Consider the following 72,089-nt stretch of genomic DNA (forward strand, 5'->3'; position numbering starts at 1 on the left):
AGCAAGATGATTGGAGTGCGCCCAAAGTGAACTTTTGCTGATTTTCAGTGTTTCTAGAAAAACTATGTACAAAAATCATCAAGAGAACTAAGATGTCTACACTTGATATTATCATCCATTCATTATCTGACAACCTCAGCTGCATACACACACAGGAAAGAATACATTATGAAAGCTATACAAATGGAGTTAGTGTCAGTACAGCTGGAGGAAATGAAACTTTTGTGACTTTTGTAATCAGCACTATTCCTGAAAGACTCTAAGAGCCCCAAATTTGTAGTCACTAGAATTCTATGTTCCAGTGTGAGCACAATGTAGCCATCCTTTTCTAAATATGCAAGACCATTGGTGAATGCCAAGCTTTCCTTAGTTTCTACAAAGTGCTGTTATCATCCAGTCACCAGATGCATTTTCATGCTCATCTTTATGAGCTATCCAGGCCTCTCAACTGCACCAGGGCTAAGGTAGAAGCAGCCATTATTATTCCTATCCCAGTCCCTCCTATTTATCTCTCTGCCACCCTCTCACAAATGTGTATCTGTAACCTAGGCCCTATATATAGTGTCTGAAGTACTAACATGATTGAAAATTTTTTTCCAGTAAGTTAATTTTTCCACTTCTTTTAGAAGTTGCCAATGAAAAGTCTTCCTCAACACTAAAGATCTAAAATTCTCCCAGGCATGGTGGTGCATGCCTGTAATCCCAGCAGCTGGTGAGGCTGAGGCAGGAGGATGGTAAGTTTAAAAGCAGCCTCAGCAAAGCAAGGCACAAAGCAACTCAGTGAAACCCTGTCTTTAAATAAAATAAAAGATTAAAAAGATAAAAAATGTAAGCAGCTTTATATTTACTAACCTAGTGAAAGTCTTTCTGTCTTAGTCTAATAGAAAATTGGTGAGTTCAATCGATTTTCTAGATCAGTGATGGAAACTTCTGACCGCAGCTAAGAATCATGAAAACTGAGGGAAACTCCCATTTAACTAAACCCAGAATCTAAACTTAATGTCCAAAAAGAAGTTCAGTTGTAAACTGAACAGAAAAAAGGGGGAAATATTGTAACGTTCCTTAAGTATAAAGTAATGCACTAAAAGCTTTGGAGACTTCAAGTTTGCTATATAAGTTTGCTATATATATTTGCTGATATACATTATGAAAAAACACATGTATGCACAGCTTTCTCAATAGCCCACTCATGAGCTTCTTTTGCATCTTGCCATTTTTATATGGATGCCCTTATTAATGAAAAATGTAATCAATTAAAAAATCTATGTTAGAAATTTAAAAAAACAGAACCAATGACAAATGATAAATGTTTTAAAACTAGACAAAATAAAAATGACTAAAAAATACACAAAATAGCAGAGAATCAAAGTGGTAAACTACAAAAAACCTAAGTGAAAAACAAGGAAATATCAGAGGACTCAAAGCACAAAAGCCATTTGAGACAAAGCAAATAGCTAACTGGCAGAACTAACTACTTTCTTATCAGTAACTATTTTAATTTTAAATGTTTATAAGTCTAAAGTTAAAATGCAAAGATTTGAAGGATGATTAAAAATGGTGCATCAATATACTATCCACAAGCAACTCAGTTTAGATACACACACACACACACACACACACACACACAAAGAGGCTGAGAGAAACAGAATAGAAAAACACATTCCAACCAAATATTAAACAAAAGTGGAACAGGGTGGTCTTACTTTTTTGAGGAAAAAATAGACTAAGAAAAATTACAGGAGATGAAGTACATTATATATAGATAAAAGTTCACTGTATTAAGAAGATAGAGAACCACTATGATCATATATGCACTGAATATAAGAAGCCCAAAATAAAGTAAACACTGACAGACTGGAGAGAGAAACATTTATGTAACATTTAGAGATTTCAATAGTCCACTTACAATAAAGGATAGGATAGCTTTGCAGAACATCAATAAATACTTAGATGAACTGAACACTATTAATCAGATACAAGAGACATGTATAAAACTCTACCCAACAACATTCTTCACAGAATGAGAAGTAAACACAAAATATTCTCAAGTACATGTAAAATATTCTCCAGAATATACTACATTGGGTCACAAAATGAATATCAATAATGTTTGAAAAACTGAAATCTTGCAAATGTCTTTCCTATAACAATGGAACATAACTGGAAATCAATAAAGGAGATAAAGGAAAACTCACAAATATACACAACTCAGTGGAACTTGAAAACTGATACACATCCCTAGTCCTAATTTGTATTTTACTTAGAGACAGGGTCTCACTGAGTTGCCTATGCCTTGTTTTTGATGAGACATGCACCACCTCGCCTAGCTACAACATGCTTTTAACCAAGAGTTACAGATAAATTCAGAGCAGGTGTTAGAAAATTCTTTGAGTCAAAAGAAAAAAAATTCAATATATTTACACTTATGGAACAGTCTGAAAACAGGGGTGGGAGAGAATTATAGCTTCAAATGATTACATTGAAAAAGAAAGATTTCAAATCAAATATGTAACTCTACATTTCAGGGAATAAATAAATAAATAAATAAACAAACCGAGGAGAAGGAAGAAAATAATAAACATTGCTGATAAAGAAGAGAGTCTCAAGAAAACCAAAAGGAGGTTCTATTGATTAGATTAATAACATTCTTCAGAGAATGAGAATTAAACACAAAATATTCTGAAGTACATGTGAAATATTCTCCAGAATATACTTTGTTGGATTGATGGGAAGCAGAGATTCAAATTACTAAATGAGAAATGAAGAGAAGCCTTACTACTGAATGTACAGAAACAAAAGAATTAGGGGAGAGTAGCATGAGCAACTGAATGCATACAAACTGCTTAACAATGACAAAATGGATAAATTCCTAGAAACACAGACTGCCAAAATTGAATCAGAAAGAAATAAAAATCTGAAAATAATGATTACAAGAAAAGGGATTATACCATTAACAGAATGCCCCAAAAAAGAAATGCCTAGGACCAGAACACTCCACTGGTATTCTAACAAACATTTACAGAAGAATGAACATCAACCCTCAAAATATTCCAAAAGAATTGGAGAAAATATTTTCTAATTCATTCTACAATGCCAGCAATGACATGATACCAAACCTAGACAGACTACAAGAAATTCACAGTTCATAACCCTTCTAAAGAAAGGCAAAAATCCTCAAAAAATTGTAGCAAGTTAAATTTATAAGTACGTCCATAGAAGTCAGGCACAATCACATTAAGTCCCCAGTCAAAAAATCTAAAATGATTTGAAATCTGAAAATTTTTGAGCAAATGATGCTACAAATATTTTGGATTTCAGAGCATTTCAGATATCATAATTTTGGAGTAGGGTTGGTCAACTAGTAAAGCATATACAAATATTGCAAAATTCAAACAGCACTGAAAGCTGGAAAACTTCCACTCTAAGAATTTTGATAAGGGATATTCAACCTGTATATATCACAACCACATAGAAGTATAGTTAGTGCGAAGGTCTTGTATAGGAATATAATTTGTAGTCAGTAAGGTATATATGGATGTCTACCTGAGGTTGTCTACACAAGTAGGTACTACTCTTGATATAAGGATGGTTTGCATTGATGTTTTTGGAGCATAATATGATGTGTGTAGAGAGAGGACTCTAAGATTGGTAGTTTGCAGCTGCTGAACTGTGTAAGGAGGTGTGTATGACTTGTGTAAGAAGGTTATATAATGCTTGTCCTAGGGCTTTTTTTGTGTATAAGAGGACCCCCTGAAGTGAGCTGAGATGGCTGAGGTGCACAGGGTATATGCACTGGAAATTGTAGAATTAACTCACTGAGTTGTGTTTGGAGGGCCATTTGAGATGAGTAGTAAGAGTTTGGTGAGATGAGCAGTGAGAATATACTGGTGTAGAAGGGAGAGCACTATGAGGTTAGGGTTAGTTCAGGCCTAGGGTTAGGGTTTAGTGTCAGGGTCAAGTCATGGTCAGTTTCAGGTTCAGGGAGGGCTCTGTGTTATGTAGGGAGGAGTTAGGTTTATGCTTAGTGTTAGGGTTAGGTTCAGAGTAAGAGTCAGTGCTTACAGTGTATAAATAAGGCATAGATGAGAGTAAAATGTATTCTCTGAAGTGTGCATATTGAGACCTCAGTGAGGTGAGTGTGTAGGCTCTGTGAGGTGTTTGTAGAGGGCTTGTGAAGAAACATTGTTTCTTCTTGTAAAGAAGTATGGTTTCAATCACTGAGTTATGTAGGGACCTCTCTGATGTATGTAGGAACTGCTCTAGATTTGAGTATGGAGGGTATGCTTTGTTGTGTCTGAAGGTTAAACTGAGGTGTGTAGAGAAGTCTCTGAAGTTGGTAGCATGTGGCCTCTGAGCTGTGTTTTGTGGAATTTATGAGGTGTGCAGGATGGGTCTAGGATGTGTGTTAGAGAGCTACAAGAAGTGTGTGTGTGTGGGTCCTTTCAGTTGAGTTGGAAGGACTCACTCAGGTTTATAGATAGGGTGAACTGAGATGAGTAGAATTGGCTCAGTTGTTTTTGTAGGGTTTTTTTATGTGAGTACTGAGAACTCTGTTGGATGAGTAAGGAGGACAAATTGATGTAGAAGGGAGGGCAAAATGAAGTGTGGAAAGGGGATCTATATGGTCTGAAGTTAGGAAACATGGGATTGAGTAGACTGGACTCAGATTTGCTATGTATGTTCACTGAGGTGTGTACTGAGGCCTAATTGAAATTCACAGGTATAGCATTCTGATGTGTTTGGAGGTTCTCAGAGGTGTGTAGGGAGGTCTACATTAGGTGGGCAGAGGAATCTATGAGGGGTGTAAGAGGCCTGTTTGACATAATAGAAATGCGATCTCAGGTATGTAGGGAGGGACTTCCACAGTGAATAGTGAGATCTCTGATATGAGTAGCAAGAATAAACTCAGATGTGGTGAGAGGAATATTTGAAGATAGAAGAGAGAATATCTGAGGTGTTTTGGTATTACACTCAGAAGAGTATCTTGGGGTTCATTTAAGTTTGTAGTTTTGGCCCTTGGAGATAAATATGGAAGGCTTTTTGGTTAGTTTTGAGGGCTACAAGGGATTTGTAGGTAGGTTTTAAAGATTTGTTGAAAGAACATTATGAGGTTTGTATAGGAACCTCTCTGAGATTCTTAGGGAGGATTGTTGAATGAGGAGTATAAGGTGGGTGCTCATTGGTAAAAATTAAGAGCTAACTGAGGTATTTGTGTAAATGGTGTGTTTGTGGACAGCTGTGGTGAGTAAGGAGAGATCTCTGAGATATATGAAGACATACTGAAGTTTGAAAGGAGGGCTCTATGAGGTGTGTGACAGGCCCCTCTGAATACTGAAATTATGTCATTCTGAGGTGTGTAGAGGCATGGTGTGTGGTGTGTACCAATGATTCTCTAGTTCCAACATTGATACAGTGATTGATAAATAATGTGAGTAGGAAATGTGTCTAAGGTGTGTACAGATGGTCCTCTGAATTCTGTAGAAAGGGCACTTGATATGAGAAGGTAGGGCTCTGAGCTGTGTGGAGAGGTGACTGCTATGTGTATAGGAAGTGTTCACTGAAGTGAGAAGAAAAGGTTCTCTGAGATTTTAGTGCAGATGATTAGAAGTGTGTACGGAGGCCTCTATTAAATGTGCAGGAGAATCTATGAGGGGTGTAGGAGGGTTTTTGTCTGCATAAGAGTGCTCTCTGTTATGTATTTACAGTCCTCAGAAATGAATAATAAAATCTATGAGCTATGACTAGGTAGAATACAATGAGATTTAATGGGAATATTTTTTGAATACAGTAGGGGGAATCCCTACATTGTTTAGGAAGGTAACTCAACAGTGTATCCAGAGTCTTCTCTGAGGTGTGTCAGGCCAAATCTCAGAGGTGAGTAGACAGGGCATTTTGGTAAGTAGTAAGTTGTATTTCAGTTGTGTAGCATGGTGTGTTGTTGTTTGTAGCATGGGAATTCTGAGGTTTGAATTAACATCTCACTGGAATCTATAGGAAGTACTCTGTGGGGTGTATAGGAAAGGTTTTCTGAGTTGTATAATTGTTGTTCAATAAAGTGAGGAGGCAATGTCCCTACAGAGTATATGAATAGAAATTTCAGGTGTGTAGAAAAAGCTCTTGGTATTAGTAGGGAGTCATAATTTAGGGAAGTGAGTTTGAGGTGTGAAGAAAAGATTCTCTGAAGTGTTAAGTGGGTTCTCATTTTTATGTAGGGTGGGCTCTCTGACATGTAGGGAGGTCCCTCTGAATAGTGTAGAAGGGCCTTATGTGTTTTTTAAGAAGGCTTATTGATGAGAGTGTAAGTGTTCACTTAAGTGAATAAAAGGGCTATTTGCAGTGTATAGGAAAGGTCCCTGTGGTGACTCAAATTTTTCTCTGAGGTGTGTATTGCAGGCTCTCTGAGGTAAGTGTATTGCACTTCTCTAAGGTGTTTAGAGAAGAATTGCTAAGAAATAGAGTTACTAGAGATTGTGAAGTACTAGTTTGTACTCACTCAAATATGTAGTTATGTCTTTCGGAGGTGTGGAGGGAATGATGTAAAGTGGCACTCTTTTAAAGGATAGTATCACAGCTTGATAAGCATCAAATTCAATGATTCACAAATATTAGACACATCTATAAACACACACAGACAAAAACTTCCGAGGGTCTGGTGCTATCTAAATGGGAATCTGAGTGGAAGGCTAGACTCTACTCACTTCCAATGGTCTGTCCTGTTTCACCTCTGGTCTTCTTGGGAAAAATCACCAGAGTTGTTGGTACCAACATTGATACAGTGTTTCCAATTTTAGGAAACTCCCCTACTAGGAACTTTCCTGAGAAATAAGCATCCATAGATGAGTAGACAACAGGAACTCATGGTTCTGGATTTGCTGTCTCAACACAAGTGAGCAGAATTTGAGTTCATCTGGAATGTGGGTGCCTAGCTACTAGGGTTCCAAGTTCTTTGTGTTCTACTGCCAAGGAAGTGAGGTCACTTCCTTGGGTACTCCATACCCATAGCCCTTTTTCACACAAGATGGTTGTAATGGCCCACTGAGATTCAGGTTCCTCCCACCTTCCCTTGACATATGCACAACTGGACATGGTTACACCAACACATCCTGAATCTGGTCCCCAAACTGTCCCAGGTGTAGCCAACTCACCTGGTTTGGAGAGGCAGTTTGAATCAGACCCATTTCCTCCTTCTGACTATGTGGTTGACCCTGAAGAAGTCATTATGCCTTACAAGTCCCAGATATTTTTGCCATTTATTCCCCTGGTATTATTTTACCTTATGCTTTTGAATTTGTCATCAGGTATATAAGGCCATTTATATCCATACTCCTTGGGAACCCTAATGTTTGAGTCATTTGTCTGTAATGCAGCAGAATACAGAAAACACAACACCGAAGGAGAAGGTCAAGGGATGACACAACTCTACCATGATGTGAGTCCAACAGTGAAAGAGGGGAAATCAACTTCTACCTTGTCCTTGCTTTCAGTCTGTCACACTGGAAGTTTGTAATGACTGACACTCAGAGATAGACTCCCTGAGCCATAGACTTTCCTAATGCTTCCTTTGAAATTTAGAATTGTTTCAATATTTTTTCTTATTGTATGATATGGGTACACTACAAGAGATCACTGGCACCAGAGAATTATTTTATCCCAAACCTGTAACTTCCCCATCAGAAGTCTCATTTCTTTGTCTCCATAGTCCCATAGCAGTGGCACTGTTGTATTTCCAGAGTTTTTTTTTGGAAAATTTTGTGTGGCAGCAGGCAAAGTTACTGGGACCCCATTAAATAGCAAGGAACTGGCATTTCTGTTTCCATTTCTAAATGCCTCACATATGTGAAAATAATTTGTTTATAAAATTCATAAATCAATTTTTATCAAGAAAAAATGATGGTGTGAAATTGCCAAAACTTTAATACGATTTTTTAATACTATGGTCATAACTATGGGAGTGGAATACTCTTTCTCTATTTTTTTATGGAATATCTGCACTGCTTCTTTCAAGGTCACAGCAGGCCACTCCTTTTTGTGTGTGTTGTTGAAGACAGTTTCTTTCTATTCTTCTAACTAAAATTCGGAATGAAGGCCCCAGTAGAAGAACAAAGACTCAACTCAGAAGTCAATATTTATTCAATAGCTAAGGTTACTGGAGCAGAAAGGACTGACAATTCAGTATTTGCTGGCTCTTTTCTATTGAAGAAAAGTCCTAGAAACAATTGATATTAGACATTTATAAGCATCAATAATTTATTAGTTTGACCACCTAGAGACTTGCAAGTTAATTTCAAAGATATTTTACTTTAATTGATTTTTCCAATTTGAATTGAACCTTTTAAAATCACATTAATTAAAAGTATTTGGATCCATTTTTTTTAGATTTTAATTTTATGACTGCTTATTATTCATGTTGATTTTTTCAGGTACATACATAGACAATATGAAATTAGACAATAACATATACACATAACACAAAAGCAAAGGCCTTGTAACATTTCTCTCCATTGCAATGTAACAGATGTTTAAAAATAACTTGAGTTGGATAAAAATTGAACTAATGAAAAATTCATTAACCTAGGTATGCAGGATCAAAATTGTGAGCTCCTCTTTTCAATGTTATTTCAGGCCTGAATTTTTCCTGCATAATATAGGTAATTTTCTGAGGAATGTGCCATAGCCCATCCATTTAGGCCAAGCTGGGATTCAGGTAAATTGCTTCTTGGAAAAGAAAGCATGTGGGGGTCAACACAGTGGGCCCACTTTATAAAATAATTCTCTGAATTAGACTGGGGTTCTCATACTCAAATCTGTCTGTCCCTTATTAATATGGGAAATCAGGATTGGGTCCCCAGATGTTGAAGATTGACACCTGAGTGAGTCAAGGCATGCATAGAAAACAAGTTTTAATTAAAAGAAATAACAGATAGTAGACTCCTCAAGAGAGGACCCAGAGCTAGTGCTCCTGGGTGTGGGAATATCTTGCTTTCTCATAGACCCTTACTTCCTTTATTTCTGTGGGTTACCAAAGGCAGGAAAGGGTAACATCAGGGGGTAATTACTTTTGTTGGGACTTGTGATCCTTCTAACCTGGAGGTATTAGTTATAAGTTGAGCTAGAGCTTGTAAGTGCTATCCTGAGGATAGCGTTAGCAACACTTTATCTTTGATAAATATTTAAAGATCTTTTGCTCCTGTCCTTTAGCAGCCCAGCCTAGTCACACTATGGTTCAGGATGTGTTCCCAATAGTGGGCCCCCAACCAGCATTTGTTTCACCAGAAAATTGATAGCAATGCAGATTCTCAGGCCACACCCCAGACCTGCAGTATCTAGCTCAGGGTGGTTCAGGAATCTTAATTTTTATAATCCCTCCAGGTGCACACTTGGGGCTAAATACCTATGCCTTGCTTTGGTCTTTCCTCCAAGAAAAGGATCTTTTTCACCCCTTTGCAAAAATGTTTTTTATGATAACCACACTCACCCCTGGCAGACAGGCATCCAGTATTAGCCAGTTACAACCAAGGTGTACAGACCCTGAGATACAAGGGGATAGGTTCATGGTTCCTTAGTGCTCAGGAGTACAGGGAATATTGTTCCAGTTTTCTCTTTAAGACCTTGAAACACAGGTAAGCCTAATAGTCATAACCCTGTAAACGTTTTGACTTTACTTCTCTGTAGGTGGAAGCAAAAACCAAATTGTGTTTTAGTAAGTTCTTGGAAACCACATCGCTGCTCTATGACCACTATTGAGAGGACTAGTTTGGGAGGACCACGTCTTTTTTATGTGGAAGATACTGGGTTGTGGTGCACATATCCCCACCATTGCCCCTCATGACCACTAGATGGCAGGAATGCACTCACCTGCCGGTAACTAGAGACACTCCGCAGCCAGTCTCCCTGCTTCTCTGGGATCCATCATAGTCCCTGAAAATCAGTGTGCTGAGGTCAATTGTAGTGTGGTGTTCAGGAAGTGATATGCATCCAGGGGCTTTGACTAAAGGGGGAAATGGCCATGATACTGTGGCAGAAAAGTCCTTTACAATTTTACAGTCTTTCTAACCATGCACAGTAAGCTGATTATTTTCTCACTTTCCTGAGTCCTGAGAGGTGGCAGAAGCTCTGGTCATAGGCCCTAATACCAATTGGGTGGAGGAGAGCTCATAAAGTGGTGACAGGCCATTTTATTCTCATAGGAAGTCTAATCTGTTTTTAAAGAGAAAAAAGACTTGTCTTTTTGGATGCTTCAAAGTGTCCACTGGGAAGGTAACTGAGGAAGTGGGAAGAAAACTAGCATTTGAATCTTGTGTTCAAGTCAGGCTCCACTCCTGACTACATGTAGGGGGGTTTTGACCTGCTCCGTTACTGACCTGGGCCAGTTCACCCCTCATTAGGCAAACTGATGGCCCCCTGTTCCCAGGAGGTCACCATATTGATGACAAACTTAGTATGGACATCCAATCAGCATATTGCACTACAGCCCAGAACTCCTGGACTCAAGCGATCCTCCCACCTAAGCCTCTGGAGTAGCTGAGATTACTTGGCACCCAAGTTCCTCATTACTCATGGCTCCTCGGGATTAGCGAGGCCCTCAGGATTCCTGATTCAATAAGAGTCCCTTCATGGTCTGTGTGCTGATGGTCCTGTGAGACTAAGCACAGGACCCCTCACTTACCCTTTCTTTCCTGTTCATCCTAATTGTCCTAATCCACAAGAAAAAGCACACACCACCACTGGCTCGAGTTACATGGCACACCCAACCTCAGACAGCGGCTCTACCTTCCCCTTTGGTTCTCCTCCTGGCAAATTAACATAAGGGATTGATTCTCCCAAATTCAGAACCAGGTCTGCCTCTGTGGAGATTTTCACCAGAGATACTGTGCGGGACACATGACTGTGATGTAATGATTCACAGAAGTTCCCCTGTGAAGCATCAAAATATATCAGATTCTAAATACCTCTTTGTTTGTTGGAAGATAGGCTTCCTTTGTCCTCCCACAAGTCCCCTATGTTAGGTTTAGGGATAATCATTGCAGGTTACTTTACAGTCTTTCTCCTTGTTCTTGAGAGATTTGTTTACTCCAATATACTCCATAGGCAGAGAGCTCTGCAGCTGGCAACTTTAAAGGCACTTCTCTCCCAGAGTGAACTTAAGGTGAAATGAAAAGACAAGAAAATGATGCCCCAGGCCTTCACTTCAACCATTTTAACTTGTGAGGATGAGGAGACACCAATAATAACGAAGGCCTCCCACTGTCTCCTCCTCCCCCTCTATACCCTTGGAGTGAATTGCCCTATCTCGCTCCCTCTGGAGTTCCACGGAGATTTAAAAGGGCCATTCTTTTCTCCTGAGGAACTATTTGCAGTGCACCCCATCAATTTGGGCATGGATGAGGGTGGAGGTCTTGAATCTCCACCCCACTCCCAGACCTGGCCTCCCTTAGGATGGTAGAATGGAGAGAAGTTTTAGTCCCACCAGCACCATTTATCCTATACTAACAGTGATGTATGCCTGTTGAAAGGAAATTCCAACAGAGAATGTAGATCCAAAAAGTTTACTCTCTCAGACTATAGAAGAAAGTGAAACAAACCCTGTAGTTTCCCCCACCCTGGGGAAAATGACAAAGAAAACATGGCACAGATAGCAAAAATTACCCCTCTCCAGTTACTCCTCCTTTTTTCTCCACAAGTAACTGAAGAACCGGACATTCCTCAGCAATAAATCTAGTTGGAGAAACCTGTCTAGCCACACTCATTATGGTCCCCTCCCCACTCTAAATAACTCTAAACAGCCCAACAGCCCATGGCATGTCACAGTAAGGGGTATAATATAGCAACCCCATTCCTCAAAAGTAGTGGGAAATAATGTTTCATGATTTTCTTCATCTAAACTTAAACTGATTTCTCAACCAGTAAAAAGGGTTAAAAGGTCCTAGGCAATTTCCCCTGCCTGGCTTTGCAGAAGCCTGCATTGGAATGTAAATGGCAGCAGTCTCCACAAGGGACCAACCTAAGACTGAAGGAAAAAATTGTCCTTTGTAAACTTTTTCTGGGTTGGAAAACACAACTAACTCACTTTCTCTCTCCCACTCCTTTTTTCTAACCCCTTCTCTCTGCCTTCCTCTTCCTCTCTCTTTTATGCTATAATTGATGGTCATTATTTTTTTCTAGGATTGTTGTTCTGTTTTTCTTAAATGCTATATTTTTTGAGCTCACAATTTTGATCCTACATACCTAGGTTAATGAATTTTTGATTAGTTCAATTTTTATCCAACTCAAGTTATTTTTAAACATCTGTTACATTGCAATGGAGAGAAATGTTACAAGGCCTTTGTTTTGGTGTTATGTGTATATGTTATTGTCTAATGTCATATTGTCTATGTATGTACCTGAAAAAATCAACATGAATAATAAGCAGTCATAAAATTAAAATCTAAAAAAAATAGATCCAAATACTTTTAATTAATGTGATTTTAAAAGGTTCAATTCAAATTGGGAAAACCAATTAAAGTAAAATATCTTTGAAATTAACTTGCAAGTCTCTAGGTGGTCAAACTAATAAATTATTGATGCTTATAAATGTCTAATATCAATTGTTTCTAGGACTTTTCTTCAATAGAAAAGAGCCAGCAAATACTGTTCAATACTCTTGTCTGATATCTTGGTTTTACAGCAAAATGAGTAAATTAGACTTAACATATATAAGATTACTCAAATGGGATTGGTGGAGACATCTGATTAATTTGCAAAGTTAAAATGCTACTTATTAAATAACATTGGGTATCTTAACTCCTTTAATTCCAGAGGGTAACATACTTCAACATTACTGGTGTTTTCAAATGTTGGTGAATAAAAAGGGTTTAAAATTGCTTTGTATTATCACTAAAACAATGTAACTGAGAGTAAAGTTCTAACAGGTAAAATTCTATATACAAAGGGCTCCAAAAGTTTCAACTGTGTTTCAATTAGAGCACTGTAAACAACAAAGTTTTTAATGCAGTTAAAATGGAGTAATTTAGCTAAATTCAGAAATTTGAGGATCACCTTTTTTGAAACATCAGGTTCCTGGCCCACACTCCCTTCCTGTTTCCTCTTACCATCACCGCAGAGCCAGCACTTGCTTTGAATTTGGGCTTGTTTTGAATCTTGGTCTAAAGTTGCCAAAAGCAGAAATATCTCTGGTTGCCATGGGAACTGTGATGCCACCATGCTGTCATGCCACCACTCTGTGACTTCAGGTGCTGTCTGAGATGCAGGCATGAGGTCAAAGAGCCACTCCTCAACATTCAGGTGGCCCAAGGCTTCGAAAAAGTCTCTGGGGAGAGAGAGAAAGTGCATCCTCCATCCAGAGACTGAACCTCCACGCTCTTTACACCCACCGTGCCAAAAGTCTACCCCTTCCACTTCGAATAGAGTCACTCTCTTATCTTTTGCTCTCATGGCACAGAAGCACTGGAAACCTACTGAGGTCATTTTCAGAGTGGAACAGATTGCAGTTGAAGGATTGAGACATCCCAAATATATCTTTCAGTCACTTATGTCACTCCATTGAATCTTTTCTTTTTTAAAATTTTTTTAGTTTATTTTTATTATAAACAAAGGGGATACTACTTGTTTCTCTGTTTGTACATGAAGTAGAGGCATACCATTTGTGTAATCATATATTTACCTAGGGTAATAGTTTTGATTCATTGTATTATTTTTTCCTTACCCTCCACTCCTCCCACTCCTCTTTTCCCACTATACAGTCCCTCCTTTCTCCATTCTTATCACCCTCCCATCCCCCATTATGTGTCATCATCCACTTATCAGCGAGGTCATTAATCCTTTGGTTTTCTTGAGATTAGCTTATCTCACTTAGCATGATATTCTCCAATTTCATCCATTTGCCTGCAAATGCCATAATTTTAATATTCTTTATGGAACTGTTACTATGTGTCATATGATCAAATATAAATGGGAACAAGGCCAAAAAACTCTAATTGAGATCCTTAGAAAAATTTAAGAACTTCTTTGTGCTCTTTTCAATTTATCACCATATTTTGAAAGTGTTAGTAGAAAGGAAGATAGAGTGCTCAAAGTATTACTGTATTTTATTACATCTTTTGGCAGAAATATACCTACATACTTTTGATTCAGATATACCTCATCACAATGTTACCTTTTCTTGGGTAAGTTACTGAGTTTTCATAGTTCTGAAATTAATTTAGTTGCAGCAACTATTCAATCAGTAAGATTTAGAAGGAGAAATCTCTGTTAATTAAAAGGGGGTAGCAAGTGAGCATGATGGCACATGCCTAGGTAGGTGAACTGCAAGTTTGAGGTCAGTCTAAGCATCTTAGTAATAACCTGCCTCAAAATGAAAATAAAAAGAGCTACATGTAGTTCAGCAGTGAGGTGACCCTGGGTTCCATCCCCAGTTAAAAAACAAACAAACAAACATGGGATAGTGACAACTGTTATGTTTTTAAATCTTAGTGGAAATTATACTAATGAGCTTACATGAAGAAAAGCCATAATTAATTCTCAAGTCTTCATTTGACAGATAAATACTCATTACATCTCATTGAACTCTCCCACATACCCAAGAGATATATTAAGAAATACAACAATCATTCTAACCAAGAATAATATGGGATCTGCTTCTGAATTACATTTACTGACTTACAGTAATTAACTGAAATATTTCTACTTTTCAAGATCAAAACCAAGGTCATCAAAATTCTGCAATTCATTTACACATTCTTGAAATGATAAACTCATAAAAATGGAAAAGAATTATTGATAGCCTGGAGTGGTGGAGAGGGCAGCAGGAGAACATGGGTGTGGTTTTCAGAGGTCAACATGAGGGGTCCTTTTGACAGAAATGGTCTATACCTGATCTATATCATCTTTAATGTCAAGATGTGGGCACCTCTACATAAAGTGGGCAGAAGATGTCTCTCTCTTTTAACACAACTACATATAAATCTATAGTTGTCTCAAATAAAATTACCTTAATCAAATAAATAAAATTGTAAATAGTTGAACCACACTGAGATGAGATCCAAGTTATAATCATCCTGAAACTATCCAAGTTTTCCTTCGAAGTGTGGTAAAGTAAGCATAAAAACTTTAAAAGGAAAGTCTAAAGAATAATCGTAAATGGTACCTTCTAGATGGTTTATTAAAATATCTTCCAGGAAGGAAACTGGTTGTACATCCATATAATTCTCAGTATTTTCTTCAATTATACATTTTAATACTACTTCAAAGACCACAATATTGACCTGCAGAATACATGCAAATTTATTTTCTATATGTTAATGAAGTTTAAACCCTGTCTTCCTTCAGAATTTCAGGAGAAAAAAAAATTAAACTTTAAAATATTTAAGGCTTAATATTTAAATGAAACTTGCAATAATATAGGAAAATATGAACAAAGAGTTCCCTCAGCTCTGGTGAATCCAGATGACTGAAATAGTCAATCCAAATATTCCATTTTACAAAATGACAATTTTTTGTCACAGACTAAATTGTTAATAAAAAGCACAGATAAGTGAAATAAACTTTTACAATTAATGGAAGAGTTAACCAGAAATAAAGAAAAAAAATTATGTAGTTAAATATGAAAGGAGGTGTTTGTGAAAGCCTGAGGGAGATGACTCAGAAAGCATTAGATAGGGCTGGGGAGATAGCTCAGTTAGTAGAGTGCTTGCCTTGCAAGAACAAGGCCCTGGGTTTGATCCCCAGAACCACACACACACACACACACACACAAAAAGAAAGCATTAGAAAAGCATTAATTTAAAAGTTATGTTTTTAAGCTAACTGACCATAATTGGAGTTCAATCCTTTAAAACGTTATCAAATTGAAATCACTGGCACACCTAAATAAACTTCACCAGACACAGGACACAGCCAGTGCTGGCAACTTCCTTCAAACCTAGAGTACACAGTTTCCTAGTGTTGGTAGTATTTCACGATAGAGGTAGTGAATAATACAGCTAATTTTTCTAAAGCAGCTAGCAGCAAAAATCTCGCTACTGTGTTTTAAAGAGCCCATCAAAGAGGGGTCTTTTGTGAAAGTACAACTACCAGGCTTGATAAAGATTTAGTTGGGAAATTCAGATTTAGATGGGAAAGCTCTTGCACAAGAAATTACACCTCTGTTTAAAAAAGGTCATTTGAAATCAGCATTCTCCTTCCCTATTTTGGAGATCAATACTGTACTCTAAATAGTCAACAGAAGGAGAAAGAGTGGAGTGGCAAAGCTGTGGATGCTGAAAGTTTTGCTTCAGGGATTGCACAACACCCACTTGGGGTGGGAACCAGGACTTGGGGGACATGGAGGACAGAGCCCAGGCCCAGGGCAGAGGACTGAAAGGGTGGGTTTGGTGACTGGCACTTGACATTTGAAGTCCACCATGAATGTCACTCAACCTTAGTTAACAAGACACTAATCAACCCACTGTTAATCAGATTATAGAAACTGGTCTCTGATGTTCTTTCAAGGAGTGGAGGGCGGGGTCACAGTATTAAAGGTTTCACATGGCTTTGATAAAGGAAGAAAGAGCAGCAGCATGGTGCACTCCAGCTAGCTCAGTTTCCCTCTCCTCAAATCTTTGCGGATTAAAGGCACACCACGTCAAGCACTCACAGCCTCCAGAACCAGCGACTTGCAGTCCTGACTGGGTGACTCCTAGAGAAAGGCTGGGACCCAGCTTCTCGTGCCCACCAATTTCTCAATGCTGTACCCCTGGGTCCAGGCCCACAAGTTGGAGCTCACCAAGCTTGCACCCACCCTAGGCCACTGAGGAGGTGCCACTGCTCCTGAGCCCAACAGCAGGCTAATCCAACCATCCCCCAGTGACCCCTACCTTGCTCAGTGCCCAGAGCTAATGCAGTTGGAGTCCTGCAGTGCCCACCATCCATGGTCATCTGGGCTGAACCTTGATGCTCACCACCATGTGCTGGTCCAAGGGTCTTCTGCACTGAACTGGGTCCCAGAGCATTGGCACCGGGGTCGCTCAGACCCACCAATTCAGGGGGCATCACTCCACAGCTGAACAGAGAGAGTCAAGCACTCCAAGCTCCCAAGTGGGTAGGCCACGTCAGCTGCCCCATGGTGTGAATGAGCTCCACAGGCGAGCAGCAGAACTGAAGAGAAGCGACTGGAGCCCTCATAGGCCTTGGGGAGACTGTTGGGGACAATTACTCTGCCCTGACCCCTGGCCGCTCTCACTGATAACAAAGAGCGTGTACCCATGCAGGCTTTTCAAGGAGTCACCACTGCCACCACAGTCCAAGCACAGACCCGCATCTGGGACCACTGCTGCACCCATCATCCACTGCAGATTGTTGGAGAGAGGCAGCTCCACCTCAGCCCGCCCCTGTTGCTGCCAGCAGCAACAATCCCATGGATATTTGTTACCGCCTGCAGCAACAATCTCATGGGTATTTATTGGAGGTGGACTGGAAATAAATTACTTCTATTCCTGAGTTGCTTCCTTGCTTGCTTGCTTATTCTCTAGTTTATTGAGGAAGAGAGACTTGCTTGATTTTAGAGGAAGAGAGGCTTTGAGAGGGAGTTTTAGAGAAAGAGAGGCTTGATATGCTTATCAGAGATCTATTTCTTCTTAGAATTTTGCTGCTTCTTCTTAGAGGTGCATCCTGCATCCTGCAAACTAAAGGTGCATGCTAAAGGCACTGTCTATCAGAGGTGCTTCTTAGTGTGCATCCCACATACTGCAATCTGTGATCTGTGACCTAAGGGTGTGTTCTTAGTCCTCCACTCTGCAATCTGTGATCTGCCTTCTGCCTACTGCCTGGTTATATTCCCTCCAGGAGGTGGAGGGAAGGGCCACACCAGTTCAAAATGAGCAGGCACGAGCAGGAGCACTCGGGAACACATGTGCACACGTTGTGTGCATGGACTTAATTAAATACAGCCAATGATAAATCACCTGAGTGTGTTTATGTTAACCAACTTCCTCACTACTGATGTAATCAAAACAACTTCTGTCTGGCTGTCAGGTGCCATCTTGGTGTAGCCTGCATGGCATAGGCCCAACATGCCCCCTCATGCTCTTCTATTTTCAAACTTGTCCCTCCCACTTGCCTGCAATTTCACCGGGGATCCAGTGCCAATTGTGCCCCCTAGGGACCTGAGGCAGAAACTTCAGTCAGTGCCTTCTGGGTCTGCTCTTGGAGAATAGAATATTGCAAAACCTAAATGTTTCCAGGTACTCTTTCTGATCCTCCCTTTCAGTGTCTTTTTTTCATGAGTATTTATGCAAGAAAAAGTCATTGCATTTTTTTTTTTTCATATTTCAAGCTTTGTTCTGAATTATCTCAATGGGCTAAAAACTTAAAGGATTATATTTTAACTGCCCATTAACTGTTTATTTGACTAAAATTTGACTTTGAGTAAATTTCAACTAAAATATTGCACATTGTTTTCAAAATGTTAAATGCCACACTGAGATCTTTAGGTTGAGTTATAAAATAGTTATTCAAAGGGCAGACATTTGTAAATGCTACTAATAATGGCTCCAAAGAGCAAAAGGACATAATATCATGCAGAAATTTTTGTTGTTTTTTGCCCAAGAGCAACAGAACTATAATTTTATAATTCTATTTCATTCAGTCTATGTTTGTTGTCTCTCTGTGTGGGTGCATCTGTGTGTGTGTAGACATTGAGAGTTACAGCTACTGTTTCAGTTGATAGAATATGATGAGTAATATTAACTTAGCATTCAGAGTGATGTCAGGTTAAATTTTGACTAAATAAAATTCTAGTGACTGTTTTGATTTCATAAATTAAATTAAATACAACCTTTTGCAGGAATTAATTGACTTTTTATTTGAAGTATGTGATGACACTGATATATACTAGAATTCTTTTATTATCTGTAGAGTTCTAATAAAACTAACCATATATTGCCTTTTCTTTCTTTTTTACTTGGAGAATAACAACCATACATAGTAATTTGGTTCATTTGGACAAAATCAAACAAGCATGGAATTTTATTTATTCCATTTTGGTATATAGTGACCTTCAGATTTCCCTCTCTCCTTCTCTATCTCTTCCTCTCCCTCTATTCTCTTCCCTCTACTCTATTGATCTTCCTTTCATTTACTTATTTATTTGACATATATCATTTTTTAGTTCACATTTGTTAGTGCATAAAAAACTTAAAGATAATAATGTTAGGTATAAAGCCACCTTTTTCCCTCCCAACCCACCTGTCAATCTGCCATTAAGCCCGCCTTTCCCGTTACAGGAATTTCCGGCTTACATCGCCGTAACCTTCCTGCCTCCCACATTACCGTTCCAATATGTCATTGGTCCATCAGTCAGTCTGTAATAATTCTCCTCCGTGACTGGTTCCTCCCAGCCCGTGAAATTTCAATACAAAGAACCGTGTGCCATCTTCTTTCTTTTTTTCCCTTTCCCCTTTCCCCTGAGCAGACACGTTTTGTCCGCTTGAATAAAAGTTCCTTGTGTGAGACCTGTATCTGCGGAGCGTCTTTTCTGTGAGTTATCGATGAACCAAAACTGCCCCCTTTACATCTAACTAACATCTGGTGCCGAAAGACCCGGGATGGGTGTTTTTTTTCTGCTGACTAAGCAAGCGGAACCCCACCTGATTTCTCCTGCACCCGCAGATTCAGGCTCACCTTCCATTTACCTGGATGCCCAGTTTTCTGCATACAACACCGGACTCCAAAATTGGTGAGTTCCCCTTAGGCAGGTCCCTGACCATTTAAACACATCTCGGCTACCCGCACCTCCACCTGCAGTCCGCTGCAGCCCCCCTCCTTATTATAAAGCAGCCAGTCCCCGGCTCCCTCCGCTGGCTTGCAGCCTTTTGCTGCCCACCCAGTGGCTTCATCTCTCGCCACCCTGTGGCTTCACCCCTCGTGGCTCCTGCCACTCAACTGCTGAGGTGTGGGGGTACCTCCTTGGTCCTCATAATTGGTCTTAGTTGTTGGGTGGATGTCTGAATTTTATGGTGCTGTGATTCTTTCTCAGGGTTTGAAGCCCACTCACTTCTGCCGCTGCTAGTCCCTCTCGCTGCCCTGTGGCTTTTCCTCCCCTCTCTCGTGGCTCTCTCTTGAAACCCTGGCCAGGTCTTCAAACTCTCTCTTGGCTTTTTGCCCAGTTAAACAGTGATTTCGGGTGACGACCTAATCAATGTTTTTAACCTCTCATTGCCTGGCACCGTGGATTCTGGGACACCAAATCCACTACCCAGGTGGGTCTCAGATTACCATGAAATTCAAAACATCCAGCCCAGCAAACTCGCCCCTGAGATGCTTATTAAATCATCCCAAACCCCTTCACCTATTCCCTGAATCAGAGCTAAATTGTCCTTTAGATAGTAAGTCAGAATGGTCTATTTATGACACCCTAAATTCTAGCTTTATACTAAGTAAAATTGTAGGTCTAATTATGCTAGTTATAATTAAGTACATATATGGGCAACCTGGTGAATGGAAAGAAACTTTTCCCCTTTTTGCTTTTTATTTCTTTCTTGCTAAACCTCTCTTGGCTTCTCCCCCACCTTTTAACCTTTCTTTCCCTTCCAAGTTCACCTCATTCTGTTTCTCCTTCAGCTTCTTCATTCAGCCCTCCAAGTTCCCCAACCATGCGGTCTCGTACACACATTCTAGCTCCTTTACTGGAGGTGGCTGACATGGAGGGAGTAAAACCTGAACACATTCTCTTGGCTAATTCCTTATTTTCAAATCTTTTCTTTCTTATCTTAGCTCTCCCTACAGACTCAAGAAATTAAAAGGTCCTAAGCATCAAGTCTCTGCTAGAACATATTAGCCCCTTTCAGAATCAGATCTCAGTCAAGGGTTACATTGAAATGTAAATGAAGAAAGGCTCAGTAGGAGACCAGTTTCAAACCCAAGGAAAAAAGTGTCCATTTTAAATTTCTCCTGGGCTACAACTCAGAATTCTTTTCTCCCTTTCGCCTTTACTTTCCTTCTCATTTTCTCATGCTTTAATTAATAACCATAATCATTTTTCTTCCAGGACTGTATTTTTCTTAAATGCTGTATTTTTGAGCTCACAATTTTGATCCTACAGACCTAGGTTAATGATTTTTGATCAGTTCTTTTTATCCAACTCGAGTTATTTTTGAACATCTGTTACATTGCAAAGGAGATAAATATTACAAGGCCTTTACTTTTGTGTTAAATATAAGCGTGCATAAAAATTAAATTTTTAAAAATGGATCCAAATATTTTTAATTCATGTGATTTAATGAGGTTCAATTTAAATTGGGTATACTAATAAAGTAAAATGTCCTTAAAATTAACTCACAAGTCTCTAAGTGGTCAAACTAATAAAATATTAATGTTTATAAAATGTCTAACATCAACTTTTCTAGGAATTTTCTTCAACAGAAAAGAGACAGCAAATACTATTGGTACACTTGTCTAATATCTTGGTTTTTCTACAATAAGATGAGTGAATTGGAGTCAACATGTATGGGATTACTCAAATGTGTTTGTTAGAGACATCTAATTAATTTATAAGGTTGTTCCATGGAGTAACATACTTAAAAACATTATTCTTTGTATATTAAATGTGTTCATATTTTCCAGGTATACAAGCCTTTAAAAACAGAAAGTTTATCAAGCTGCTGTTCTCCAAATTAAACTTGTCTGTAATGGTAACCCTATCATTTAATATTCTAAGACCTGTCATCAATAGGGTATATGTAAAATAACATTTAAGAAAGAGTGTAATATGCAGTAGCAAAAATGGAACTCAGCCAAAATTCAAGATAGCTATTGCACAAACTGAATGTTTTACTGTTGGTAATTCTATTTTGTATTTTCCTTGTAAACTCTTAATTGTTGCCTGATCAATGTTTTGCAGAAGTACTGCTTCAAGAGTGAACACCGTAAATTAACTTGGAATAGTAAGCCATCACCTATAGAAGAGATAATGTAAACCTCAATTAGATAAAAGGGGTAAATAACTGTAAAGTTATAGACATTAAAGCTGAAGCCCAGTACTCTTACTTTATGACTGGAGAAACTGACTTGCTTGATGGTTAAGATCAAACTTAAAGATAGAAATTAAGTACAGAGGCCAAGAAAAACTCCATATTTGGGTCTTGCCCTCAAAGTCAGCCTGAACCCAGGAAACAAGAGGACTTCTCCAAGGAGCTTTGCAACTCTGGGTCACACAACCTCCTGAGCAAGGAGATTGATGAGACTGCTAGAGAAAAAGTGACTCAGTGCATCTGCTGCAAAGGAGGGTCACAGAAAAAGGGAGACATCCCTGGCACTTTCAAGGAAAGTCACATCATTGAAAAGACCCTGCCTAACCAATTGCACTAATGGAGCTAAGAAACTGCTCTTAAGTTCTCTATGAGTTATCCCTGTGGAAACTTAGCTGACTCCTTAACAGAGAGGAACAGGTCACTTTGACCAGTTTGATCTTAAACACCTAGCAAATCAGTTAAAACCAAAGTATAGCCATTCTTGGGCATTTAAAAATAATAGTAACTATCAAGAGAAACTGCTAGAGTCAGAATTTCTGTTTTTAGTCAGTTTAAGGCCTATAGACACAAATAGGCTTAATCTATGTTTGCTAGTACTAAATGTTGTGTTCACATTCCTGATGACCTAGACAAAGTTGAAACTCCCAAATGAAGGCCTGTCCTCTCTAGCCTTTGCTAGACCTTGTTATGGGAACAAGTTCTCAGTTCTTCCACCCCCTGTCTTTACTTTCATGTCAATTAATCCACTTGTATTGCAGAAATATCAGGATCTCACAAAAATTGGAGCCTGGCTGCAGGTGTGCCTCCAGGATTGGAGCCTGACTGCAAATGTGCCTCCAGAGAAACTATCAAGTCTCCAGTTCTTTCTGTCACAATGATACCAGCTCTACGTCCACACCCCAGCAGGAAGTAATTACAGAAGACTGACCTTCATCCATGTACCCAAAAAATATTTTTTTATAAAAAAGGAAATGGGGGAATGTTAGGTATAAAGCCACCTTTTTCCCTCCCAACCCACCTGTCAATCTGCCATTAAGCCCGCCTTTCCCATTACAGGAATTTCCAGCTTACATCGCCATAACCTTCCTGCCTTCCACATTACCGTTCCAATATGTCATTGGTCCATCAGTCAGTCTGTAATAATTCTCTTCCGTGATTGGTTCCTCCCAGCCCACAAAATTCCAATACAAAGAACCATGCACCATCTTCTTTCTTTTTTTCCTTTCCCCTTTCCCCCAAGCGGACATGTTTTGTCCCCTTGAATAAAAGTTCCTCGTGTGAGACCTGTATCTGCGGAGCGTCTTTTCTGGGAGTTGTCGACGAACCAAAACTGCCCCCTTTACATCTAACTAACAAATAATAGAGCAAAATACATCTTGAAAAGTTATCTTGGGTTGAGTTCAAACATCTTTAATCATATTACTACAGTTATACTTGCTAAACCAGGTATTTGCACATGTCTCATATTTTACACCAATCCTTCTCAGATTTGAATGCATAGTTTTCTTGTGTTCAGTTGTTTCACCAATTAGGATGGCAAAAGTTCATCAACATTTTGTGGGATTATATTTTCAATATAAATTTCATAAACAATAGAATCTCAGAACTCATTTTTTAATAAGAATGTACTTTTTCTGAGTTTATCACTGTTGATTTTTAAAAATTGTATCCAAACCACAAAGACAAAAGAATGACCATCTAGTAAATACAGAAACATAGTTTTGAACAACTGACACAAGCAATGGCCATAAGTATCCATACCAATTTGTTCTACTGCAGGACTGCTAAGTCTCTACATAATACAGGTGTTTCAAATATAGTCAATACAAGTTGTCAGCATTCCCCATTAACTGTCATGGTTTTCCTTATCTTCTAAGCTTCAGTACCAATGATGGTCACTAGCTTTAGTTGAAGTGGTTAGCCAGGTAGAAAAGCATACTTAATTTTACTAGAATGCTTGAAATAATAAATAAACCCAAAACAATAAAAAAAAAATTGGACTGGCAGTCACAACTGCCCTCCACCACACTCCCACAACACACCCCACTCCCCAGTATATGTAAATGCTTTACAAATGAGTTCTAATAAAACCTCAGAAATCAGAGTACATCCTGTCAAGTCTTTCTCCTATGCTAGCAAAGACATAATGGTATGAAAACTTTATGAATTTAGTGTAAATGAAATGCCCCAGTAAGAGAATGTCAAAGTACCTATGTGCTATCATTATCACCCAACTACCCTGGAAATGAAGGGTGTTCATTGCCTTAAATGAGGGAAGGGACAGGAAGAACAGGTGGGTCATATTGGTTGTCTTTCACAGTAAACCATGAGTTAGAGTGAGGATCTGATACATTTACATTTAATTTTTTATCTCAGTGTAAAAAGTAACAAATTTTACTTGCACCCTATTGATGACAGGTCCTATAATAGAAAATTATATCTGGAAAATAATTCACTAATCTTATTGTAAAAAAAAAAAACCAAGATATCAGACAAGTGTAAAAAAAAAAAAAAAAAGAAAACCAAGATGTCAGATAAGTGTACCAACAGTATTTGGTGTCTCTTTCCTCTTGAAGAAATGCCCTAGAAAAATTAATTTTAGACATTTTATAAATATCAAAATTTTAGTAGTTTGACCACCTAGAGACTTGTGAGTTAATTTTAAAGACAAAAATTGTGAATTCAAAATTATAGCACTTAAGAAAAACAAGAGTAATGGACATTAATTAAATCATGAGAGAGTGAGAAGGAGAAGGGCAGAGAGAAGAGGTAAAAGGAATAGATAAAGTGTTCTGTGTTGCAGCCCAGGAGAAATTTAAAATGAACACTTTTTTTCCTTGAGTTTGAGACTGGTCTCCCACTGAGCATTCTGGCTTCCTCCATTTACATTTCAATATAAGCCTTGACTGAAATCTGACAGGGGATAACAGGTTTTAGCAGAAACTTGATGCCTAGGGCATTGTAACACTTTTTCCTGGTTCAATTCAGGATACAGAAAATTGTGAAACATTATTGCCCACTACTTCTGAGGAATGGGGGTGCTATTTATTACTTCTTACTTGGACATGCCACTGACTGTTGGGCTGGTTAATCCCTCCACAGCAGTGTATGTGGGACCTCCTGGCAGGAAGACTAGGTGGGTTAGGCAGGGAAATGGAAGCAGAAACAGAGCTGAGTCAAAGTTAGAGGAGGAGGAGAGATTAAGAGGGGGAGAAGAAGCCAAAAGGAAGTGTTCAAGTTTGCAGGAAGAGCCAAGAAGCAAGAAAGAAGAGACTTGAAGGTAAGGAATTACTTTCCATCTGCCTGTTCACTCACAGAAGTTGTGTGCCATTACATGACCATTTTGCATTGATTATCTAAAGGGTACTGTGGCCAAATATCATTAAGTTTTGATGGCTTTAAACTGTCAGATGAAGGATTCTAAAGTTGTCTAATAGACATCCCAGGGGTGAATCTGTCAGAATGAAGGACCCAGATCCCATGGTGGAGACTAATACAGCTGAGTCTGTGCCCCAGCATCTTGAGGTCACAGAGTAGTCAACCAGAGATGAGGAGGTAGCACAGTGATGGTGTCATCACACAAGCATCAGTCTGTGTGCTGGGCAAAAGTTGAGGAGGTTTGAAAACCTGATGTCAGGGTTTTTGAGGTTGAGTGCGAATGCGAGCATGAAGATGAGCCTCAACCCTGAGAGAGAATCTCCATCATAAAATCAGAAACCCACCGGGCAGATGAGACCAACTAAAGGGACCAGTTGTAATTATAAAAGTTGTGGCTGGGGGTGCCCCTATCCATCAGCTGTCTCAAGGGTCCTGGATACTCAATGGTCACTTCTCAAGTCAGCATAGGAGTGTTTAAATTGGCCTAAGGGAAACCACCTAAGGGACTCACCAACCTGAAGTCCGGTGATAGATGCAGAGCAGAGCAGAGCGTCCAGGTCGAATGGAAGATGAGACTGGATCTGGGGGGCACTGGGGTGTCAGATGGGGTTCCACTTGCTTAAAAGACAGTGGAAGAGCCATTATGAGTCACAGCACCAATGTAAGAAACCCACAAAAACCACACCAAACATGGGAATCGGCATAAGAGGCTTTATTAAGCAAACAGAGTGTCTCCCTGCAGGGTAACAGAAAAAACGAGAGGAAAAGAGAAAGGGTGCATGCAAGAGAGAGTGTGAAAAGCAAGGAGGAGAGAGAAAGAAAGTGAGTAGGACAGAGAAAGCATGAGAAAAGATGGCAGGGAAGTTATCCTTAAGCAGTTGAATTCTGCCAGATTAACAGGGGACCAAAAATGGAGAAGGATACTTGCAAGCTGACTGATAAACCAATAACTAGCTAGAAAGTTCACAGACTGAAAATTATTTTGGAGGTTGGGAAATGGCTACAGCAGAAAGGGTGGGGGATCAGCTTTATATTATATTACACTGAGAATCTGCAATGATGCTTAAGGCAATGGAAAACATACAAAGAGCTAAAGTAATTGCAGTTAATTTGGCCCCCTGAGGAGAAGCTTGAGGTCATGAGTAACAATCTGTCCGTTTTTTATCAATGAATATAAATATTACACTCCATTTTTTTCCTCTATCTGTAAGAATAGAAATTCCATTGGAAATCAGAATAGACAAGATTATAGAAGGAATATGAGAGACTTGACACATTAAGGAAAGGTGTTCATCTAGAAGTGCATGGAAAGTAATAGGAGCTAAAATGTTTGTTAAGATAGCTTGATAAAGAAAATTGTAAATATTGTAAATGTAAAATCTTTCCATAAGATAAAGTACATGAACATCTGTTCCTTTAAGATCAAATGTAAAAGATAGATGTAAGTGATAAAATGCAATTGTGACACTCTGAGATCAATTGAGCATACATATCAGCATAAAGGAGAACATTTCTTTCTGAAAATTGAGGAGAGTGTAAACATTCTATTATACTTAAGCCTTGATTATAAATGGCAACAACTGCAGTGAAGACATAAGACTTTTAAGTAAAGATTATTAGAGATAAAGGAACATTGAGTGTTGGGAGTCTATCTATAAAACTATAATTTCTCATTAACACAGCAAAGAGCTGTAGGCAGTGCAGGAGTTAACTGGAAAGAAACTTTTGGGATTATGTTGCTTTTTTAACACCTGAAAAAGGGATGAAAACATATCAGTAGTTAAAAAAATATACAGTTGGGCCCAATTTAAATGTCCTAAAAATTGATGCAAATGAACTAAGGAAAATGTGGAAGAAAAAGTCAATTTTGGAATATGAGTAACATTGGAGTATTTTGTGTCCTAAATAGTTAATAGGGAGTTGTCATTGGATTTTTTTTCTGTGGCCACAAGGAGGCCAGATTGTAATACAAAGTGTTGCAATTTAGTTAAAGAATCTTCTGTTAAGTATTGGCCCAGCAATGAAAATATCATCCATATCATGATAAATAAGAATATGTGGGATTAATTTCAGAAAGGCTGAAGAGCCTTATTCACAAAATGTTGATGTAATGTTGGGCTATTTAACATACCTTGAGGAAGAAATGTCCATTGATATCTATCAACAGACTTATGATAATTGAATACAGGAACTGTGAAAGCAAATTTACCTCAATCATCAGGAAAGACAGGAGTAGTAAAAAAGTCTTTTATGTCTATTACATGTAAGGAAAAATCCTGAGGGATTAGATAGGGTTAGGCAATCCACATTGAAGTGGACACATAGATTATATACATTTATTAATTTCTCATAAATTTTGTAATAATCTCCATTTCCCTGATTTCTTCTTTATGATAAAAAGAGGTATATTCCGTGGAATGGTAGAGGGTTCAATATGTCCCAGTTATAACTGTTCTTGAATGAGGGCCTCCAGGATTTCCTTAGACAATGGTCATTTTTCTATCAAGACAGGAGTGGTAAACTTCCATTTTAATGTCAAAACAATCAGAACCACAGAGGTCCCTACAGAAAAGGCAATTTGACAGACATTTGTAATTGTATATGTAGGTTGAATATGAGTAATAACTTGCTGAGGGTTGGAAGGGACAGAGCATTGTAACCACAGAGAACATGTAGACACCTGTTCATTATTGCCTCCAATGCCCCAGGGTGACCCTTTGTAAGGGCCATACATGAGGCCATATTGAGAGGGGTAAATTTGCAACATTAGCCTTGGTTTCCAATAACCCTGTGATTGGCTGCTCATTTAAAAAAAGGGTTAACTTTGGTCTAGTTTCAGTAATAGGTAAACATGCTGTGATGATAGTGGACATGAATCCTGCATTTCCTCTTTTATTTTATACTTCCCCAGGGAGACTTACTTGAGCATCCTTAGTAGTAACCATAACTATCCATGCATTCCCTCTAGTGGCATGAAAGGATTTGTGTACAGAACTTCTGTTTGAATATGAAACATTTCTGAAGTAGACATATGCATCTTCAGGTGAAAAGGGTTCCCCCCCTTTTGCCCTGGGCCAGGGGATGACCCATAATTGAGTTTTTTGACTTGTCAGCTTCTGTGGCATGAGAAGATTTTGTGAATATGTTGCTTCTTGGTATTGAGTAGTATCTATTACTGGTATAACATGTGTAATATGCATAGCCTTTGTGACCTGTATAGACTCTGTAATCTATTTAACTTCTTTGACCTAAGTAGCCTAGATGACCTGTGCAGTAGTTATGGCCTGAGTAGCCTTGATGACTTCAAAGGCCACACTATGAGCTGAGAAGTTTCTTCACCTGAGAAACTTAAACAACCTTAGTAGCACCTATGAGTTATATAACTTCCTGACCAACAAAACCTCTATTCCATTCATAGCTTCTATGACTTGCATATCCTCTTTTGTCTGAATGATATCTTTTACCTGCACACCCTGTTAAACTGAGGATCTTCTGTTCTATGAAGATTTTATGTCCTGAGTGTGCTCTATTATCAATACATTTTATATCTGCATATATTTTATAATCTCAGGAGCTTATAAGACTAGAGTATCATCTGTGACCTTAATGGCCTACATGAACTTAGTAGCTCCTATGTAGCTTGTATGGTCCTATTTACCTCTATTACCTAAGAGACATCTAGGTATATCCTAGACATCAACCTGTATATCCTCTACATCTTGAATAGCCCCCATGACCTGAGTAGCCTCTATTGCCTGCATACTATCTATAACCTAAGGGATCTCTATGAACTGAGTAACTTCTTTGAAAATCTCAATCTGTATGACCCACATAGCCTCTAGACCTTGAAATGCTTAAATTTTCTGAATAGTCTCTTTGACCTGTAGAATCTTGAAAATTCTTTGATAAACTCAGTTGACTCTAGGAACTGTGTAAACAGGATAAACTGTGTAACCCTTATGTCCTGAACAGCCTAAAGGACCTGACCTGTGTAAACTCCATGGCATCAGTAGCCTCTATGAAGAGCATATTGTATGTATATGAAGGCACATACAATCCCTGTGCCTCTGTCATCTTGTAACCTCTATTATCTCTGTAACATCTATTAAGTTTGTATTCTTTATGGTCTTTCAAGTTTCTATGGCCCCAATATTTTCTATGACTTGTACAACTCTATGAATTGTACAGACATTGTGGCCCAAATTATTTCTAAATTATGGCATGGATATTGCTGGTATTTTTTAGCTAAGTTTATTGTGATATTCAGGAGCAGAAAGAAGAGCAGAAATATTTAAAAAATTGGGACTTGAAAGGCTGGAGTAAAACTAGGGCTAAGGAATTTGCAGTTGGTAAAGACATTACTTCCCCTAAAGAAATGCTAAAGACTTGCCTAGAGAAAATAGCAAAGATGGTTTGAGGGCATCTCAGGAGTTGGCAAGACCACATCCATATCAGTCTCAAGGGATTAAATTTGAAAATTCTCTTAAGAGACCAGTGGGACACCCTACATGCACAAGGGGGGCTAGAAAGTTTTTTCAATGTGCTCAGCCACCCAGAGACTCAGAGGCTGCTTCAGTAAGAATCCCCAGAGACTTGGCTATTGCTCAAGATGGTGGCAGACATTGGTATCAACTATGAGGTGCTGGTTCTGCATGAATGCACAATGCTGAAATTAGGGATTCATGGAGGCTTCCACCAAGGCCTGGGAGACCTTCAAAGTATAGCAGCATCAGAGTCCCTGAATGCACTCCCTGAGAAATCAAAGTGTACAGATGTAAAGAGGAATCCAAAGCCACAGTGGAGACCCCTGAAATTAAGAAATGCCAGTAACATGGGACATCATCCTAGGAAATCTGCAGGAATCCAGCAGACTCAAGGCACAAGACTACATGGTCTGTACCTAAATGGACATGGGAGGGGGGAACTATACAAGCCCTCAGAGAATCATAATGCCTTGTGCCCTATATGACAGATGTGGAGTTTCAGGACTTGTTTGCCCAGCTGAATTTCAGTCTTGTTTTGGTCCTGTTCCTTATATGCCCCTAATTTTGTAAATGGAAATATTTACTCTGTACCATTATATGTTGGATACTTGTATATTGCTTTCAATTTTGCAGGAGCTCAAAATGCAAGATAGCCTTGAGTCTCAGGGAAGAATTTGGAGTTAAACTTTTAGCAATCTCAGAACTGTTAATAATATGTAGACTCTAGGAATGGACAAAATGTATTTTGCATTGTGAAGTTTTGGGGGGCAGGGATGGAAATTTATGGTTTGGATGTGAGGTATCCCTGAAAAGCGCACATGTGAGAAAATACAAGAATGTTCTGGGGAGAAATGATTGGGTTGTTAGAGTGTAAAACCAATTAGTGATTTAATTCCCTGATAGGTATTAACTGAGAGAAAACCAGAGTGGGAAGGTGTGACTGGAGGAGGTGAAAATTGGGGCTTGGCTTTGGGGTATGTATTTGTATCTGGCAAGTGGAGAGACCTCTCTGTGCTGTTCATAATGTGAGCTGCTTCACTGTGCCATACTCTCCTGCCATGGTGTTCTGCCTCCCCTTGAGCCCTGAGGAATGGAGCTGACCTTCTATGGGCACAGACCTCTGAAACTGTGAGCCCCCAAAATAAGCCTTTTCTCCTCTACACTTGTACTGGTTAGATCCTTTTAGTCACAGCACCAAAGTAACTGAGTAGAACAGTGAGGATATTATGAATTTCCATGGTCACATTCAGTATATTTTGTCAGTGTTAGAGTCCACAGTGAGGATACTATATGAGTTTATGAGGTCACACTGAGAATACTAATTTCAGAGACCAAGTTAAAATATCATGTGTTAAGGCTCACAGTGTGGGTATTATATATTTGTCAGGGTACACAGTGAGGGTATTATATCAGTGTCAGGGGCCATGGAAGGGTACTGTGTGAGTATCAGAGGACCTAGGTGGATATTATATCAGTGTCAAAGCCTATGTGAGGATATTAAATGATGCTCACAAGGTGCAGTGAAGTCATTATGTGAGTTTCAGAGGACATAGTGAATAATTAAAATGAGCATCAGAGGCCATATTGATGGCATGTGAATGGGAGAGGTCACAATGAGGAGGTAATAAATTCAGGATATTTTATAAGTGTCAGAGGCTGCAGTGAGTATAGTTTGTGAATATTAGAAGCAACAATATTGGTATCATATGAGTATTAGAAGCACCATTGAAGATATTATGTAAGTGTCTTAGATCACAGAGAGGTTGTATTTGAGTGTAAGATGCCAAATGAGAATATTATATTCAGGTCAGGGGTAGCAATGAGGTTATTATTGTGAGAGTCAGTGGCCTCAGAAGAGTATTATGTGAGTGCCTGTGATCAAACCAAGGTTATTACATGAATGTCACAAGTCACATTGAGTGTATTTTGTGAGATTCTGAGGCAACAGTGTGGGAATTATGAGTGTGAGAGACCACAATGAAGGTAATATATAGTGTCAGAGGCTACACTGAAGGAATTATGTGATTGTCACAGCCCAGAATTTGGATATTTTGTGAAGGTCAAAGGCCAGAAGTAAGATATTCTGTGAAGGACAGAGACAAGAGTGAGAAAATTATGAATGTCAGAAGTCACACTGAGGACATTATGAGTGTTAGAGGTCACAGTGGGTTACTAAGTGTCAGAGGTCATATTGAGGATATTATATCATGACCAGAGGCCAATTTAGGATACTATGTGAGTGTCAGTGACCACAAGAGGGTATTATGTGAATGCCTATTATCAAAATGAGGATATTATATGAGTGGAAGATGTCACAGTAAGAGTGTTTTGTGAGATTCAGAGGCAAAAGTAGACATTTAATGAGCATAAGAGTAAATAATGAAGGTATTATGTCAGTGTCATAGGCAAAGTGAGGATAAAATGTGAGAACCAGAGACCATAGGAATATATTTTGATCAATGAAAAACCCCAAGTGAGGATAGTATGTAATTATCAAAGGACATAGTGAAGGTGTTCTGTGAGTGTCAAAGGCCACAGTGAGTGATTTGGGTGAGTATAGGTCACAATGAGTGTATTATTAGAGTATCAGAGTCCCCATTAATGATACTATGTGAGTTTGAAAAGTCACACTGAAAATATTGTGATTGTGGCAGAAGTCATAGTGATAGTGTTATGTGAGTGTCAGTGGTCACAGGAGTGTATATTATGAGAATCAGAGACAAAGTGAAGATATTATGTGAGTGTAAGAGGTTACAGGAGGATATTATGTGTGTCAGAGGTGAGGATATGATGACAGACTTCAGTTCATGGTTATCTGGATCCAGTGCTTCCAGACCTGTGGGAAGAGAGGAAGGAAGAGTATGGGAGAGCAGAGCAAAGCTGCTCAACTCACAGCAGCTGGGAAACAAAAAAGTCAGGGGCAAGATATATTCCCCAGGGGCACACCCACAAAACATACTCCCTTCAACAGTCCCCTCTCCTCGAGTTCTTTTCTTTTCTTTTTCTGTATTTAGTTCTAGGATTGAATTCAGAGGTATTTTACCACTGACTTATACCCCCAGATTATTAATTAATTACTTAATTAATAGAGACAGGGTCTAAGGTGCTGTGGCTGAAGGTGCTGTGATAGTTCTGCTTTAGCTTGTGATATCACTGGGATCACAGGTGTGTGCCACTGTACGCAGCTCAACCCCTATGCTCCCCTCCACTTCCCTGTAGTTCATTCAGCTATGACCTCCTCAATGGATTAATCTGATAAAATCAGCCCCCAAAAGTCTACTTCTGAACATCATTGCAGTGGGAGTCAGTGAACATCATTGCAGTGGGAGTCAGACTATCAACACTGGAGCATATGGGCGATATTCCAGATCCAAACCACAACAAGAAGTTACTGGAATTGTGTCCCAGGACCACACTTGGAAAATGGCAACCTCAATTGAAGAAGTTGGGGAGGTCTTATGAAGAGGTGATATTCAGCAGCATGAAATATGCAGTGTGCAGGAGGAAGTGATTTTCTCTGGGGGATCCCCAGGGTGCCCTGAAAGATAAACTGGCCTTTGTGCCAGGAGTACAGGGCAGTAGGCAAGTTAGCAAAGGGACCCAAACATAGAAAGAACTGGACTGATTCAGGAAGAGTGGTTTATGACTGAAATCCCAGCTACTCAGGAGGCTAGGGAAGAAGGATCATGAGTTTCAGTCCAGTTTGGGCAATTTAAATAAATTAATTAATTAATAATAAAAAGAAAAAATCTTGAGAAGTAGCTCAGTGGTACAGTACTCCTGGATTCAATATCCAGTTCCACAGAAAAAAAGAAAGAAAAGGAAAGGAGAGAAAAGCAAAAAGCAAAAAATCCAATTTTAGTGGTGCATACCTATAATCCCAGTGACTCAGGGACCTGAGGCAGGATGATCACAAGTTCAAGGCCAGTCTTAGGATTTTATTGAGGCCCTAAGAAACTTAGTGAAACCCTGTCTCAAAATAAAATATAAAATATAAAAATTAAAATAAAATATAAAATTAAAATAAAATATAAATTTAAATTGTAAAAAGTAAAGTGAAAATCATCCCTGGTGTAATGCCCAGTACTGAAAAAGAAAATATCTATATTATGTATAATTATAATACACTAATAAAATATATGGGGAAAAAGGAAAGGTAATAAATGAGCAACTAAGATGGATTTTCAAAGGCAATAAAACTTTTTTCCCCTAACTCTCTGGTCATGTTAGGTTCTGCAGTTGGTTGGGGACCCTTCCATACCTAAGGGAGGAAGATGGTGCTACAGAGAAGAACAAGTGTCTGGAGGTCATCAACACTAGGCTACAGCCTGTAATGCAAACTAAAAAGGATGTGCTGTGTACAATCAGACTCTGAAGATGGCCAGACTGGGAAAAGTAAAATAAACTGATCACCTCACCAACCACTGTCCACTTCTGAGAAAACCTAAAATATGCCATGTTGACCAGAATTGTGGTCCTCAACACAGTGACAATAACAGAATTGGGCACAGAATTGGAAACACTACAGAGCATGCATGCTGACTGTCATTGTTCCAGATAATTCTGATATGATTAGAAGCAAGCCTCAGCTCTAAGGGATTCTTCAGATTCGGGGGAAAGGCCAGCTATAGAACAACTTAGAGACATGTAAGATGTGGAGAGCCAGCTTTTAATTCCTTGTTTTTATGGCACTGGGGATTGCACTTCATTGCTAGCAGGCAAGCACTCTGCCACTGAACTTCCTCCCCAGCACTCTATACCTTCTTTTTCACATACACACAAATAAGAAGAAAACAGAAAAAACTTGAGACAAGGCCTTGCTAAATTGTCCAGGAGGGTCTCAAACTTGCAATCTCCATGCCTCAGCAACCTGAGTAGCTGGAATTATAGGCATGAGCCACTATGCTCTGTGGCTGAGAGGTTTAAATAAGGAATGTGGGGAAAATCTGGAAATATTTGGAGCATTTTAGTCAAATACAGAAAGAATTGAGAAGAATTGAAATTTTGATAAGAACTCATAAAATGAGAGAAAGAACAGGATCCAGTCCAATTTTCAGGTAGGCAGCAGAAACAAGGCATGTTACAGTGTTGAAAAATAGCTCAGAGACAACAAGTCAAAGAAGAATCTCCAAGCCTGCAAGTGTTAGTTTCATACTGAAATATGATCTTTCTCTCAACAGTCATGAGAATTAATTTTCACAATATGCCAATAGTCCATTAATGTGCATGTATGAAATGCTCTGACTCTTAATTCCTAATTAGTATTTAAGATATACAGCTGTGAGATAAACTTGCAATTTTCCTCTTGGTACTGGGGATGGAACTCAGGGGCACTTTATCACTGAACTCCATTTCTCATCCCCCACATGCCTTTTTTTGAAAAATTTGAGAAAGTGTCTTACTAAGTTGCTTAAGGTCAAACTAAACTGCTGAGGCTGGCCTCAAACTTCCATTCCTCAGCCTTAACCTCCCAAGTCTCTGGGATTGCAAGTGAGTGCCCCTGTCCCCAGTTAGACATATGTCTATTTATATTTATAAACAATGCATTGATGATTTTTAATTTTTTACTGTTAATGTTATTAGACTGAAAGGATCTTGAATTATATTTAAAATTTTTTTCTTGTATTTTGATTCACTTTAGTGACTAAACTTAAGACTCCTGACCCTTAGCACAGTTTTATGCTGGTGTCCTCATGCAGTTTTTACCAAGATTGTGATTAAAAATGAAGGTAGTGAGAGTCAAGGAACATTCCTGTACATCTGTGTTTCAGTTTTATGATCCTCAAAATAAATAACCTCCTTGGTATTTGGCTTCTTGTTTGAATATCCACCAGAGATTTCATGCTTTTATTCTTGGAAAATAAACAATTACCTGTCCCCTTGCATATAGACTGAGCCACTGGAAAAGTTCTGGGTCATGAGTTATGGGCAGAAGCATGCATGCCTTGTCTAGGCAAGTTCACTTATGTGGTGGCATAAGAAAATGCAAGAGAACAGGAATGGGGACACATGTCTGTAATCTCAGTTATATGGGAGACTGAGGCAGGAGGATCACAAGTTTGAGGACAGTCTCAGCAACTCAGCAAGAATTCATCACAAAATAAAATAAAAAAAGGAACTAATTCAATGTCACAGAGCTTGACTGGCAAGTGTGAGGCCCTGGGTTCAACAGCTAGGATTGGGATGAGGGTGATTTGGGCTCTCGCATATGATCAAATCATGGAAGAGGCTCTGTTGGTCAGGAGTCAGATGTTGTGAAATGCCCACCATCTTTGGTGATGAGAATTCTTCACTTCTGGAGATTCTGTGGATTCCATTTTATGTTAGGGTATGAAGAAATGTGGTAAAAGCTAGAAACTCAAGATCTGAAGGTCCTGCCTCCCTAGGTTAACTGATCATCTCTCTCCCCTGAGGTCTTTTCACATGCTTAGAGTCAGCACATCTTCCTGAGTTCTTCTCACATACTTGGAGACACAGGGCACATCTTCCAGCCCTTTGTCAGAAAGAGGTTTTGGTACTCAATGCATCCATAATCTTCTCTTACATTTCTAACTGAGGAGGGAATAGGGGGCCATTACCATAAAAGGTTTGCTTTCTTCCATGTCAGAAACTTGGAATCTGCTCCCAGGTGATAAATCACACAAATTGGATACCTGTTAATGTGGTTGGATCTGGATTGTCCCTAAAGCTTTTGTTTTGAAGACTTGGTCTTCAATGCAGCAGGATACAGAGCTGGGATATTCAGGAGGTGACTGAACCACTAGGGGTCTGATCTCATAATGAATTAATCCCCTGGTGAATTTACAACTTCATGGACTATTGGAGGGAGTGGAATCTTTAGAAGCAGCACCAACCTGGAGGTAATAGGACTTTTAGGGTATACTCTTTAAAGCTATATTGGGCACCTGGCCTCTGCTTTTTGGTCACCTTGAACTGATCAGTTTTTCTCTGCTCTGTGCTCACTGCCATGTTCTGCCTTGCCATGGGTCCAGTGAAATGGGACCAAGTATGATGATCTTTCTGAAACCAGAAGTAAAAATTAATTTTGTCTCTTTAATTGGACTTACTTCAATTATTTTGTCACAGCAGTGAAAAGCTAACATTCCTGCTAAAATGGATTAAGGAAAAGGTAAAAGGTATGAAATAGAAACATAAATTAAAATTTCAGAGATATACCTCACCTGTCAGTCTTTTAATTAGTAATGGAGGAAGGTGAGGAAATGAAACCCCTGCCTTTATTTTTTTATTTATTTTTTTTATTGTATACAAATGGGATACATGTTGTTTCTCTATTTGTACATAGAGTCAAGGCATACCATTTGTGTAATCATACGTTTACATAGGGCAATGATGTTTATTTTTTTTTCCTTCCCCCCCACCCCTCCGACCCCTCTTTTCCCTCTATACAGTCCTTCTTTCCTTCATTCTTACCACTTTCCTTATCCCTAACCCTAAACCTAACCCTAAACCTAATGATAACCCCTCCCACCCCCATTATATGTCCTCATCCGCTTATCAGAGAGATCATTCATCCTTTAGTTTTTTGAGATTGGCTTATCTCACTTAGCATGATATTCTCCAATTTTATCCATTTGCCTACAAATGCCATAATTTTATCATTCTTCATTGTGGAGTAATATTCCATTGTATATATATGCCACAGTTTCTTTATCCATTCATCAACTGAAGGGCATCTAGGTTGGTTCCACAATCTGGCTATGGTGAATTGAGCAGCAATGAACATTGATGTGGCTGTATCTCTGTAGTATGCTGATTTTAAGTCCTTTGGGTATAGGCCAAGGAGTGGGATAGCTGGGTCAAATGGTGTTTCCATTCCAAGCTTTCTGAGGAATCTCCACACTGCTTTCCAGAGTGGCTGCACTAATTTGCAACCCCACCAGCAATGTATGAATGTTCCTTTTTCACCACATCCTCGCCAACACTTATTGTTGCTTGTATTCTTGATAATCGCCATTCTAATTGGGGTGAGATGAAATCTTAGGGTAGTTTTGATTTGCATTTCCCTTATTACTAGGAATGTTGAACATTTTTTTATATATCTGTTGATTACTTGTATATCTTCTTCTGTGAAGTGTCTGTTCATTTCCTTAGCCCATTTGTTGATTGGATTATTTGTATTCTTCGTGTAGGGTTTTTTGAGTTCTTTATAGATTCTGGAAATTAGCGCTCTATCTGAGGTATGGTTGGCAAAGATATTCTCCCACTCTGTAGGCTCTCTCTTCACATTTCTGATAGTTTTCTTTGCTGAGAGAAAGCTTTTTAGTTTGAATCTATCCCAGTTGTTGATTCTTGCTTTTATTTCTTGTGCTATGGGAGTCCTGTTCAGGAAGTCTGATCCTAAGCCAAAAAGTTGAAGATTTGGACCTTCTTTTTCTTCTATAAGATGCAGGGTCTCTGCTCTGATTCCAAGGTCCTTGATCCATTTTGAGTTGAGTTTTGTGTAGGGTGAGAGATAGGGGAAACCCCTGCCTTTAAATTTAGCTATACCTTACCATGGAGGTCCAACTTGCCTATAAGTAATAATCATTTTTAATTTCATTGAAAGAATTTGAGCTTGAGTTTTTTTGTGCAGTCTAAATACAAATATTCCTGGAGGGAAATATAACTGAGTTTACATGAGAAATTTTTTTATGTATTCCTTTATTATCTGGTCTTTTTAGCATAGTCCTCAGCAAGTTCTGGGTCTAGTGAACACATGACAGTACAAGGAAAGGAAAGGGTAGGTCACAGGACAATTCAGACAGAGAAGACATGTGTGACACTACAGGAGTGTGGACTCTACATGGGATTTACTGGGGTGACTGAAAGAACAGAGGGTGACCATCACACCTGCAGCTCATTATGCATGGACTTGTGCATAGTTCTGGCAGCAGAGGTAGTGGGAGCCCTGGGGTCCAGTCATTTGTGCTTCCTGGTACGCATTTGTCATTGAACCAAGAACTTCAACGTGAATAATACTGCCTATGTGTCCAGAAAGTTTGGTGTTGGACAACCTCTGTAAATATCTGCTTGAAAGGATACAGAATTTAAAATACACTGATTTATCCACTATTTTTTGATAAGAGGAATGGCGTTATGTAGCCTAAGGTTTTGCTTTAGAATTTTTCATTTAAAAATCTCTGTCCTAGATTAATAATAAATTTGTTGTCATAACTCCTATTTTTAGTATTATTTTAGCAGACTATTTGATTTACCAAAATTAATGAAAACCACATTATTTGAAGATTAGTTGATCCCAGTCAATTCTTCATGATCATTGTTCTTATCAACCCCTTCAGAACAGAAGGATTATATACTGAGACTTTTTGCTTCAGTGCCTGGCCTTAATACTGTGGATCAAAACCTGACCAGAAAAGATGAGTTTGTTGACCAAGAAATTCATTACCTTTAATTCAGAATTCAAATGTGAGTTTAAAAAATGAACACAGAGTTCTGTCTCCTTGTTGCCTACTGCATTCACTCTAATCACCACCTCAGACTTACCAGTCTACTTTTCTAGGCTTTGTTTCTATTATCCTCTTTATATTATAACTTTTGGCTAAGTAAGATTAAATTCTGTTCTTTGAAAACACACTATGAATTGTCTGTCAGCATTACTCTTTGCTATTTGTGTCTCTAAAATGACTATTCTTATCATGTCTGAAATTCAAATGTTCTATCAAAATGTCCAATCTTGGTTTAGAGTTGAATTTTGACATGAAGCACTTCTGTGAAGCAACAACAAATTATCTGTATCCTTAATATTATATCATGAGTGACTTGCTTCCATGCATTTCTTGAATACTAATTTATGAAGACAGGAATTATCTCAGAGATTAATGTACAACACTTAGTGTTATCTAGTGTCAGGAGATATTTATTGAAATTGACTTCTTTTAAAATATTAATTTAGGATGGGTATGATGCTGTGTGCCTGTAATCCTAGCAAATAGAAAAAATGAGGCATTAGGATTACAAATTCAAGGTCAGTGGAGGCAATTGGTAAGACCCTGACTCAATAAATACAAATAGGACTTGTGATATAGCTTGATGGTAAAGTGCCTTGTGTTCATACCCTAGTAATGCAGAAAACAAAAATTAAAATTTATATAATAAAAAGCATTTATATGTGTATATTTGGTGGTGTTAGAAATTGAAACCAGGGCCTGCACATGCTAGGTAAGCACTCTAACACTGAGCTACATCCCAACCTACTTACTATGATTTTGATAAATTTAGTTTATAATAAAGAATATCTTTATTGGTTTAAAACCATAGAAGAGTAATCATAATTTTAGTGAGAGAAATAAATTTCTTTATTCTAGGAATTAAATTAGAAATGGTTATTGGTCTATAAAAATCTTAATTTGTTAATACTTTTGTTATTTAAGACTTAGTCTATCAATATTCAATATTGTATAATTTCCAAGTAACAATTAATAACCTCTCTGTAAAACATAAGGGACTGACCAAATTAATTCAAAGTTTCTACTAGTATTTCTTAATTGCATCTTGCATTTTGAATATAGCTTATTAAAACATGGCTTCCAAGACATGGGTCATTTAAGACCCAATGCCTGCTAATTCTCCTCATGCCCAGTACATCCTACAATGTAATACACAATTGTTTAATGACTCAATCAACTATATTTTTTCTTCTTTCCCTGAATGCATATTGTGGAAATTCCACTCACTACTTTTCAACTGAGTGGCCACCACTAGCAGGTGACTGTGCTAGGTTTTGTGCTACTGATAACCTTCTCACAATGTTTTTGGACAGAAATGTCAACACAAATTAAATGAGAACACAGTTGTCAGAGTGGCAATAATGAGATAGTACAGGCAGGTGATAAAGAGCACTGCTTATTTAGTCTTCTCAGTAATATCCACAAACACACAAGGTACCTGTCACCAGGAACCATGTGCAGCAATGTAACAACAGCATTCTGTGGCAGAGAGGGTTAAGAAAGTTTCACAGAGCAGTATGTCTCTGAACAATAAGCACAATTTCCTCAACAATTAGAGACATTGGCAATATTTTAAATGGAGTATTTTTGCAAAAGCAAGTCTATTTTCTACTCAGTCTCTTATCTGTAAATCACATATATTATATAAAAATAAAACCCTTAAAAGTTTGTGGTTTGAACTAATGGATCTCAGTCTTTAGCATGTTATGAGAATCATGCAGATGGTTTGCTAGGTTGGTCCTGAGAATTTGTACTAGTTAGTTCCTTTGAAATTTGATGTCACTGGTCCCAGATCACATTTCTTAGAACTGTGGTTTGAAGCATTATCTATCTTTTTCACTTTTCTCTAGAGGATAAGTTACTCTTATTCTATTAACCCCTGATACGGAGTTTTGACTGCAGGGTTTCTCAATATGTAATCACTCAAATGAAAACAGTGAAACAGCACCAAAAAGACATTTATAATTTAAAATTGAATTTCAATAGACACAGGATTCAGCAAACTAGAGGATTCTCTGTTGCCTTTGTCAACTCCAAGATTTTTTTTTTGTTTGCATGTGGCAATGGGGAGTGAACCCAAGGACAGTCTACCTCTGAGCTATATGTTCAGTTTTTCTTTTTTTTTCTTTTGAGATAGGGTCTCACTATAATTTTCCAGAATGGCCTTGAACTTGTGATCCTTCTGTCTCTCTCTCAAGTAACAGGAATTATAGGCATGTACTACTGTACCTGGCCCAATATCACTTTTAATTTCCCCAATTTATAAATTATACAGACATATGGCTATTGCTTATTTTGGTAATAGGAATAAAACCCAAGGGCACTTTATTACTGAGCTATATTACCAGTCATATTTTATGTTTTAGATAAGTTATTGAGGCTGGTTTCAAGATTGTAATCCTCCTGCCTCAGTCTCCTGATTCACTGGGCTTAAAGGCAGATGATGCCTGGTGGATTGTCATTTTTTGGAATCTGGGGTCTTATATTTAGTCCTTCATTTTCAAACTCATTGTATTGTATAAAGCATTACTGCTGTGGTCTGCAATTGTGTGTTTCTCCTAAAACACACATGTTGAAACCTAATCACCACTGTGATGGTATAAATTATGTTCACTGGGTGGTCATTAAGGGAGAACTATCTTGCCCCTTTCCACCATGTGAGGACAGTAAGAAATTGCTGTATGTGAACCAGAGAAAGCTCTATCAGATACTGAATCCCTTGATCTTGGGCTTCCTAGTTTGCATAGTCATGAGAAAAAAATTTATTTATAAGATCCCCAGTTTTTGGTATCTTCTTGTAGCAGCCTTCACAGCTTAATACAATTATCATCTTCTCAAAAAACTAAATTTGTTTTTAAATTAATAAGGAAATGCTGATGTTCTGTTTCTGTTTTCAAATAGAGGAATTAACTACATTGAAGATTATTCTTTAAGCAGTAGTATTTGTTTTACTGTTTTGTTATTGTTTTTGTTTTTTGGGCTGGAGAGTGGGTAGAGGTGATGTACCCAGCAAAAACAGTACAAATAAATGAAACTGCAGAATAAAACAGTTCCACATTTAGTAGGATATTAACTTTGGGTTTTTACCAGACACTGTGGAAAAAATGAGAGACAAGAAACAAACTCCACTTAGCTCTACAAACCAGGATCAGAACCTATTACATAGAACAGGTGGTAGAAAATTACTAAATATTTTTAAAAATTAAATAACAAGCTGGTGATATAGCTCAGTTGATAGCATGATTGTCTGGCAAGCACAAGGATCTGGGTTCAATCCTCAGCACTGCAAAAAAAAAAAAAAAAAAAAAAAAACAAACCAAAGAGGTGTCAGGAAAGTACTCGGTGTTTTATGGCAATACTGGCAACACATGGAGACCTCTCATCTTTGAGGCTGAATAAAATATGTTGGTGCTAATATCATGCCTTCAGGAGGCATGAACCCAAAGGATGATGAAAGCAGTTTATATATTGAACATGGTAAGTTCATTGAATATTGGCTGAATGCCTTATGTATTTAATAAAGTATTTCTGATATAACAAGGCTTCTGCTTACATAGTACTTTCAACAGAGTGAAAAACAAGTTTTCCACACTTGGAGTATTTTTTGCTTAGGAATAAAACTGAACTCACCCAGTATGAAGAATTAGAGCAAGGGTTTCCTCTATGGCTAAGACCACAGTTGCTTTAACAATGGATGAAGAACTCTAAGAATACATTATCCATGGGCCACCTACATTAAAGTCTAACTAGATCTCTAATTCTAGAAGATTAAATAATTTAAATTACCATTCAACAATGGGTATTAATGTAGCAAACAATTGGGCATAAAATATTAATATTGTAGCAAACCCTGTAACAGGCTGTAGGGAGAAAGAGTGGACACATTAGTAATGTACCCACTCTTTATGGGTTACAAACAGTAGCAATACACTTGCACAAGGATTTAATTATATGCTAAAAGTGTTAAATGGAGACACAATCAGAAATGGTCTGAGAGTAAAAGTGGGTGGCCCCCTGAGATATGTGTACCCCAGAAAGATAAAGACCTGCTATCTTGATTATTTGCAGTCCAACTATTCTCATAACACTGGTACTTTTTATTAACAAAGTATATACTACTAGCCTTATTAAAAATAAAGTAGTGACTGGAGATATAACTTGGTTTGTAGAGTGCATACCTCCCATATAAAAGACACTGGATTCAATCCCAAGCACAACAAAAAGAAATAAGAGAAAAAAACTGTTTTTAATGGTAATTAAGTAGGAATCTAGTTGTGAAAAAGTGCTATAGCACAAGGAAAAAAGAAAGTATATGAAGAAAGGAAGGCTAGTCAAAACAGATGTTCAATGACTTTAGCCCTCTTCCTAACTTAAATTAATTAGTATTTGTACTTAGTTTGCTTATGGTATGATATTTTCATGTGCTAAAATTTCTGCTTGGAATAGCAGAAAACAAATTCTGTAAAACTGTTCTGCAAGTCCATCACTTAGGAGTGCTCTAGGCAAAGGCAAGAGAGCCAAAGATGGGACTACATGAATCTGTGGCCCATAATTACACTTACAGAAGGTCAATGAATAGAGATTTGCATAGTTCAGAGCCCTGGGTATGCACTCATACCTTAGACTCAAAATGATGTTGAGATGAATGGTTGGATGCCTAAGCAACAATTTTGTTCTTAAGTTATTTTATGATTTGAAGCTTTGACCTTGCTAGTGTGTCTTTTATAAACACTGTGTACATGATCATTTTCCATGGAAACCAGTAACCTGGGGATTGAGGATGTTCTAATTCTAATGTACCTGAGGAAACCTGTAAAGGTAGTCTTCAATCAGGATCACTAGTGGCAGGGCTTTCCTAGCTGCCTGATCAACATACCATTCTTTCTCTCCTCCTCAGTAGTCTTTCCTTCAGGTAATGTGTTGCAGGATGCTTGAGCACACTAAGAGTACACAGCATATTCTGTTTGCTGAGTGTGATGTTCAAAGATCCATCCCACAGTCAGACCAAGGTCTCAGTGAGCTGAAGGTCCAAAATCAGGAACCCAAGGTGAAAGGCTCAGACTCTGAAACCACTTACAATCATCATGGGGGGCAGGATTTCAGGAAGGTATGTGGACACTTTTTTTAAAGTGTTTAATTCAAGCCTATAATTTGTAGATCCTGAAATTTTGATCCACAGCCCACTGTTCTCACACTTGACCAGTGAAAACAAAATGCTGAAAGAATCACTGCCCTCCAAAAGAAGGTAACTGCACCTTTTCCTGAAAATATACATTTGACAATTCACACTCCACAACATAGGCGACAATGCAATACAGATATTGACTGATTCTGCTGATTCTGTTCTACTAGAGAATGTCCACAAAGTACCTCTTAAAGGCTTTCTCTTTTTTTTTTTTTTTTTGGACTTCTGCAATGCTTTGCCCATTATTTTCTCATTTCCGCCCTGACACTTGGTACAATACCATTTGTCCTTTTGCTTGTAACTGAGTCCTAAGTAGGAGAAGTAGAACCACCTGGTGAAGGCACTTGCTATTTCCACAAGGTATCATTTCTCCATAGGCCACCTGATTGCAGAGACAGTATGTTGGCTCATTTGCATTGCTGGGAAAGTTTGCAGGGTTTGCTTCCTTCTGCGCTTTGGCCCTGAAGCCTGTTCTTTGAGGTCTTTGCGTTGTTTCCCTTCAGTGCTCCTGAGGTGATGTCATCAAGGTCATGATTGTTATTAGATATATTCATCACTTGATTCACATTGTTGAGTGGCCACAGGGTATGCTTGTAATTCAGTTTTTCTGCCTGTGCAACTGTCTTGTTCTTTGTCTTCTCTTGGCCAGCTTTGAAGCTGTTGCCGGTGGTGTCCTTGATCTCTTGAGGTGACTCAAAGTGTTCCACATGACTGTTCACTTGTCTGGTCTGTCTCTCTGCCAGCTCCACCATCTGACTCAGGATCTGAATCTTCTCATTGCCCAGCTCCTGGCAGCAAATAAGGACTCTCTGGATGCAACACAGCACTCTGCATTTTTGGACACCATCTGTCTCTTTTTTCAACTTCTCACAATGTTCATCCAGTTCTTTCAGGATTTCTTGGCATTTTGCTTCAATTTCCTGCATCACTGAGACTTTTCTCTTCAGCTGTAAAGCAGAGAGTCGATAGAGGCCAGGTAATCCTCCACATAGTTCACCAGGTGAATCTGCTTTCTGTTGGCAGAACTCAGCGTGGTTCGGACTGAATCCCCCTCCACTCTGCATGACTTTCTGCTTCCTGTACCCCTCCCCCTAAAAACAGATCTGCAAAATGCAGAGCTCTTGTTCTCCCATGACCCCTGGCTCTCCCAGGAATCCTACCCATCTGGCCATAAGTTGTACCTGCCCAGGCCATAGTACCCAGCATGTACTAGCAGACCATGGAAAAGGGGGCTCCCAGATGAACCCTCACTCGTCTGGTACAGTGTGGGGGTGGGCAGGCAGCTCCTAGTAGCACACACCCTGTAGAGGGTCAAGGGTCAAGAGTCAAGGGGCATTCACTGCCATGCTAGGTAGGTGGGCCCAGCCTGGAGGGCAGAGCCACACTTGTCCCCTTTAAAGTGGACACTTTAAAGTGACCCCATCATGTGAAAGCCCTAAGCACATCAGACCCTTTAGTGAACACCCTCCAAAAAGGCCTCCTGAAACTCATCCTGCAAGGCATCATCCCTGACCTAGGAAAGCAAATCAAATACACCTGACACCAGGAGGCCCTGTCCCTGGGGCACAGTGGGGATATGGAGGAGTCTGAATCCCCAGGACCTCTGCAGCAACTGTCACCAGACAGCATCAACTCTCCTGCTCACCAGTGCCCAAACACAAGGACACGAGGGCCAGAAGCAGTGCTTTGTTCTCCCAGGATCTACTCCCCACAGGTGTCTCTGGCCCCTAAAGCAGATCTCACATGGTTTGGAACTCAGACAAGGGGAGTCCACACTGGGCAGATTGGTGCTGGAAATGCCTAGGCCACTGGTGTTTTTTGCACGTGCCCAACTCTCAGGTGGTGCTGGGGTTGGACAGATGGATGTACAGTGAAGGTTTGGACCTGCCCACTCCACATGTGCCAGCATTCTGGAGGCCTCAGCATAGTGTCCAGTATTGGTGTCTGGCTGCTTCAGAGCTGGTGGAGACACATTCAAACTTAGAAAGTATATCTATTTGTCTTCCTAAAGTTGTATATTCATCAGAAAGTTTTTCTCTTATTCCTTGCCATAAAGGGGATGGGTCTATTGTCACAGAAAGTGCCATGACTGGGTTTTGTCATAACACCAGTGCCCTTATGGCTTTCTGATCAAAGTCATGTGTAACTCTCATATTTGTTGAATTTATTAACAAAGTACATACAATTTTTATTATATTTAAAAGGTTATCAAATTTGAATGAGTAGAAGCAGGGGTTTGACATGTTATATTATGAGCTGAACATAGCATAAATTTGTTTGATCATTTTGGGAGGTTGGCATAATGACTTCTGCCCTGTTCTATGATTGAATGTCTGACCTGCACCATTTTTTGGCAGTGAGAATTGAACCAAGTGACCATAGTAGCATGTCCTAGGCAAGCACTGATCTATGTACATTCCCAGCCATTTGAATGTTTTATTTTGAGACAAAGTCTTGTCTAATTGCCCAGGTGGGTCCCAAATATGTCATCCCCCTTCCTTAGCCTGCCAAGTGCTGCAGTAATAGCACTTGTTGTCAACTTGCCTGGCTTGTCCTGGAGAATTTGATGTATTATATTCTTCTAATGTGTCCTTTCCTAAGCTAGACCATATTCATTTTTTCTTGTCAACAGTCAGTAAAGGCTTTTTTGTTTTCATGAATTCTTAATATGAACATGCTTTATGATGAGGCACTACTGTTTATGATAGTCTAGCTGTGTGATCCACTCTGAGAATATTTTTATTTTGAGAGTGTCCACTCTTTCAGGTCCAAAATGTTTTGGTAAAAGAAGTGATTATTCGTTTTGTACATGATTATGTAAATAAGACAAAGATTTTTTTCTTTTGTGGTTCTGGAGGGTGAACTCAGGGCCTCCTCCATGCTAGACAATTGCTCTTCTGTTGAACTACATCCCCAGCACCTGGATCTTTTAGTTATCATAAATTTTATGACCAGATAGTGATAATAAAATCACTTAGAAGTTCAACTCAATTTGGAACCATTCAAGATTTTGGGCCTCCAATAATGGTTTGTGATTCCTAAAAGGAAAAGTAATTTTCCAAAACAGCAACATCTAATATTATCCATGTGCAATGTTTCCCCAGTTTCTCCACTTCCTGCAGAGCATTGTGGAGGTGATGGGCTCTGGTGTTCTTCTAACCTGTTCTGCTTACTAGGCATCATCGAATGTGCTTGCCACTCCTGTTTATCTTTTTCTTGTCTTTGACTATTTGTCAAATGACAATTTGAATTTATTACTGCTAAAGAGTATGAATAGAAATAAAAAATGGATAATGATTCTTTGGAATAAGTGACCCATTCACAGTGAAAATCCCTCTTTTGACAAAGTTCAGTCATTAGTTGAAATAGTCTCTAAAATATTATTTTTTCCTCTAGTGCAAGTGGTCAAATTTTTAGAAGCCACACCTAGTACCTATTGACTGCATAAAAATATAAGTTGACCTATGTGTGTTTTTATTTCAACATAAAACCTATAAAAGTGGTGCTATCTTGAATTATATATTAGATGAAATGGTTTAATTTTCTGTTAAAATAATTTTTGGGTTAATGGTAAAATACACAACTAGTTAGAATGTCACTTATCAGCAATTATAATTGTATAAACAACCAAGTGTTTGAAAACATAACTATGTCTTAAGGATTTATTTTTGAGTAGTTTTTATCTTTATAAAGAAATTGCAAAGAAAGTGCAGAGATTTCCCAGGTAGCCTCATCCTCATTTTTCTATTTATATGATTTATGTGCACTGTCTCAGATGGTTTAGCATCCTAGAAAAGTTGTCATGAAGAACAAACACTAGTGTGCTATCACTAAGTGCAGTTGCATTTCCTTTGGATTCTCAGTTCTGCCTCTTTCTGTTCCAGGACCCCATCCATAATCTCAAATGACATTCAATTCCTATCCCTATAGACTTCTCTTTGGGTGTGAAAAGTTTCTCAGACCTTCCTTGTTGAGGAGGGCCTTTCAGTACTTTTTACATCGTTCTCTATTTGGGTTTACTTTTTATATTCATATTTATCCTGGGCTGTGGGTCTTGGGAAGCAGGTCATAGATGTAGACAGCATGTCTGTCATCTAAGGTCCAAAAGGGGAATGTAATGTTAATACTGACTGTGCTCAACTGGCTGAGGCAGAGCCTTTCAGGTATCTCATTGGGAGTTTCGAATTCTGTGTGTTCACTTTGTGATCTTCTGGAGAAAGTCACCCTGCATGAAGCTATAGTAATAGCTGTGTTGTGGCCTTTTAATACTACACAATATTCATATAGTAGCATCTAAAACTCATAAATTAGCTGTCCTATGGCCTTTATGACTAATGCAATATCCATAAGACACCCTAAAATATAACAGATATTCTGTAGCATTTAACACATGACTAATGTCTCTGCTTTTTTATTTCAGTGTGACTTCTTTCAAATAATGCTTCTTATTTGCAGGGTCAATCCTGACCCTGCAAAGCACAGTCCACTCATTCCCAGAACCATGGTGCATATGAGAACATCATATCCTTCACCAATTCTACACTGCATCTCTTCAGAACCTCCATCAAAATTAACAACATTCTATAAAAGGGCTTTACAACACTTGACACTAGACTTCCAATGATACTGGAAGACTAGGTTGCAAATTCCCCCTGTTCCATGGACAATGTTTCCTCAGTTTCTCCACTGGATAATATTAGATGCTGCTATGTTTTCAATGCTGTCAGCAGGAGCTAACATGTATTCATCCCCAAAGCATACAATTTGACTTCAAGTCACTTACAATCTGATGCAAAGAAAAACTGATTGAGAGAAGTCAGGGCCAATAGTGGCTATCTTTGGTTTTCACCTCTTGCTTTTCCAGAAGTCATTGAGGTTCACATGGAAAGTGATGATGTGTGAAAGTCCACTTCACTTGCATGGAGTCTGGAATGTTCCCAAGAAGTCTGATAATTGCCAAAGACTAGTGTAGTTGTCATTTTGAAGTTACTGCCATTGCAACCTGGTGAGCATTGTCTTCTTCAAGAACTTGTTGATGATATACACCGATGAACCTACTCATGAGAATGATCTAACCTATGAGTTCCTGAGAGTTGACTCATGTCAAGGAACATGCTCTCTTTAGAAATGCAGGTTACTTGGGAAGCACTGCTAACTTTCACTGAAGCTTCATGCTGAAATTCTGATTGGAAAAGGCTTGCATGTCCAACTGGTACTCATTCAATTGTGGAAATTCAGTGGATAAAATGAGGAGAAAATGTTGAAAGGAGGGAGGGTTGGAATATAAAACAGAGGTTTTCTTTTTTTCCCCATTCAAGGGGCCAGAGATTTGAACTCTGACCTCTGTGCCTGCTAGGTGAGTGCTCTCCAAAACAAGCTATTTCTTCAACTCCAGAGGAGACCTTTTAGGTACCCTTTAGATCCTCTACTACACTGACTCTGTGAAATTCTCTGCAGAAAACCCAGTCCCAGACAAAGTCAATGAATTTTGAAGGAATTCTTCATCTTTCTATTCACAGCAATCCTGCAAGGAACATTTAGTGCACATCAAGACCCACAATCTAGGGACGCGTCATGAGAGGAAATGTTTATCACTGTCTAGTGAAGGAGGAAAAGGGTTGTAACTGATCAGTGAGCAGAAAATAATGTCAGTAAGCATGGAGGCCAGGGGACAGGAGGAGAGGTAGGCATATATCGGACTCAGAATATACTCAGGTTGTCAGGACAAAGTGAGATTTCTGGGATCATTCACAACTGGAACCCTAACCATTCCAATCACAATATGCTGATTTCTTCCTCACTCCTCTTTCTCCTCCTGACATTTTCCTTGGAAAATTTCTAACTGGGGATATCTGGGTAAAAGGCACAACCCAGTGGAGAATATGAATCTTGCCTACCATCTCATTTATGGGGGAGGTAGAGGAAGTCATTTCTCCTGGGCAAAGCTATTTTTCCTAAATTATGGAATGCCTCAGCAACTCAGCCAGATAATATCAGTAAATCTAAACAGAAAAAGGGAAGCAGTGATGGCTCACGATGTCTGGGGTCCCAGGACTGATATTTCATGGCAGGAAAAAAATTCCTCATCCAATGTCCACCTGCCGCATGTTACATTTGCAGCTCTTTCTCTCAAGATTCAATGGAGTGAGGTAAGTGACTGAAAGTCATATCTGGGATCTCCCAATCATTCAACTTCAATCTGTTCCACTCTGAAAATGGCCTCAGTAGGTTTCCAGTGCTTCTGTGCCTTGAGAACCAAAGATGGGAGAGCAACTCTATTCAAAGTGGAAGGGACAGGCTTAGGGCATGACGGGTATGAAGGGCATGGAGGCACCAGTCTCCAGTTGGAGGATGCATTTTTGTCTCTTTCACCAGAGGTGTTCTTTGGGCCTTGGGCAACCTGAATGTTGAGGAGTGGCTTCTGTGACCTCATGCTTGCACCACCAACAGTGCTGGAGATCACTTGCCTGCTGTTGTCAGGCCTCAGCTTCCCCACATTTTTTTTCTTGCTTAAACTTGCAGGTTGGTGTGTAAAGGTTAATTGGGGTCCAGTTATGTGGGTTAAGAGGAGAACTAGCAAAGAGGCAAGCGTACAGTTTAGTGAAGAGCTAGAAGTAGCTCTCATGTGAAAACCAGTCCAGTTTATTATCTTTTCCAGGGTCATACTAAGTTACACTAGGTTACATATTACAGTTATCTTTGTTCATGTCCAGATCCCATTACGTGCTTGCTTCTTGGAGTTCAGTAAGACCAATGGTTATTGTAATAAGATAATATCTCTAGGCCTCAAGGACCAAGGAGTTGCAGAGCATTTCTAAGTCATTCAAACAGAGCATCTATTGTGTCCTGAGGCATTTGCTCAACTGAAAGGACTTTTGCTCCTCTGTACATTGACTGATAAGAAATCCCTACAACTCCCATTTTTGTTTTGTATGGCCTTTAGAAAAAACATAACTTATCTTCTGTTCAAGGAAGATCAAGGGAGAAAGCAAGGCAAACATTGGCAAAATAAGCACAGTATAATAAGGCAAATATCAATAAATATTCTCCAATAAAAAGTTTTTTGATCTATGTAAAATTTGGTAGCCATGAGGTTAACCAATCTAAAAAATCCCATCTTCCATCCTCTTTTTTCACCTTCTTTACAATGTCCTCAAGATGATCCAATTACCTTTAAATGGGGTTACTGTCATTAGTTAAAAGGAAACAACACAAATTATTAAATTCTGGCTTCTCTTATGATGTGACATCAGCAAGTAATCAATAGCTGCCATATTATCAAGAATAGATTGATGATACAAATTTCAAAAGAGTTAACAATTTTTCCTAAGTAGTTGGTCACCACCAACAAAGATACAATCACACAGAAATAAAACAGTAATAGTAAGTATAATTGTGGAATTCTGGGTAAATTTGGCAAACAAAACTGTAACCAACTTTTCCAGAGTATATTCTAAATCCATCTGGGCTAGAAATTACTGAGATGTTGTTAAAATATTTATATCCCCCAAATTACTAGATGATTAGAAAACTGAGAGTTTCTTGGGCCTCTTGTTCTTATTGGATGTTCCTTCTTTGAAATAGGGTCCACAGTAAAATAGAATTTGGGAATCACATTGAAATGTCCTTGATGCCAACTCATGATGATTGATGGATCTCACACATCTGGCAGAAACCCAGACAGGACCTGTAGGAGTAATAACAGCAGCCTATCCTCTTCCACATGTAACTAAAAGTTCAGGGTCCTGACATATTGGATCTGATGGAACTTGGTATTTTACCTAAATCTTTGGTAGGAATTCCTTAGGGGAAAAGTACCTGTCCAAGACAGAGGACCAACAATGTGCATTTTCTTTATATTGTACATTAAGAGCATTTGTTATGAACAAGGCAATATAGAGAGCATTATTAACATGAGCAAGACTATATTCCCTTTTTTGTTTTCTTTTAAAAGGCACATTTAAAGTGTGTGATGTGAATGTTCAAATAAAGCCTGCCCATTAGGATTGTGAGGAATAGCAAAGGGTAGAATTATATTCCATTGATTGCAAAAGTTAGCAAAGGAACTAGAAGTATAAGTAGGGGCATTCTCAGTTTTTAAACAATAAGGTTTGCCCATGGTGGCAGTGCAAAGGTGCGCATGAGAGATACAGGCTGAGACCATCTCTGAACAAGGTGCACTGATCCATATAAGTCCTGGGGATGTATCTGTGGTAACATGTAAAAAGAAATAGGGGTGAAAAGGAGGAAAATGAGTTATATTTATCTGCCTAAGTGTATTATAATATACACCTTGAGGGGTTACTGTTTCCCAAGTGGGGAAACAAAAGGGTTTGAAATGAGAGCAATTATTAACAATTATATGGGCCTGTTGAAAGGAAACAGAAAAGGTTTTCATTAAAAAATTAACATTTTGATGAAAAATTGTGGGACACCATGGCATCTCAAAAGAGAGGATAAAGTGATTTTATAGCAGCATCAGCATGAGCATTTCCTTCAGTGAGATGTCCATAAATCTTAGTGTGGCTACATATATGAGGAAGAAATACTATAGGTGTATAATCCAGTAAAAGATATTGAAGAGTAGTAAGCAGGGATAACACATTAGCATCCAAATGAGGTGACCAAATTGCAGAGGAAATATGAGGTATCAGTTTGGCTAAATACTGAGAATCTGTAGTGATGTTTAATGTTGTGGGAAACATATCAAAAGCCAAAATAATTGCAGCTAATTTTGTTCACTGAGGAGAAGCTTGAGGCAATGTGTAATAATCAGTCCATTTTTTATCAGTGAATATACATAATGATCCCTGTTGTTTTCCTCCATCAGTATAGACAGTAATCCCACTGGAAAATAGAATGGAGGAGATTATAGAAGGAGCATGAGAGACTTGACACAAGTAAAGGCACTCATCCTGAGATGTGTGAAAAGTAATAGGGGCTAAAAATTTAGTTAAGACAGCTTGAGAATGAGAATATGAATTGTAAATACTGTAAATGTTAAGTCTTTCAATATGTAAGATACAATACATGAATATCTGTTCCTGTTAGAGATAAAATATCATGGCAACTCTCTGAGATCAATTGAACATACATATATCAGCATAAGGTAGAACATTTTTTTCCTGAAAAGTGAGGAGAATATGACCACTCTATCACATACAAGATTTTATTATAAATGGCAACAGCTGCAGTAAAGGCATAAGGCTTTCCTGTAAAGATTATTAGAGATAAAAGAACATTGAGTGTTGGAAACCTATTTATAAGAACTGTAAATAATTTCTCATTAACATGCTGAAGAGCTGCAGTGAGTGAAGAAGTTAACTGGAAAAGCTGATGGGATTAAGTTGTTTTCTCAGCAGCTAAAAAAAGGTGACAACATATCAGTAGTTAAAGAAATACATGGTGGAGCCCAATTAAAATGTCATAAAATTTGCTGAAAATGAACTAAGAAGAATTTGGAAGGAAGTGTCAGTTTTGCAACATGAATAATGGAATAAAATTGGAATATTTTGCATCCTTATTAGTTAATAGGGAGTTGTTAATTTTTTTTCTGTGGCCACATAGAGGCCAGATTGTAATACAATGTGCTGCATTTTATTTAAAGTATATTCTGTAAGTATTGACCCAATAATAAGTACATCATTCATGTAATGATAAACAAGAATATGTAGGAATAATTGTCAGAATCACTGAAGAGCCTTATTCATAAAATGTTGATATAATGTGGGTCTACTGAACATACCTTGAGGAAGAACTTATTACTGATACTTATCAGCAGGTTATGTGATTGCAAACAGGAACTCTGAAGGCAATTTTTTCTTGATCATCAGGAAAGAGAGGAAGAGTTAAAAAAAGTTTTTTAAGTCTACTAAATATAAAGAAAAATCTTGAGGAATTAAATTAGGATTAGGCAATCAATTCATTGAAGTGGACCCAAATATTTATAAATTTATTAATTTCTCTTAAATCTGGTAATAATCTCCATTTCCCTGATTACTTGTCTATGATAAAATGTGTGTATGCTATGGACTGGTAGAAGGTTCAGTATGTCCCAACTTTAACTGATCATGAATGACAATTTCTGCAGCTGCCACTTTATCCTTAGACAATGGCCATTGTTCTACCCAGACAGGAGTGGTGACCTTTCACCTTCATGGCAAGGTGGTCTACTCCACAGAGACAACTATAAAAAAGGCAATTCCATAGGCATTTGTAACTTGTGTAAGATGTCTTTGCCCCTTATAGGAAAGTGAATAGTCATAACATATGGTTGAATGTGAGTAATAACTTGTGGGTTGGAAGGGGTGAAGCATTGCAAACATAGAGACATTTTAGACACCTGTTTATTATTTCCTCTGATGCACCAAAGGATTACTCTCTGAAAAGGCCATGCACAAGGCCACATTGAGACACATATAATTGGTGTCAGCACTGGTGTCCAATAGCCCCATGATTGACTGCTCATTTAAACAAAGGGTTAATTTTTATCTATTTTCAGTAATAGGTAAACATGCTCCTATACTACTGGAACCAAATGCTTTATTTCTTCTTTCACTTAGGGGTTGTTGGGTAGTAATATAAGAATGACAATTAATTGAGCTATGGAGGATCCTTTGGGGAGAATTAAAGGCCTATGAGACAAAACTTGAATGTTTATTATGCCAGTGTAATCAGAATCATTCACTTCAGAAATTATAGATTTTCCTTCTTTAGCACTGTGAGAGTGGGACAAAATTAAACCAAAGTTACCTTTAGGTAGAGGTCCTTGAGTTTGGGTAAGAATTTTATAAACTTCCCCAGGGAGATATATGTGAGCATCCTCAGTGTTAATCAAATTTAATTCCTCTAGTAGCATGAAAGTGTTTGTGGAAGGAGCTCCTGTTTGAACTGGAAACATCTATGAAGGAGACATCTGCATCTGCAGATGAGAAGGGTTCCTCTTCCTTTGACCTTTGATCAGGAGGTGACCCATAATTGGCTTTTCTGACATGTCTGTTTTATTTCTGCATCAATTAGCCCAATGAAATCCTTTATGACACATTGGACATTTCTGATTGGGCTTTTTTTTTTTTTTTGCAGTCCCCCTTTTTTTTAAATCTTACTGTCCTTCTGAAGATGACCAAGATTTTTACAAATTCAAGAAGTTTATCAAAGTCATGTCCACTGCCAGAAACTTGGGTGAGTGCAACTAAAACTCTCTGGTCTGTCAAAGGCTGAAGGGGGGTTAAAAAATAAAGATTCACAGACACAGACCTTGAAGATTAAGCTGGGATCAGGTGGAGATCTGCTCTCTGATGGAGATGCAGATCTAAAAAGTTATGCCAGCAATCTTTATTTATATATATCTCATTATCAGGTTAAAGACTATACAATTCTTTATATTCAGGAAAGACACAGAAATTAGGACATCCTACGTTGTTTTTCTGTAGTTGTAATCCAGAGTTGGAAAGGTCAATGAGAGGAGCTTTGTGTATGTAGCTCTTAACAAAGTACATTACTAAATGTTAATGTAAGGCAGTCAGAAACCTGGAAGCAGAGCTGGTGAAATTTTGTGGTTGTCTAGCATAAGAATTCCTTCCTTTCCTGGAACTGTGTGCCTGAGATCAAGGTCAGAGCTAATAGGACTCTTCCACAAAGCCTGCTCATGCAAGGCATTGCCACAGCAGCTAAGCATCCTGTGCCCTTGCATAGAAACATTCCCAGGCTCTGGGCATGCCACAGCTGAGGTTTTCAGAGACACCCAATCTCAGTCACTGCTCTTCCATCCTCTGTCACCACTCTTCACAGGTGGGGTTGAGCACCATGGTGCCTCTTGTTGCTTGGAATAAAAAAAAAATTGCATTAACTTCTCATTAAATGTTACACCATCTTGGCATGTCACTACCAAGCACGAAGACTGCGGATGGGTGCAGGGCACTTCCCTGGGTACATGCCAGGGCAAACCCACATGCCCCAGGTCCAAGATCTACAGTATTCTCTCCCCTTGCCTTACCTGCTCTGGTCCCACCTGGCCCACAGCACCTGGGTGCACCCTGTTCATGAAAGTCAGTCCTGTAAGCCCCTCCCTGAGTGAGTACTGAGATGCAGCTGTTTGCAGTGTCCACCCCAGTTCCCTAGGGTTCAAGCCTGTGTGAGAAACTGCAAGATCAGCTGCAAAATTGCAGGAGGGTGGGAGGGGGTGAATCCAGATGGGAACCGCCTCTCTGGGTCATCTGCTTCCTTCAGCACAGGTGGCACGTGTGAAGGGACCCTTAATGGGGAACTGTGGCTGCTTCCCAGGTAGAGGTGACAGCAAGCCAGTGCTCTTTCTTCTCAGTGCTGGTCAGGGCACAGGTGTGGCAGGGGTGGCCACCAGGACTGGCCAGGCAACATGACCTACTGCAGGGGAGCCACTTCATCCCTGCCCACTCCAGTGCCAGGGTACAGGGCCCTTGGTAGTTTGATGTGGCACAGTGCACCCTGAGCTAGCAGGCTGGTAAGGCTTCAGGGACCCTCCTGGCCATAACCCTGTGCCAACACCTGGGACACTGATGCTAGGTAGTGGGTGGCAAAATTCAGCCCTGGTGGTGGCAGATGTTGGGCTCTGCTGGTGTTTCAACTGCTATTGTTCTGGGTGCCCTTGGAAAGTTGGCATGTGCTTGACACTCATGTTACCATGGGGCACTGGGCTGTTTGTGGACCAGACTCAGTGGATGGAGTGGGGGTTACAGGGCATGGTGCTACCTGAGTGGCATAGGGTGGGTGTAGGCTTGGTGGACTCTCCATCTGGGTTGGGCTCTGGGGTGCAACACCAGAAATGGTGAGCATGAGCCTCTGGATCCCTGCCTTTTACTTGGAGTTGCTGGGTCAGGATGGAGCATAGGTAGGTCTGGAGGCCATGGGTGGATTAATGTGATGTGCCTTTAATCCACAAGTCATCCATGAGAGGAAAAATGAGCTACTGAGTGTACACCATGTTGCTGCTTTTGTTTTCCTTAATCAAAGCCTTTAAAAACTTTTAAAGCTGCAAGTCTGCCCTCTGCTCCATCAAATAATGCTGGAGACTCATCCCATTACTCTGATTAATGGTGGGTTGATTAGTGTATGAGTCTCAGCACCGTCTACTTGTTATCTAAGGATGACTAACATTCAGTGAATTTCAAATGTCAAGTGCCAGTCACAGCGACCCACCCTTTTAGTCCTCTCCCCTGGGCCCTGTCCTCCATGTCCCCAAAGGCCTGGTTCCCAATCCCAAGTGGGTGTTGTGTAATCCCTGGAGCAAAACTTTCAGCATCCTCAGCTTTGCCAGTCCACTGTTTCTCCCTCTGTTCATGACTATTTAGAAAACAGAGGTGAGCTGTTAAATAGGGAAGGAGAATCTGCTGATTTCAAATGACCTTTTGAAAATAGAGATGCAATCTCTTGTGCAAGAGCTTTCCAACCTAAATCTGAATTTTCCACCTAAACTTTACCAAGCCTGCTAGGTTGCATCTTTTTTCACAGAAGTTTGCTCTTAAAATATTATTAATACTTTTCTTTGGTGGGATCTTGGAAATGCATGAGTGAACTTGTTTTGCTGCTAGCTGCTTTAGGAAAAGTAACTGTAGTATATTCAGTACCTGTATCTTCAAATACTGCCACACTAAGAAGCTAATTACTCTGGAATTGATGGAATTTGCTAGTATTGACTCTGTTCTGGGTCAGGTGAAGGTGATTTAGGTGAGTCAGTGATTTCCATTTGATAACATTTTTAATGTCTGAACTCAATTATGGTCAGATAGCATGACAAAATAACTTTTAAATTAAAGTTTATCTTATGTTTTAGAGTAATTTTTCTCCCTCAGGCTTTCATAAATGCCTCCTTTCATCTTTTACCACATGAAAACAAATTGCTGTACTTTGAGTTTCAAATGTGGATTCAACTAACTGCTATATTGGTAATCTAGAAGTCACTTCATTTCTCTGAATATCATATTTTTATATAATGAGGAAAATAATTGCTTTGAATAGTTTTAATGATTAATGTCTTTAAACTAATGCCTAACATACCACAAGATTTTAATAAATGCTAATTTTCTTTGTATTAACACCATTAATATTAATTATAACATTTTTCCAAATTTTGACTTATTCCTACATGTAACTTATTTATGCCATGGCTCAATTTTAGTGTGAGGGTATAGATATTAAAATTAAAGCATTTACTATTCTCTAGTGATTAAATTCTAATTTTTCAGAATGAGTTTTGAAAATACTCTTACTTGATGTTTGATAAATAACAAGGCTAGGTGTTATCTGCATTGACATTTAGTGTGGAAAACAAGTGAATGCTCTTAGGAATACCTAAAATATATTCCAAATATGTCTTTATCCAAATGTCTGTAAATATTATGTACCCAGCTATAGATCTTGTTCTCTTACGGTTACAATGACAATAACCTTGTGTCTATCTGCTTTTCTTTTGACCACCCTCCAACTTGAATAAATTTGAGTAGATCGAGTAGATATTACTTTCTAACTTGAATAAATGTTTTAAAATATGAATTATAGCACATTCCAATGACATCTCTGCAAAATAAAATCCAAGTTTCTTATGATACTCATTGTGGTTGCAAACTTCGAAATTTGTAACCCTTCAAAGTTTGAAACTTTGAAGCTCTAAATGACACTTGCTTCCTGATATTTCCATCTTCTTTGCATCCTTCCAGGCCATACTGAAGTTTGTCTAACCAAGAGCACACATCAGAGATGGTGGTACATTGCTTCAGAAAGATGTTTCACTATAAAGAAAGTGATCCACCATGTTACAAGAACTGTGCAGAGGCTCACATGGAAGGAATTAAAATGCCTCCCCAGTAGCAAGTGAGGATATGAGGTTCTAGCACACTTACCCATGAATTTGAAATACATCCATGAGTTGATCCTTGAAATAACTACAACCTCAGGTTGCCCCTTGATCCAGAAATGCCCTGCTAGAAACTCCCAATTCCTGATTCAGACAAGGTACAGGAGATGGTTAGTTTTAAAATATTATGTTGAGGGACAATTTGATATACAGTTTTTCCTTCCACTTCCTGAGTGGTAAACTGCTTGCTACCTAGAGTAATTTCCCCCCTGGCTATCACTAAATACCCTCTGTCTTTTATTTATATCATACCCTATTTTCTCCACAGTGTTAATCAAATACCCTCCATCCTTTATTTTACATTGTACCTTATTTTGTCAGTGTACTAATTAAACATCTGTAATTTTCACACACTCATATAAAATAAAAAATCACATGAAAATATAACACCCAAAAGAACAGGAAGCAGATCATCAATTCTTCATTGTATATTTATTCAGGGCATGGCAAAAATACCTCCATAAAAATGTGTTGGACACTAACTAATTGAAACATTTTTTTGCAAAAACTAAAAAAACAGACCTCCAGGTATGAACTACAATGATAGAGGTGAAATATTTTTAGTGAAAGCATTGAGTAAAAATGGTAGCTTTGCTAGAAGAGATAAAATATTTAATGATAACTGGAAGAGAGTGTGCAGTATATTTACTAGATTTTGTTCACAATAATTAGATAATTGTAGAGAAAGAGATGTAACTTCTCCCTCTGCAGAGCTCTTTTCAGCTTTAAGTGTCCATCAATCAGCAGAGTAGAATGGGGCAACTTGTTGCATTATTGTCTCTCATTTTCTGAACTATCCTTCTGAGCCCAGGAAAGAGCTGACTCCATCCATGTGGCAGGTGGTCCCAGAGGTAGAAAAAGAATGAAATTGGAGCTTCCTGTTCCCAAGTGAGAAGACTGGCTGAGAGTCTTACATCAGGTTAATTTGTTGTATATAACCATACACAGATAAACCTGGAAATACACGCCACAGGATAAATATTTTAGACAACCTCCCAACTGGGGTTTCTGTGTAGAAACCTTCACCCCCCCACACATACTGTCACATTCTTACAACATCGTAAATAACTCCACGATGTTCCTCCAGGTGTCTATTTTACGGCACCAAGATGTCTTTGCAACTGGTATCCTTTATGTAACAATGATGAGATTTTGCAGATGGACAGGAATAATTTAAAATGCCCATTTTGAAAAAATAGTTATTTGATCTTTCTCATTGGACACATTTTGTAACTTGTGAAAAATTCTTCACATTTCTGGTATAAAACAATTCTAAAATATCAAAATTTTATTGTAAACGTAAAACTGTCCCAAGTACTTTTCACTGTCATCTTGAATGTTTGTTTTTGAGATAAGTGTGCTTTCAAAAGTTTCATTTCTTCATTTGTCCCAGAATTTGTTTTGATTTCTAGCCAATTAGTTTTAGACAGATGATGTTAACAATACTCCAAATGGATCAATTCTTGAATAAATAGAACATGTCAAGCTTCACTTTCCTAATTCTATGGATATCAGTTCCCTTGAAGGAGACTCCAGACCTGACACAGTCATCTAATGCATTTTTTATTTCTCTGTGGCAAATATAAGATAAATTTGGGGCTATAGAGAGAACTTTATATATTTATTTATTTCAGTGTCATCAGTATTCCTGTTACAGTGTTGTTTCTAAGGGTCACAACACTGTAGCCAGTATATCAAATAGCAAGCATCTCCAATTTTTCTGCCAAGGGTGATTCTTTATCCCTTGTGATCACATTGGCAGATAGTCAGTGATGATCAGTCAAGTGCTTCCTCCTTTCTTTTACTGCAGAAATGTTTAAATGGCATGGATGGGTAACTATCCACCTGGAAAAAAATTGGCTTGTGTGAGCACTGCATAAGAGCAAACAGAGATGTGTATGCTGAAATCTGAAACTTAAGCAAAGCAAGTAAGTAAATATAAAATCTCTCATTTAGTGGATTGCTGAAATTCCTGTTTCAAGGTATCATTTATATAGTTGCAGAAATGCTCCTTGTACTTTCTTGGGTACCAGTTCTATAAATAGTGTCTGTGAGCTCAATTTCTCTGATATTTTCAACAACTCCAAGGCCAAAAAATGGCCCCTGAGGGAACACTCTTCTTGGCCAACAGTTTGTGATGAGTGCAAGTACTTCTAACCCTAATTTGGCATCAGGCCTTGACTGTTACTCAGTTGAAGTGATCTTACATGAGATAATTGGCACAATTATAAGTATATGCTCTATCTCACAAAACCCTATGCCTCAGTGACCTAATGCATAATTTCTTCTCATTTTCCAGAAGTCCAATATGGGTCTGCCTGCCTTCCTCCATAAGAAATGTGTACAGACTCTCAGCGAAATTCTTCAAGACCATCAAAGAAGATAATACCAATACTTCTCAAACATTTTATTCAATGGAATAAGAACTAATCATTTCAAACACATTCTATGAAGCTAGTATCACCCTGATCCCAAACCACATACAAGGAGAGAAGATTTCAGACCAATATCCCTGATGAACATACATGCAAAAATTCTTAACAAAAATTCATAAAATCACATTCAAATCATATTAAAAGGATAGTGCACCATGATCAAAGTGGATTCATCCAATGGAAGAAAGGTTCATTCAACATCCAGAAATCAATAAATTAAACTAATAATATCAATGGACAAAAAGTTAAGAATCATATGATTATTTCAATAGCTGCAGCAAAAGCATTTTATAAAATCCAACACCCATTCATACTCAAAATGCTAGAAAAAATTGGGATAGTAGGAACGTACCTCAACATTATAAAGGCTTTCTATGCTAAACCCACAGCCAACATCATTCTAAATGGAGAAAAACTGAAAGTATTCCCTCTAAAAACTGGGACAAGAAAGGAATGCCCTTTTTCATCACTTTAATTCAATATTGTCCTTGAAACTCTAGTCAAGCAATTTTTAGCAAGAAGAAAATAGAAGGAGATATCAAAATAACAGATTTCGAACTATACTACAGAGCAATAGTAACAGAAAAGACAGGTTATAATCACCAAAATAGGCAGGAATACCAATAGTACAGAATAGAAGACACACACACAAAAAAACCCCCACATAAATACAGTTATCTCATAATACACAAAGGAGCCAAATACATACAATGGTGAAAATATAGCCTCTTTAACAAAAGGTGCTGGAAAAACTGGAAATTCTTATACAGCAAAATAAAACTAAATCCTATATCTCACCCTGCACATAACTCAGAATGGATCAAGACCTAGAAATTATACCAGAGACCCTGTACCTAATAGAAGAATAAGTAGGGCCAAATCTTAATCATATCCACTTAGTATCAACCAAAGCACTCCTTACCAAGATTGAGGAAGCAGAAGGGATCACAATACAGACCTACAGAGCAATAGTAACAAAAATGGCATGATATTGGCACCAAAATAGACAGGTAGACCAATGGTACAGTATAGAAGGCACAGAGAAATAACCACATATGTACAGTTATCTCATACTAGACAAAGGTGCCAAAAACTTACAAATGAGAAAAGATAATGTCTGCAACAAATGGTGCTGGCAAAACTGAAAAGTCATATAAAGAGAAATAAAATTAAATCCCTATCTCTCATCCTGTACAAAATTCAACTCAGAAATAATCAAGGTTCTAGGAACTGAATGATTGTTATTCTGCCCATCATGGTGAACAGGGATATTTTTAAGAGGTTATTCAGAGAAAATGTGATTATAGAGAGAGATCGGGAAGAAAATCAGACATAAAAGATCAGTCAGCAGAAGTCTAGGAAAAAGAAGATTAGGGAATAGATCAGGTTGAAGTTTAGGGGAAAGAAGATCAGGGAGGAGAAGTTTAGAGTAAAGAATACCAGGGAGGAGAGAAATTTAGGGAAAAGAAGACCAGGGAAGAGATCAGGAAGGAGAAGGCTAGGGAAAAGATCAGGGGGAAAAAATCAGGGAGAGCTGGGCTGGGTGGCACACACCTGTAATCTCAGTGGCTTTGTAGGCTGAGGCAGGAGGATGGAGATTTGAAAGTCAACCTCAGCAACTAAGCTAGGCCCTAAGAAACTCAGTAAGACCCAGTGTCTAAATAAAACATAAAAAGGGATGGGGGATGTGGAACCACAATTAATTGCCCCTAGGTTTATTCACCCATACAAAAAAATAAATAAATAAAGCATCAGAGAGGTCAGGGAAAATGTTGGAAAAAGAAAAAAAAGTGTAAGTTTCAAAGTGACACAGGATATAGTCAAAGCATCAAGTGACCCCGTTAAATTTCCCCCACCTGTCAATTTCTACATTCCCTTTCTATGGAAAGTGGGCAACAACATCTCCAAGCTACTTCCTACTGAGAGGGAGTAAAGTTGCTGTGCAGCTTCCAGGTGGAGTATACTTCATCCCTTCCATGGACAGACAGCACGGTGACTCTGTATCACAGGCCTGCCAGCAGCAGGGCAGTAATTGGTGTACAGCATGTTAGGTACTGAATGTGGACCTCTTCTGGTTCACAGAGCCAGGGCACAGCCCTGCTCTCTCCAGATTATGGCCAATGGGTCAGCTTCACCATGCTCTGGGTAAGAGACCATCGGCTCTTCTCAGGAAGGATACCTGCTCCTGGTGGCCTGTGGTTGTCTGACACACCACTGGGCCTGTAGAGGAGGGAAGTGCTTTCTGCCATCAGACTTTATTTCCTCCTTCACTCTGGTTTACTGTATCTTTTGAACTTGTTATTAATGTGTGTCACACTTTGTTATGGGCATGTCACACTTGCAGCATGCCTGAGTGCAGAGATGGGGTACCCTTGGTCTGCTGGGCTTGCTGGACAAGGAACACAAGGGTGAGGTACTCCATGCTGAAAAGCCAGGTGCAGCAGGGCATGGATGAAGTACAGCAGAGGTCAGTTTTGGGGGGAAGGAACTCTGAGAAATGCTTCACAGATGATGATGATGGTGATGATGATGATGATGATGATGATGATGATGATTTTTTACTGAATGGCAGATTCCATCTAGTTTCTTATGCCCATTTTAAATTGTCATTTTTAAATGGGGCCTTGCTCAGTTACCAAAGCTTGTCTCCAACTTGCAATCCTCCAGCCTCAGTCTCCCCATAGCTGGGATGAAAGGCATGTGCCACCATACAGCTAGGTTAAGAGATTGGTGAACTGAGGTCTGAAAGGTGAATATATGCTATGCAAAGAATCCCAGGCTCCCTTCAATGTATACAGGAGTAACAAGCTAGAGACCAAGGTGGTGTCCAAAGGAAACCCTTCCAAAACTGAGCCTCCTCTTGAGTCCACAGGTCTTCCTTCCAGGAAGAAGAACACTCACATGATGGGATTAAAAAGCTTCAAGGTCAGGAAACTCCCCTGCATCAAGAGACCCCTAACCACAGGCCTCTCCTAGGAGCATCTGGGCAGAGGCAGAAAATCGCAGGATGGAGAAGTCCTAGAGTGACTGTTTATTTCCCTGAAGTAGTTGAAAATTATTAAGTCCTGTGTAAATTTCATTCTTGTCTATTCCATTTCATTCATTCATTTATTACATTTTTTGTGTTTTTGGTGGGGGTAGACTGAGGATCCTTAGGTCAATGGACTAAGTAGAAAACTTCTTGGTTACTATCCTATATTTATCATGTAGATTTTGCATACTCCTACCATAAGTTCACTTATATTCACACACTTGATTGGCACTTCCTTCTCAACTCCCAAGAATTATTCTTTGTTTTAGAGTATAATTTTTTGATATCTATTTTTATGAACTGCACTTTGATTAGTTGTACACAAATGGGGTACAACTTTTCATTTCTATGGTTGTACGCAGTGTATATTCATGCATTTTGTATAATCATACATATATATAGGGTAATATTGTCTGCTTCATTCTACTGTTTGTCTATTCCCACCCCCTCCCACCCCTTTTTTCTCTACACCATCCAAAGTTCCTTCATTTTTCTCTTTCCACCATCAACCACCCTCCTTATTTATTGCCATGCACTTGTCAGAGAAAACATTCAGCCTTTGGTTTTTTGGGCTTGACCTATTTCACTTAGTGTGATATTTTCCAACTTTATTCATTTACCAGCAAATGCCATAATTTTACTATTCTTTATGGCTGAGTAATATTCCATCGTGTATATATACCATGATTTATTTATCCATTCATTAATTGAAGGGTATCTAGGTTTTTCCCACAAAATAGCTATTGTGAAGTGAGCTGCTATGAACATTAATGTAGCTGCATCACTGTAGTATGCTGATTTTAAATCCTTTGGTATAAACTGAGGAATGGTATAGTTGGGTCAAATGGTGGGTCCATTCCAAGCTTTCTAAGGAATCCCAATACTGCTTTCCAGAGTGGCTACACCAATTTGCAACTCCACCACAAATTTATCTGTGTGCTTTTTCCCCACATCCAAGCCAACACTTATTATTGCTTGTGTTCTTGATAATAGCCTTTCTAATTGGAGTTAGATAAAATCTTAAGTGGTTTTGCTTTGCACTTCTCTAATTACCAGGGATGATGAGCACTTTTTCATATATTTGTTTATCACCTGTATATATTCTTCTGTGAAGTGTCTACCCATTTCCTTAACCCATTTATTGATTGGGTTCTTTGTATTTTGGGTGTAAAGTTTTTGAAGTTTTTTGTAAACTTTGGAGATGAGGGCTCTGTCTGAAGTGTGTGTGGAAAAGATTTTCTCCCACTATGTAAGCTCTCTTTTCACATTATTGATTGTTTCCTGTGCTTAGAAAAACTTTTTAGTTGAATCTATTCCATTTATTGATTCTTACTTTAATTTCTTGTGCTATGGTGGTCTTGTTAAGGAAGTCTGATCCTAAACCAACATGATGGAGATTCAAGCCTACTTTTTCTTCTATTTAGTGAAGGGTCTCAGGTCTAATATGCTGTTCCAGGCCCTACTAGCTTTTAGAGTCTGGGCTGAGAAATCTGCTGATATCCCCATTGGTTTCCCCCTATATATAATCTGATGCTTTTCTCTTGCAGCCTTCAAAATCCTATCTTTATTTTGTACATTAGTCATTTTCATTATAAAATGTCTTGGTGTGGATCTGTTGTAATTTTGTGTATTTGATGTTCTGTAAGTATCTTGTATTTGATTTTCCATTTCATTCTTCAGACTTGGGAAATTTTCTGACATTATTTCTTTGAAAAGATTGTTCATTCCTTTGGTTTGTAACTCTGTGCCTTCCTCAATCCCAATTATTCTTACATTTGGTCTTTTCATGATGTCCCGTAGTTCTTGGAGATTCTGTTCATGATTTCTTACCATCTTCTCTATTTCAGTAACTTTATTTTCAAGATTAAATATTTTGTCTTTATTGTCCAAGAAGTATCTGACAATGAGCTTCAAGTCTCCTGCAGGCATCTCAGGATGGGATTTGCCCCACCTAAAGATCAGAGCTATGGCTTCTAGAATTATCTAAGATGGCCACTCTGGCTTCCAAATGTGTTGACAAATGGGGAACTGCAGTTGGGGTGTGAGCTTGGTTGGCTGGAGGTCCTAAGGACAGGGAGTGGTTAGTCAGGCAGGGGTCCTGGAAGTTGGGTGTGATCAGACTGGTTGCATAATCGTATAGGCAGGATACAGTCAGTCTTGTGGTCCTCATGCCAGGGCTCAGTCAGTCTATGTGAGGGCACTGGAGGCAGGGAGTGATTGGTCGGGCTAAAGGATCCTGTAGACAGGGCTCATTCAGTCTGGTTAGGGGTCCTACAGGGCCTGGCTCTTGTCTCAAAATGATGGCAGTCAATGTAAACAAACCTGCAGGTACTGTGATAGGGAACTTCCAGACAACTGGCAGGCAAATGATGGATTAGAGGCACCTGACAGTGAGCAACCTGCATTCTAAAAGGCATCAATATGCTGGCTGACTGCAGGTGATCACAGTAGACAAATGTGTTAAGCAGCAAGGGACTGATAAGCATCAAAAACTGCCTCACCAAGAAACTGATTTTCTCTGCTTGAAACCCGAGTAATGGAGCAACAAGGAATGCAGGCTCCCTCTCGTCCACCATCTTGGATCTCTGAGAAAAAGTTTTTTAGTTTGAATCTATCCCAATTATTGATTCTTGTGTTTATTTCTTGTGCTTTGGAAATCATGTTAAGAATATCTGATCCTAAACCAACATGATAAAATTTTGGACCTACTTTTTCTTCTATAAGGTGCAGGGCCTCTAGTTTGATTTCAAGGTCCTTGATCCATTTTGAGTTGAGTTTTGTGATGGGTGAGAGATAAGGTTTAGTTTAATTCTGCTGAATATGGATTTCCAGTTTTCCCAGCACCATTTTTTGAAGAAGTTAAGTTTTCTCCATTGTATGTTTTTGGCACCTTTGTCTAGTATGAGATATTTGTTTTTAATTAGGTTTGTCTCTGTGTCCTCTATTCTGTACTATTGATCTACTTATCTATTTTGGTACCAATATCATGCCATTTTTGTTACTATTGCTCTGTACTACAGTTGGAGTTCTGGTATTGTGATACCCCCTGCTTCATTCTTCCTGCTAAGGAATGCTTTAGCTCTACTGGGTCTCTTATTTTTCCAAGTGATTTACATGATTCATTTCTATTTTTATGAGGTACACCATTAGGATTTTGATTGGAATTGCATTGAATTTGTATAGCACTTTTCATAGTATGACCATTTTGATCATATTAATTCTGCCTATCCAAGACCATGGAAGATCTTTTCATCTTGTAATGTTTTCTTTAAATTTGTTCTTTAGTGTTCTGTAGTTTTCATTGTAGAGGTCTTTCACCTCTTTTGTTAGATTATTTCCCAAGTATTTATTTGATTTTTGAGAATATTGTGAATGGAGTAGTTTTCCTAAATTCTTTTTCAGAGGATTTATCACTTTATGAGCATTGATTTTATATCCTGCTACTTTACTGAATTTATTTATGAGTTTTAGAAGTTTTATGGTGGAAATTTTTAGTTCCTCTAAATAAAGAATCATGCCATTGGCAAATAGTGATATTTTGAGTTCTCTTTTCCTACTTGCACAACTTTAATTTTTTTGGTTTGTGTGATTTCTCAGGTAGAATTTCAAGGATTATGTTGAATAGAAGTGGTGACAGAGGGCATCCCTGCCTTATTCCAATATTTAGGGGAAATGTTTTTATTTTTCTCCATTTAGAATGACATTGGTGATAGGCTTAGCATAGATAGTCTTTACAATGTTGAGGAATGTTTCTACTATCCCTATTTTTTCTAGAGTTTTGAGCATGAAAGGGTGCTGTATTTTATCAAATCTTTTTCTGCATCTATTGAAATAATAATATGATTCTTAACTTTAAGTCTGCTGATATGGTGAACTACATTTATTGATTTCTGGATGTTGAACCAACCTTGCATCCCTGGGATAAAACCCACTTGATTGTGGTACACTATATTTTTCATATGATTTTGTATGTGATTTGCTAAAATTTTGTTAAGAATATTTGCATCTATGTTTATTAGGGATATTTGTCTGAAATTTTCATTCCTTAATATGTCTCTGTTTGATATCGGTCTCAGGGTGATATTAGTCTCATATTATGAGTGTGAGTGGGTTCCTTCCCCTTCTATTTCATGGAATACTTTGAGGAGTATTGGAAGGAGTTCTTCTTTGAAGGTCCAGTAGAACTCAGCTGAGAATCCATCTGGTCCTGGAAGTTTCTTTGTTTGTAGCCTTTTGATGACTTCTTCTATTTCATTATTTGAAATTGATCTATTTTAATTGTTTATGTCCTCCTAATTCAGTTTGGGTGGATCATGTGTTTCTAAACAACAGATTGATGTTTTGAGATTTTCTATTTTGTTGGAGTATAGATTTTCAAAGGAGCTTTTAAGTACGTTTTCTTATTTCAGTCATGTTTATTGTGATATTTCACTTTTCTTCCCAAATTTTAGTAATTTAAATTTTCTCTCTCCCTTTCTTTATAACTGTGGCTAAGGATTTATCAATTTTGTTTATTTTTTCAAAGAACCAAGTTTTTATTTTGTCTATTTTTTTAAAATTGTTTTTCTTGTTTTAATTTCAATGAATTCAGCTCTGATTTTTTTTTCCTGTCTTCTACTACTTTTGTTGTTGTTCTGTTCTTCGTTTTCTTGGGCTTTGATTTGTAGAGTTAGTTCGATGATTTGTTGACTTTTTCTTCTTTTATTGAATGCACTCCATCCAACAAATTTTCCTCTTAGTACTGCTTTCATAGTGCCCCAGAGATTTTGATGTGTTGTATTTTTTTCTTATTTACCTCTAAGAATTTTTTATTTCCCCCTGATATCTTCTTTTATCCATGTATCATTTAATAACATATTATTTAATCTCTAGGTGTTGGAGTAGTTTCTGTTTTTTATTATGCCATTTATTTCTGATTTCATTCCATTATGATATGATAGAATACAAGGTAGTATGTCTTTTTGTATTTGCTAAGAGTAGCTTTGTGGCATAATATATGGTCTATTTTCAAGAAGGATCCATGTACTGCCAAGAAGAAAGTGTATTCACTCATTGTTGGATGGAATATTCTATATATGTCTGTTAAGTCTAAATTATAGATTGTGTTATTGAAATCTATGGTTTCTTTGTTCAATGGTTGTTTGGACGATCTGTCCAGTGGTGAGAAAGATGTGTTAAAGCCACCTAGTATTATTCTGTTGTGGTCTATTTGGTTCCAGGAATAGAGAAGGATTTGTTTGATGTACATGAATGAGGCATAGTTTGGAGCATAAATATTTATGATTGTTATGTCTTGCTGATTTATGCTTCCTGTAAGCAGTTTGAAATGTCCTTTTTCATCCCTTCTGACTAACTTTGGCTTGAAGTTCACTTTATCTGATATAAGAATGGATACCTCCACTTTTTTCCTGAGTCCATGGTCATGGTAAGTTTTTTTCCCATTCTTTCACCTTTAGTCTGTGGGTAATGTTTTCTATGAGGTGAGTGTCTTGCAGGTAGCATATTGCTGGGTCTTTCCTTTTAATCCAATCTGCCAGTCTGTGACTTTTGATTGATGAGTTCAAGCCATTAATATTCAGGATTATTATTGAGATGTGATTTGTATTCCTGGTCATTTTGGCTTATTTTTGGTTTTTAACTTGACTTGGTTTCTCCTTTATTGGGCTATTCCTTTAGGGCAGTTCCTCTCTTTGCTGACTTACATCATTGTTTTTCATTTTTCCTCATGGAATATTTTTCTGAGAATATTCTGTTGTGTTGGTTTTTATTTGTAAATCTTTTAGCTATTGTTTATCATGGAAGGATTTTATTTCATTATCAAATCTGAATATTAGTTTTGCTGATATAGTATCTTGGTTGGCATCCATTTTCTTTCAGAACTTGAAAAATGGTATTCCAGGTCATTCTAACTTTTAGGGTATTGGTTGAGAAAATTGCTGATATCCATATTGATTTGTCCCTGAATTTAATTTGATTTTTTTCTCTCTCAGCCTTTAAAATTTTATCTTTATTAGGCATGTTAGGTTTTTTCATTATAATGTGGCTTGGCATGGGTCTTTTGTAATTTTGTACACTTGGTGTCCTATAAGCATCTTGTATTTGATTTTCCATTTCATTCTTCAGATTTGGAAAATTTTCTGTTATTATTTTATTGACTAGATTGTTCATTCCTTTGGTTTGTTTCTGTGTGCATTCCTCAGTCCCATGAATTCTTAAATTTGTTCTTTTCATGGTATCCCAAAATTCTTGGAGATTCTCTTCATGATTTCTTACCATCTTCTCTGTTTGGTCAACTTTGTTTTCAAGATTACATATTTCATCTTCAATGTCTGAGGTTCTGATTTCCACGAGTTCTATCCTATTGGTTATGCTTTTTATGGAGTTTTTTTCCTTCATTTCAAGTATTTCTGATTTTTTTTTCAGAATCTTTATATCTCTATTGAAATGATCCTTTGCTTCCTGTATTTGCTCTTTTAACTGTTGATTAGTGCAATCATTCAATGTCGGCATTTGCTGTCTTATCTCATCATTTGTTTGTCTGATCTTTTTAAATATGTACTTTCTGAACTCCCTTTCAGATAATTCTTCTGCAATGTTGTCATTGGATTTTATTGATGTTGCTTCTAGACTTGTTTTGGACACTATCTTCCCTTGTTTTCTCATACTGTTTATATATCTTCCCCTCTCTTAGTCTTCAGTAGCCTACGTCTTGGAGGAACTTGATAATGCAGTGAACCAAAAAGTATGCTGCCCCTCTAGGGACAGTGAACTCCAGGTGGGGTCTATTTCCTGCTAGTGGGCAGAGGTATCTCCATGTTTTGACAGAAGATCAGTTGCAGGGGCACTAGACTGTCGGCTGGGGCCTGGCTGGTCTTGTCCCAGCTCTCTGGGCATACTTCCCTGACAGAAAAGTCTCCTATTCCTAGATTTTTGTGGAATCTGCATACTGCCTTTCAGAGTGGTTGCATTAATTTGCAGTCTCACCAACAATATGCTAATGTACTTTTGCCTCCCACCCTCACCAACACATGTTATTTCATTATTATCTGCATTTTTTTAGTGCCAGAGATTGAACCAGGCGCTTTGCCACTGAACAAAATTCCATGCCTCCTTTTATATTTAATTTAGAGACAGTCTTGCTGAGTTTCTTAGGGCCTCCCTAAGTTGCTGATACTGGCTTGAAACTCATGAACCTCCTGCCTCAGCCTCCTGAGCTGCTGG

The 72,089-nt window shown here is 38.4% G+C and overlaps 1 pseudogene; it reads right to left on the bottom strand.

Annotated features, from left to right (window-relative positions):
- Nucleotides 1-17,014: 17,014 nt before the first annotated feature.
- Nucleotides 17,015-45,539, bottom strand: LOC124974821 (inhibitor of growth protein 1-like; annotated as a pseudogene).
- Between the last annotated feature and the right edge of the window lie 26,550 nt (nt 45,540-72,089).

Source organism: Sciurus carolinensis, unplaced genomic scaffold (assembly GCF_902686445.1).
Source record: "Sciurus carolinensis unplaced genomic scaffold, mSciCar1.2, whole genome shotgun sequence".
In the NCBI taxonomy this organism is placed as follows: Eukaryota; Metazoa; Chordata; class Mammalia; order Rodentia; family Sciuridae; genus Sciurus; species Sciurus carolinensis.